Below are 72089 nucleotides of genomic sequence, written 5' to 3'. Positions count from 1 at the left end.
ACGCTTGCAAATCACACGCAAACTACTAGCATGGCCTGTCATACACCCCCTTACAGAAACTCAACCCCTGGGGACAGGCAATGGAGTGCAACACTGTCCCAATTGTCATGTACCACAACTAAACACTCACTCATATGAATAAGCATACAACTTTTACATGCACATTGCAGATGTTCCAGTCCATTGTGCCTCTCACACAATGCACGTGCCCCATCTCATGAACGTTGTGGATGCACTTAAGTACCAACATGGATATGGGTATTGACAAGGTGATGCGTCTTAGAGAAGTGCCACGTTCCAAAGCCATGATCTAGAAGTGGGTGTACAGGTCCAGGGGTGTTGGCATTGGTTGGCCATCACGGAACAGCAACACCTATCCAAAGTAGAAGATTTTATGCTATTAAACTAGCAGCCCGTCCCGACGTTGTCCAGCTTCGAAAAGTAAATTGTGTAATCTTGTTGGAGAAAGGTCGCTCTAGTTAATGTTACTCGTTTTTCCTTGTTTGTCCTTGCCCCCTCCCCCGTGACAATGTTGTTGCTTCTGCCAAGACGATATGTTATGTTGCACTTGATGATGTTGGCGAGTGAAATATTTGTTTAAGCCCTGAAGTCAAGTTTTCTCCTTAGCGCCGCAATAAGTGGGATTGTTACAGTGGTAAAACAGATAGCGGCGAGTGAATCCGTAGCTTTGTTCTTAGGTTTAGAACGCAAGTACTGTTGTGAACGCCGACTCGCTTAAGGGCCATGCGAAAGTCTTTTTTTTGTATGATATCTCCGTGCGATAAATATTGCAGCTTCAGAACGGCAGAACGCATACTCGCATAAGCCCTGAAACGCCGTCTAAGCCGCACCTCTTTTGCTTGAGGTCTTCCCCCTGTGACAAACAGGAGCGTGTCCAATGGTGAAATGGTTTAAAAATATTCCTCGCAAGGCTTGCATGTGTTATGCGAGTTATGTGGCCTGATTGGTTGGCTGTGAATGCAAGCTGCGCCCCGTCCCTGATGTCAGTGTACAACGGTAACGCCCAGGTCAATGAATCTGCCTACCCGAAGATGTGTGTGTGAGTGAATATTTCGTGTTTGCAATATGCTGCACTGTGATTATTGCGCGTTTGAAATACGCTGCATTGTGAGCACGAATGTTTGAAATACTCTGCACTGTGTGCGCGAATGGTGTGTTTGATTTTGCACCGTGACATCTCCTCGCATCTCAATGTTCTCCTCGCCATCTAACGCCCACAACTTGCCTCTCTGAATGTTAACGCCCACATCTAACGCCCAGAAGGGACTACTTTACCACTGATGGCGCCCCCCCTTTTTAGTGTATATGGTGTCCATTTATATAGCCTATGTCCATCTTCTGGACCTCCCCTTTCCAACGCTGTATTGGGTGTTGTGATTGGTGGTGTACTTTTCGAGTTTACCTGGCTCAAAGGACACAGTTCTCTCTTTATAATAGTAGTATAGATAATGCTCTGTCTCTTACATGAACATGCTACATCTAAACTCTGTGCATGCTTGACGCAGACATAAGGATTAACACCGTATCCTGGATGTTGCGTGAACATGAGCACTGCTGTATATGTGTTGTGCCGGCAAGACAAGACACAGCAATGTCTGTGTCAGTCATTGTCAAGAGAATGGAAGAAGGAAAATAATCCAGAGTACATGTCAATTTACTACCACTACATACACAACTGAACAATGACAACAATGTAAAGCTTGTGGAACTGTGATGATGATAATGGATAACTAATTAAGATGTCACTTGATAGTGCGTTAACAGTGTCTGTCTCTCCCACACACAGGGCAACGTGTGGAGCCCCCCCAACCAGGGGGGAGAAGGATCCCAGTCCCAGGCTCAGCAGGACCCAGACCCCACCGACAGCGACGCCACTCAACGCACTGTGGATGACCCCAACCAACCTGGCTCCTCTGGATCCCAAACCCCTGCAGCAACTGTACCAGCTACATCTCTGCCAACCACCGGAACCATTCCCACCACATCCCAGCAGACAGGTCAGTGCCCTGCCCATGATCCACCAGAGAGCCTGTCTGAAAACGAGGGACACCCTTTGTCGGACGCCCCTGAGGTGGCAGACAACCTCCACCCTGCCAGCACTAGGGGGGCCCGTCGATCGGATGTGCCCACAAGCGCAGGCCGTGCTCGTGTGGGTCAGGGTGGTGGGAGTGGCGCAAGGCGGAGGCGAGATTCTGGCCAGTCAGCTGCAGGGCCCGGTCTGCCTGAACTGACTAACATCCTGGAGGCATACCGGCGGGACACCAGGGAGGTAAGCCAGCTAGCGGAGGCCCTCAACCAGGTGAAACAACAGCAGGCAGAGCAAATAGCCAGGCAAGACCAACATTATGGACGGGTGGAGGCAAGTCTGGCTCAGCTCTTGACGGGACATCGGGAAATGAGCCAATCCCTACGTCAGATAGCTGCCAACATGCAGCACCCTCCCTGTGTCACAAGGCCAGCTACATCAAGGCAAAGTGCAACACCAGCCACAGGGAGAGAGGAGGAGGAGGAGGAACTGTCTGACGTAGCGTCCCATGCATCGTCCATGCCTGCACGTGAGGGTCCCCCAATTAAGGTGGGTCGTCCACGGCTAAGACGTTGAGAGGCATTGAGCCATGCACAACTCCCAGGACACCTGACCTGGCATATTGCCCTTGGGTGCAACAGCATCACCTATGAGACTCTCCCACTTGGACTTGCTGGTCACAGTCTGCCCAATGATGCCAAGCACTGTGGCCTGGACTCTGTTGACTGAAACTGTAAGGCATCTCATCTCCAGCAGTGGACTTTGGATTCCACCCCTTTATGTACAGCACCTATTCACATTTCCTGCACAAGATCACCCAATAAATATTCTAAACATCATACGCATTTGGTGAGTTATCTTGTACCCACAGCATAAAATGATATGTGTGTGCAAATGTATGAAATGCAAGGGTTTTAAACAAACTGCAGCCATCCACACACTTGGATCTGATTCCGGGTGAGGACACACATCGTTCACAAATTCATAACAACTAGATACATGGATGGAAAGACACACCTGTGTGGGATAGTAAATGCTGGAGGGCGGTTTGGATCACAAAACTGCAATAACAGCCAGGGCCAGGAGAGTCACTTTGAGGTGTACAGATCAGTGTGACAAAACTAGTTGTCCACGTAGGGAGTACCTACATCTGTGTCCTCAGGTATGTGAACTATAATCAGCATGATGCTGTACTGTGGATGTGATGACTGGCGCACAGGACAAGGGTGGCAGGACAGACTGTGGGAAATGGGCTGTATCACTCTACCCAAGCACACCTGATTAGGTGACCTCCCCCTATGGAGCTACAAGTACTATACTCCTGTGATGGGTGCAACGCATACAGAACAACTACCCACATCTGACAATTATCTACACCAGAACGGCCAAATCACACCACACCCAAGAGACGTGGTCATGGTGTATGTCCCCTGTGGCTACTCGACTGACTGTGACGGCTATGTTGAAGTGGTGTGATCAGGTCGTGTACTGCCACCTGACTGTAATCAAGCGGATTTTTGCTGCTGTGGTGTTGACAAGGTAACACTGTACAATATTGTGCCTATGGAAGGTGTGTATGTGCTGTACAAGGCACATGACCTGGTGGTACGTAGACCCAATGTCATGTGGCTCAGCATAGTCTTGCCAGTATGTGTTGCACACACAGGCATAGTAGCTGTAATGGCTGATTTTGAGGCATCGTAATACCAGGAGGATGATTGTCTGGTGTTGTCTGTGTGTAGGGTGGCAGGAGCATGCTCTACAAATGGATGGAAGGAGGGGTATCCTGTAGGCGTGTGTGTTCCTGGATAGTGTGCGCTGCATTGTGGCTGTGTATGCAGCAGCAGGAATGAGTGAAGACATGACGGCAGGAAAGGTGTGACAACTTGCCAAAAAAGCACATACCACAAGGGCATTGGCAAGCCACAAAGTGACATGTGTATGTGAATGCAGGAGTGTCTGCTTCACTCAGGGTCACTGCAAATAAAATGGCACAGTAATCACCAAAGATCACGGTCACTGGATCAGGCCCCTTACGGACAAGTGGGGCACAGGACACACAGCGTCAGCAGGTGTAGACTACAGCTAGTGTGTTCAAAGCTAAACAGCAGCTACACAGCCATCTACCTCACACACAATATAGTCTATTAGCCTTAACCAACACCATGCATGTAGTCACTGTACACGTAAACACATAACAAGAATAAGCTTACTTCATGCCATATAGTATACATGCACATTAGAAGGACATGTGCGTTGACATCAAGGAGGCACAATATTCAGTTGAAATCACACGTCATGCACAACATGATGATTTACCTTGTGAGGCCATGGAGCTTTATCCAACATACATGGTCATTGGCATTGGCAAGAAGACAAAAAAAAGTCTATGAATGATGTCACCTGTAATGCAGCAGAACTATTCGCAACAACCCTGCCAGGGAATGGCCGTACCTTTCTTCATCAGAGTGGTGTGATGCTCAAAGGGTTCCACCTCCAAATAGCCCCTTAGTCTGAGTACAAATGACAGACACAAAAGGGTGATCAGGCGAGGGAAGGAGAGGATGGGAACTGCAGGGAGGGAGACCTGAAACAGAGGCAAATAACCATTAGGAGTAGTTTCTCATGTCACTGACACTACAAATACCTCATGAGATACAATGTACCAGTCACACCTATGAAGTGTAACAACTGTAGCTAATTTGAGATCACTCATCATGACATCATATGAGATCCAATGCTGTGACACGGACACACAAATCCTAGGACAGTCTGTCATCTATTTGAGTTGTAACGCTCACAAGTCAGCTACCATGCAATGAGATCTATGTGGACAAAAACTAATTCACTGTCTCTGATGATGTGGACCCTACAAACAAATTAAAACATATGGCAATGCTACTTACGCAAAGTGTAATATCTGTATTTGATTATGTGTACCCGTAAGGGCTATGTAGGCAAACTTGACATCACCCACAGCAGCTGTAAGAATCACATATGATGAGGAATCTAATGACCTACATGCAATGAAGGCACTCTGTAGCCAGTCTTTTGCTCTATCAACTTTGCATCACTATGCTAAACATGGCAAGCAGGTTGAAAATAACTCAACAGCAAGTGATGTTGATCCAAGCCACATAATGATACCCTACCATTGCACAGAAATGCTGTACGGGACAAGAGAATCATGTGAATGACCGCACTCCACTGGTGCAACACAATATTTCACATATGCATCATCCCAATATTGTCATGTCTAAGGCGAAACATACATGGCATCATGTGAATTAAGACAGAACTGCTACTCACTATGAAGGCTGGCGTAGCAGTATTCTCAACCTGCACTGAGATAACGACATGACAGTGACATGACATACTGCAACAAGGGGCAATGCATCCATGCGAACAGAATCACAAGACAGTTGTCCTAACATGTGGAACATACACTGGGCAACACCTACACGACATGGTTTTGTGGTAAACAAACTGGACTGTCCCACAAGGTGGAGGTGAGGAACCAGACACATTCTAATGCACACAGTGAGGCTGCAATCCCCCGCAGAGTCCGTGGTTGTGACCTCTAACACAATGTCAAACCATGGTATATGCAATGTTGCAATGTCAATGTCTACACACATTGATGCATTCACCAGAGTCCAAAACTACAACAGATGACTGTCAGATGGGGTGACTATCCTGTCATGGGAGTGGGCCTACATGTAATAAGAAACATGATGTTGTTGCATATATGCATGGTCTAACAACATGCGCATGAACATGTACCACACATTAGAAACCATACCAACGCTAAACAGCCTCATATGAGTCCTTACCCAAATTGACTTTTCCACATGTCCATGCATGCTCCGTTGATTCGGCGGACGTTGCAATCATAATGAGCAATAGCAGGCTGACCACGATGACACCAACGGACAACAGGCAGGGCGAGCTGGGGATGAGAGGCACACAAGGGGTCAAGTTACGTATAATGTCATTCTGACATTGTCCTGTTGTATAGCCTGATGTAGTAGTACACCTGTACATTCTAAGTACACACATAGCACATATGTGTGTGTCATTATATCTGCACCTATGAGACACTGCACAACAAACAACCAAGTGACATTGCATACAGTCAGTTGCATACACAGCATGCTACCCATGCAACTCTATAGTACATGTTTTACCAAAATGCACCTATGACTCACCATTATGAAAAGAAGTTGCAGATGAGGTGACTCCGGATATCATCTTCACCCTCCTCGTCACTGGCATCCTGGGCAAGGTCTTCATCCTCAACGGGCGGATGTTCCAGCTCATCAGGATCAAGGTAGGTCTCCACTGATATGTTGTGTAGCATGCAGCACACGGTGAAGATGTCACACACCTTGCATGGGGTGTATTGGAGGGCTCCGCCTGTCTTGTCCAGGCACCTGAACCGGCTCTTCAGGAGTCCAAATCTTCGCTCGATCACCCGCCTGGTCTTCCCATGAGCATTGTTGTACCGCTGGTCTGCAGCTGTCCTGGGGTTGCGTAGCGGAGTCATTAGCCACAGCATGTTTGGATATCCTGCGTCTCCTGCAAATTGACATCATGGAAATGAGTGTGTAATATGATGCAGTCCATGAAGTTTAGACATACTGACATACATAGCTGACAGAGTTTACCCACCAACAAGACATGCCCGATGGTTGTGCAGCTGCATCATCATCTGTGGTACCCTGCTACGCCTCAAGATGAAAGCATTGTGGCACGATCCTGGAAAACGTGCAGAAACATGTGAGATAAGCATGTTGGCAAGACACACCACCAGGGCATTTATCGAGTGGCAGTGTTTCCTGTTGCGATACGCTTGCTCCTGAGCCTGTGGTGGCACCAGAGTAACATGTGTACCATCAATTGCACCAATTACATGTGGCATGCGTCCCAGGGCATAGAATTCCCCCTTGATATGGGTCAACTGTTCTGGAGTAGGGAATGTAATGAATTCATCTATTTGCAGCAACATCGCTGCCAATACATCGCTCAGTACACGGCTAACCATTGTCTGAGACATCCCTCCCACATCAGCTATGGTAAATTGGAGCGTACCTGTGGCAAAGAAATGTAGGGCTGCCATCACCTTTACCTTGGGTGTCAGCGCAGTTGGATACCTGTGTCGTGGTTGCAGGTGTGGTGCCAGCCTGTCCGTCAGGTCCTTGATCAACTGTCTGCCGAAGCGGTAACGCCGTATGCAATTACGTTCCCTCATGGCTTCCAAGTCTGGCAACAGCCTTTCCAGAGGGGGTGCCCTGTAAAACATATTTAGTAGAAAATGTGTACAACTGTCAGACAAAGACAATGACAATGTACATGGCACAAGCAACACTGCTTCAACAAATATAGACAATTTTGAGTGTGGCGTGGGATACACACTGAGGAAACATGTGCCAGCTGCCAAACACTCCTCCGTGACAAGTAAAAGACCTGTGGTCTGTGGAATGGATATGACATGCATACAAATGAACTGATGGGAAGGTGTGACTGAGCATGACAATGTATGACGTCAGTGACACACGTCACGTGAAATGCATTAGGAGGTTGTCTGCACATCCAGACAGCTGACGGCAATACACACAACCACATCACATGTGCCATCATTTGCACAGATCAGACATATTTATATTGCGGTGTGTTATTTCCTAAACTATTGCATGGACATCATCAGACAGCAGAAATGTGTTATTTGTGACAAATGGTCTGTGATGCCATCACACATATGAGCGGTTCATTTGCACAAGTGGCATGGTGTGCGTACATGTGACACCCTGTCATCACGGCAAGGACCCATCATAAATGCTCCTACAGCAGATATACTGAACAGTATGAACAAGTTACTTACCTTATGTAAATAAATATCTGCAAGGAACAGTAGTTAGTACCATATTCCAAACTTGGAATACATACCAGGGTTGGAAACAAACCACCTCCGTGGATGCCGTCGCTCTGCCCAGTGAGTCAGTGCTATCCAGCCCACACCGGATCACATATCGTGCTGCTGATCGGCATTCTACAAGGGCTTGGCCAAGTATTGCCCGTACCTACAACCCACACTGTGGCAGCAGTTCCACAACTGTGTCCCCCAGAGAGTGTGTGTATCGGACAAAGAGGCATGTGATGTTGGAAGACCTCAGCCCCAGACTCAGGGAGGATGATACCATCTTTCCGTACTGCTCATACCTCTTGGATACCCTGTCCAGTGGAGTAAACGGGAATGCGGTATGTGATTTGGAGGCATGGATTCCCATGCTCTCTGGGGTGGGGTGGGGTGGGAGGACAGGAAACATGGGTTGTCCGGGGACAGGTGTGGGCGTGTGGCAAGGTGCCTATCTACAGCCAAACCTGCAGCGGGCCTGGACATGGTGGCCAATATTGCGTCAGTCAATGCCTCCAGAAACGGCTGCTGAGGCTCAGCCGAGCTTGACTACAGTTTAAGGACCTCAGTGAGGAGGTTGGTCCTCACGGCCGCAATGGGGAGATGAAGGGGCAAGGCTTTGGCCGCCCACGTAAACACAACACTGTACGTTGCCCGCTCATCCAAAGACACGTTTGGAGTAGAGACATTACCAGTGTCTGGCGAGGTGTCCAGACCACTCGCATCCCCCAGTCCACCTGTCCTGTCGTCTTGGGACTGACACTCACGTGTCAGTGGGTCTTCAGAACCCCCCCAATACTCCTTATCACCCATTCCCTGATAAACAGGGTTGTCATAAGCTGTGCCCGGCTCATTGAAGTTTAACTCCCCATGCAGCATTAAAAGCGGTGTTCTGCCGCGTTGTTCCCATGCAGGAGCCGTATAGTGTGTGGTATCGGGGACAGCACCACCCGAGGACGGCGCCAAGGGTGACACCTGGGGGACTGTTGCCGGTGAGGTTGTGAGGTGAACCAGCAAGGACCAGGATCACCAATCGGAGCCTGTCTGTGCCAGCGGGGCCGGGACAATGGCGCTGCTGGCGTCAGAGCCAAAGCGAGTAACGGCATCGGGGGCAAAGCACCAGACCCGTTAGTGCCCCCAGACGAGTCCGCTGGGCCCTAAGCCGCCGCCCAGTCCGTCGGTGGAGTGAGGGACATCATGGCCATGAGGAAGCGCACTTAGTCCTCCTACGTCGCATGATGGCCAGGGACCGGAGGTCGTGGTTCAGGCTACGACGGCTGCAAATCTGACGGAGCTGCGTGGGCGGTGTCACCCGAATCCCATGCAGCATTGCACGTGCATTGTGGTGATTTTGAAGTGCGATGACCCCTCTTTGACTTCTTGTGGTTACCTGAAGAATTTGCCCTGGAGGATTGATGTCAAATCCCGGGGCTCTGATGTCTCAACACCCACGCCCAGGCACTCAACCTACGTCCAGACCATGAGCTATTGGGGTGCAGGGCCAAATGCTGGAGTCCGAGCGGCTTGTGTGACCACTCACACCTAGCTTCATATGTCTGGTCTCGGCAGTCGGAGCAGCTCTTGTTGTCGTGCTTAACGTCAAAACAGTGGAGACACCGACTGTGAGGGTCAGTCACCGACATGAATCGGTCGCAATCCTCACAGCCTTAGAAACGGCCATCCCTAATGGACAATCCAAGTTAAATGGTCAGAAGTGATCGTACTATGATTTGAAAAAGAAAAATGAGTAAGGTTACACTTACACGGGAACAGCGCTGGTGGTGTGAAAAAAGAGGACCTGACGTGAGCACGCAGAGGCGGCGTATGAGTACTCAGACAACGTCATCACAGCGCACACAACGCCAACGACACACGCGGAGCCGCAGGAGATGCCTACCGACACACAAGTGTACTGCTAAGCGGAAATTGCATTATCCAGTATGACACTTGGGGATATTCTAAGGTGAGGAATATAATACTGACCTGTTTATTTCATATGCAAACTGCATATACAATGTCGCACATGGCACACACATGACGTGGTCACACAGGGTCAGGCTGTGCGTCAATTTGACCTCTGTGACAGTGGGCATGTTGCTGTCATCATGTGACAGTTCCCTGTACTGAATGGTGTGCCATTCCAGTGTTGATGTGCATCACGATATGTTGCAGACGTTACTCAGGTGCGCAGTGTTGAATGTATGTGATACACATGTGCAAAATGACTAATGACATGTCTCAACAGCTCTTCACACATCAACTGAGCCACAAGGTCACAGTCCCTGTGCTTCTTCAATGTTTGCCACACCTGGGGCATGCTGATGTAAGGATGCCATGCTGATGTATGCATCCACATCATCAACATGAGTGTAGACTACATCCCTGCAATGTGATTTCCTGGAGTCACTCTCCCAATGGTGACATGAAGGAGGTCAGGAACGCAGCCTACACAAGCATTCACTTGAGCATGTCTGACGCACTGTACCCCAATGGTACGTGGGTGTGTAGGCATCGTTTCCAATTGTATTTTAGCCAATACGCGAGCACAGCGTACCCCAATGGCACGTGCGTGTGTATGCCTCGTTTCCCAATTGCATTTTAGCCATACGCGAGCACAGCGTACCCCAATGGTACGTGCGTGTGTACGCCTCGTTTCCCAATTGCATTATAGCCATACGCGAGCACAGCGTACCCCAATGGTACGTGCGTGTGTACGCCTCATATCCCAATTGCATTTTAGCAATACGCGAGCACAGCGTACCCCAATATTACGTGCGTGTGTACGCCTCGTTACACCATTGAATGGGCTGCATTTGCAACGGCAATGGCACCGTACTTGTGTGGGTATTCAAATAAATACATAGGGAACATCTAGGGGAACAGTGGAATGATCAGGATGCAACCAGGTTGTCATGGATACAGAGAGTTTTGTGCCTCCTACAGGTGTTCTAGAAAATTCAGTTGGGCAAAAGTATACAATGTTGCAAAGGTTATTGTGGAGCTCTGGCTCAGTTTTCTAACCATGCATATGTGTGTCATGGCCTTATGTGTGATGTGATTGGATGAAACATAGGATGCTAACTATGGTGGCCTATCACACACTACTCCTCGGACTCACAGGCCCTCTGCAGCACAAATATAAGGCAGCATGTGGCTGTGGGAGGGCACTTGCCTGCACAACATTGGAGTGGTAACCACAGCTGCTGTCACTGTATCCTCTGGACCCTGATTAGCTGAGCATGGAGAGGGCACCTGCATTCACTGATGGTGAGAACAAGGCCCTGCTGGATGCCCTCCCGCCTAACTACAGCAACCTGTATGGGAGACCAGAGGATCAGGTGAGTGATGTGTGCAATACCTTGGAGTGTGCACCTGTTGTATGTGTGACATTCTAGCCAATGTGTATGTGTAGTGGGTAGATGCTATGTTGTTGGGAGTGAGTGCCAGGGTGTACAGTGTAGTTTCAAGAGAGTTCTTTGTTGTAGTGGGGTGTGTGACAGCATGTCACGTGCTGCAGTGCACCCAGATGTAGCATATATTGCTCAGTGAGTGCCATGCTTAAAGAGTGGTTAGCACCCCTCATGTCATCTGTAGCCTTTAAATGGCATGTAATGCTGTTGTGTTTGCTCACAGGCCACATACTCCTGGAAAATGATGCAAATGTGTGTAGCATCCGAATGTCTGTTGTCCTCAAGTATTTTGTGCTCATATGTGTGTCATTGAAACATGGACCAGGTGTACTGATGTTCTTTTACTTTATATTTGTGACAGGTATCTGCCTATGAGAAGGGTGAAATCTGGGTGGCCAGGGCTGTCAGGAGTGAGGGGGGGGCCTCGCAGGAGGCTCAGAAACATCAAGAAGAGGTGGCAGGACATCCGGTGCTGGACCCGCCGCATCGCCAGAGTACAGCTGAAGCTGGAAGCTCCACGCCGGCATGGCGGCACCCGCCACCTCACCCCCCACATGCTCCGGGTCCTGGAAGTGGTGTTCCCTGAGCTCCATAGGCAGTTGCAGCAGGGACAGCAGCTAGAAGGGGGTAGGTACATGTCTGTTTGTTGTCATGTGTGTCACATGCTACCTGCAGTGCTCCGAGGCATGGTATCACTCCCATAGTTGGAGTCGTGTGGTCAGACAGGCACTTAATGCATTGTCATAAGAATGTCCTTGTTTCATCAGCTGCTTCTTTACATGCCTTGCCCTACTCCACATTTGACCTGCGCTTTGGCTAATGATTGTTTTTTACATGTACTCCTATGGTGCAATGTCTTAGTATGCATCTTCCTTTGCACATCATCATGTTGGAGGGGGGTCTGTGACACCTGTTGGTACCTTACATGTAGCACCACATGTGCACTGTGTCTGCCCTTCTTCATATTTTGGCACTGATCTTGAGTCTCAACATGTGTTTTCTGCACGAGTCAGCCTCAGTGGCCGTTGTCCATGGTACACTTTCTAATTGTCATGTGTTAGCTACAGGTGCGCAATGTACATGTGCAATATTTTGGGCTTATGCATACTCACACTGGGCAGTGCGTGTGTGCATATTCTCAAAATATGTTACATGTTGTTTGTAAATAATATTGATGGTCAGCGACACAATGTGGCTTTGGGTGTAGACAGCTGTGATGCCAGTGTGAGGTGATGGGACACTTGGTTCAGGTCCCAGGATGGCATCACATGTCATTTCAGGCAGGACTTTTCCCATGTGGCACAAGGTCAAAGCAAATCAAACATGACCAGGTCTGGGATTGGGTGGCAGGGTGGGCAAATGAACTGTGATGCATCATCAGCTATCCTGTTGTCAGGCAGTGGATCATCATTGTGTCCCTCATACACATTTTTGCCTTGCCTGTTGCTTGTATCCTACTATACATTGAGCGTTGTGTCTCTCACAATTGCCCAAGACTAGACTTAGCATTGTGCAGAGTTCAGTGGCATGTGACTCATGATGCATGCCATGTTTAGAAATGTGCCCAAATGATTTGTAGCTGATATGTCTGATGTGTACAGGTGACTGATATGTTTTTGTTATTCTCCTTGCCAACAGCATCATCATCAGAATCTGGAGGAGACACAGGCGCGGACCAGGAAGAGGGACCCAGCGACAGTGCCACCTGCTTTGAGGAGTCAGAGGGAGGCAGTGGCACGGAGGGTGAGGAGAGTCTGGAGGCTGGACGACATGTGACTGACACATCATACCATGCGGACAGCTCCGAATCAGACTCTCAGGAGGAGGGTGAATATGCAGCAATGGTCACTTCTTCATCTTTGGCTGGCCTCCCCTCCTCCAGTACCATCTCCACCCTCCCAGTTGTTAGTGTCCCTAGGGTCCGTGCTAGCCCCCGTGTCTCCTTTGTTCCCGGCACCGCAGCCCCTGCCCCTGTGTCCCCTGCTGCCCTCAGTTCTGAGTCTGTGGACCTACTCCGGCAGATTGCAGTAGGTCAGACATCCATGTTGACTGTCCTCCATGGACATACACAACTCATTACACAGTTGGTGTCGTTCATGGAGGGCATGTCATCGGCCATGTCTGATCTACGTCGGAGTGTGGCTGCCATAGATTCAACACTGACGGCAGCTCTGTACACCCAGCAGCATCTGTCCCCCCCATCCTTCAGACCCATCCACCTCTGCCTCTCACATACCTACCCAACATACACGCAGACGCCACAGGTCAGACACACCCAGCACACCCACACGAAAGCTCAAAGCTCCACACACCCAATCTCAAGGGGATGTAGGCACACCCACAGGGAGAGGGGACATACCTCACACACGCATCCACACACCCAGGAGAACAGACTCACAGCCCTCTACCTCCACCCCCAATGTGTCCCCGGGTTCAGGTGGTAGTTTTTCCGCACTGGCTGAGGTGTGCAGCCGGGTTTTTGAAGCTACTTTCTGCGATGCACCAACCAGTGCGGATGAATCCACTACACCTGCACCCACTCCACCTGTCATTCCCTCTCCTGTCCATGCGGTGCCAGAGGATTCCACAGATGGTGCCCCCGTAGTTTCTACTGCGGATTAAACTCCATGTGCAGGCAAGCTTGGGTGTGAGCACATCCATGGAGGCACAAACTGTTAATCTGACATTTTTGGACTGGCCATTGGCCTTTTATGAGCAAGGACTCTGATTTGCGTTTTCAATTTTGAACCAGCTGAATGAAGCTATTTATTTCATTTTCTGAACTTGAGTTTGTCTGATAATGTCTGTGACTGCTGTGTGCCTGGGAGGTGGTGTGATGTTCAAATTTGGGTATGTTAACATGTGTCTATCTCCTGATGGTAATGAGGTTGACAATGGTATGTTTTCGATTTAACGGCTGGGCACTGGTGGGCACTGGTGGGGGTCTTAGCCACACACACACTCTAATGCTGGGCACTGGTGGACACTGGTGGGCACTGGTGGGGGTCTTAGCCACACACACACTCTAATGCTGGGCACGGGTGGGCACTGGTGGGGGTCTTATACACACACACACTCTAATGCTGGGCACTGGTGGGGGTCTTAGACACACACACACTCTAATGCTGGGTACTGGTGGGCACTGGTGAGGGTCTTAGCCACACACACACTCTAATGCTGGGCACTGGTGGGCACTGCTGAGGGTCTTAGCCACACACACACTCTAATGCTGGGCACTGGTGGGGGTCTTAGCCGCACACACACTCTAATGCTGGGCACTGGTTGGCACTGCTGGGGGTCTTAGCCACACACACACTCTAATGCTGGGCACTGGTGGACACTGGTGGGGGTCTTAGCCACACACACACTCTAATGCTGGGCACTGGTGGGCACTGTTGGGGGTCTTAGCCACACACACACTCTAATGCTGGGCACTGGTGGACACTGGTGGGGGTCTTAGCCACACACACACACTCTAATGCTGGGCACTGGTGGACACTGGTGGGCACTGGTGGGGGTCTTAGCCACACACACACTCTAATGCTGGGCACTGGTGGGCACTGGTGGGGGTGTTAGCCACACACACACTCTAATGCTGGGCACTGGTGGACACTGGTGGGCACTGGTGGGGGTCTTAGCCACACACACACTCTAATGCTGGGCACTGGTGGACACTGGTGGGGGTCTTAGCAACACACACTGTCTAATGCTGGGCACTGGTGGGCACTGCTGGGGGTATTAGCCACACACACACTCTAATGCTGGGCACTGGTGGACACTGGTGGGCACTGGTGGGGTCTTAGCCACACACACACTCTAATGCTGGGCACTGGTGGACACTGGTGGGGGTCTTAGCCACACACACACTCTAATGCTGGGCACTGGTGGGGGTCTTAGCCACACACACACTCTAATGCTGGGCACTGGTGGACACTGGTGGGCACTGGTGGGGGTCTTAGCCACACACACACTCTAATGCTGGGCACTGGTGGGCACTGGTGGGGGTCTTAGCCACACACACACTCTAATGCTGAGCACTGGTGGGCACTGGTGGGGGTCTTAGCCACACACACACTCTAATGCTGGGCACTGGTGGGCACTGGTGGGGGTCTTAGCCACACACACTCTAATGCTGGGCACTGGTGGGCACTGCTGGGGGTCTTAGCCACACACACACACTCTAATGCTGGGCACTGGTGGGCACTGCTGGGGGTCTTAGCCATACACACACTCTAATGCTGGGCACTGGTGGGCACTGCTGGGTGTCTTAGCCACACACACACTCTAATGCTGGGCACTGGTGGACACTGGTGGGGGTCTTAGCCACACACACACTCTAATGCTGGGCACTGGTGGGCACTGCTGGGGGTCTTAGCCACACACACACTCTAATGCTGGGCACTGGGGGGGGTCTTAGCCACACACACACTCTAATGCTGGGCACTGGTGGGCACTGCTGGGGGTCTTAGCCACACACACACTCTAATGCTGGGCACTGGTGGGCACTGCTGGGGGTCTTAGCCACACATACACTCTAATGCTGGGCACTGGTGGGCACTGCTGGGGGTCTTAGCCACACACACACTCTAATGCTGGGCACTGGTGGACACTGGTGGGGGTCTTAGCCACACACACACTCTAATTCTGGGCACTGGTGGACACTGGTGGGCACTGGTGGGGGTCTTAGCCACACACACACTCTAATGCTGGGCACTGGTGGGCACTGGTGGGGGTCTTAGCCACACACACACACTCTAATGCTGGGCACTGGTGGACACTGGTGGGCACTGGTGGGGGTCTTAGCCACACACACACTCTAATGCTGGGCACTGGTGGGCACTGGTGGGGGTCTTAGCCACACACACACACTCTAATGCTGGGCACTTGTGGACACTGGTGGGCACTGGCGGGGGTCTTAGCCACACACACACTCTAATGCTGGGCACTGCTGGGCACTGGTGGGGGTCTTAGCCACACACACACTCTAATGCTGGGCACTGGTGGGCACTGGTGGGGGTCTTAACCACACACACACTCTAATGATGGGCACTGGTGGGCACTGCTGGGGGTCTTAGCCACACACACATTCTAATGCTGGGCACTGGTGGGCACTGCTGGGGGTCTTAGCCACACACACACTCTAATGCTCGGCACTGGTGGACACTAGTGGGCACTGGTGGGGGTCTTAGCCACACACACACTCTAATGCTGGGCACTGGTGGACACTGGTGGGCACTGGTGGGGTCTTAGCCACACACACACTCTAATGCTGGGCACTGGTGGGCACTGGTGGGGGTCTTATCCACACACACACTCTAATGCTGGGCACTGGTGGGTGTGTTTTCAACACACCTCTTACACTTACACTGACATAGCAGATGTATGTCCCACACGTCTATTACACTGGTGTTGTGCGGTGACGTACCGTTCCCCGAGGTCGATGACGTTGGTGCGGCACGTCTCCCTATTACACTGGTGTTGTGCGGTGACGTACCGTACCCCGAGGTCGATGACGTAGGTGCGGCACGTCTCCGTATTACACTGGTGTTGTGCGGTGACGTACCGTACCCCGAGGTCGATGACGTAGGTGCGGCACGTCTCCGTATTACACTGGTGTTGTGCGGTGACGTACTGTACCCCGAGGTCGATGACGTAGGTGCGGCACATCTCCGTATTACACTGGTGTTGTGCGGTGATGTACCGTACCCCGAGGTCGATGATGTAGGTGTGGCACGTCTCCGTATTACACTGGTGTTGTGCGGTGACATACCGTTCCCCGAGGTTGATGACGTAGGTGCGGCACGTCTCCGTATTCCACTGGTGATGTGCGGGAGTGTGTGGCGCAACGTACCCAGACATTACAGTCGTGCAATGGGGATGTGCGCGTGTGGCAACACGTACAGGTATGTTGTACTTCTTTGTACTCACCTTCTGCGCCGTCGTCGGTTTCTATGTACGAGGTGGTGGCCGTACAGGATTGGGATGAGACGGACGATGGCGTTCATGTCCTGCTTGTCACGTACCGGGGTGCGGTTCGTGCCGGAGTGTGGTTTTACGGTAGTTTTAAGCTCTCGTAGAAAAAAAGTCGTACGGAGTGTGTTCAACACGGATCGTGCTTCCTGGTTCGGAAGACGCGGTCTATTTACGTTCGGACGTAGCGTGGAGTGTCAGCTGACTGATAATCGTATGGACTGTCGATTTGTACCGCGTTTTTTATGAGGCGAACGGAGTGACGCTTTAGGTTGGGATCGTACTTGCTGATTCGTACGGGGACGCTTACAGGTACGATTCGTACGGGGAAAAACGCTCCGAACGGCAATTCGGAGCGTTTTTTACCGGATCGGAATCGGCCCCCTAGTGTCAAATGAAAAACGTGATTGATTAGCGACACAGGTCTCTAAATAAGGCATGGATAAATCTGTGGGAAATGTGTACTCAGTATCATCAAGAGGATCCGCAGCTGGAGGATTCAATAAAGGATTTGCAACTGTAGGCATCTCAATGGCAACATCAGGTCCGGCAGCAGGTGTCGGAGCCAAAACAGAGTTTCGCATCATAGCTGGACAAGAGACCACAGGCATTATACTAAGACGAATCGGCCACTCTGTGTACTTTGACATTGTTAATGGAGATGTACCTGTTTTCCTTTCTGCCAGGAAGTGGACGTAAAATGACTGTTCTTGTACCCTGCATGCCAAGCACAGGAATTGGAGCACGATATGAGGGACCAAACTCCTTGTTTGCGACCTTTTCTCGGACCAATTTACCAATTTGGGGTAGCCAGCCAACTACCGGAATCTGCAACCCTCAGTTGTGGAGGGTAAATGTTCCTTTGTAAGACTGTCTCTGGTCTTTTGTAGGTTCTGTAAAATATTAGAATGTTCATCTACGTCAAAGGATGCGGAAGACGCCACCATGTCTAGACCCTCAAGGTCCGGAACAAACATTTTGATACCAAAGAGCATTTCGTATGGGGTCCGCCCACCCAGAGACCTTCTAGGGAGATTATTAAGTGCACGCTGAACGCTATTGAGGTGGGCTAGGCAGTTCCGGTCTGTACCTAATACTCTAGCTGTCAAGGATTGCATTAAGTCACGGTTCATCCAATCCACAACGCTATTGCCCTCAGACCGGAAGGGAGACAAAAATTTGACTTGGACCCCTAATAAACGCATGACATCCTTGAATGCCTTAGAGGCAAACGCTGGATCCTGTCCAAATGGAAAGTACCACATGCAAAAATTCACACAAAGACATGCAAATCCCTTATGACCGTTCAGCACTCCATTCTGGCCACAACCACACAAAGCGTGTGCACGAGTCAACTGCAACTAAGATGGACTTACACGCAGTATCGGAGTAAAAAGGACCGCAGTGATCCAAATAAACACATGCAAGTGGTCTATTAGGTATGTACAACTGCGTCTGAGGCGGGCGTGCAGCAGTAGAAGGTTTAATCTGCTGGCAAATGTCACAATGAAGGACATAATCATGCGCCTGTTTGTACAATCCCCGCCACCAGTAACGCTGCTGTGGGAAACAACCTTAATACCGAATCCCTAACAACGAGTGGGCTTAACAACGACTCCCAAATAACGACCTGTACCTGAACCACAACTTCCTTAACAACTACTGTATCTGAACCACAACCTCCTAAACCAGAGGTAAGTGTCAATAATTAAATACAAATTTACAAATATGAATTTTTTTTAATTAATTTATAAATTTACTTATTTTAATTACATTGTTGTTATAATAGGTTTTGTATAAATTAACCTTGTTAGGCCAGTAGATGGCACTGAAGGTTTGTTTTTAAATGATTCTATTCTGTACTGTGCTCGATGCGACTGTTCACAGTTCAAATTTGATTTAATTAAATTCAGCGTTCATTTCACAGTTGAAGTGGTCAGAAAAGAGTGGTTAGATGTTTTAATTTGTTTTATTTGAGTTCATTCTTTAAAAAAATGAAAATGGTATGGAGTACTTTTTTTTAATGCCTGAGAAAAAAGATGATGACCTTATGTTAAATAGTTTTTTTGACGTACCAAACTGTCTCTCTATAAATTCATCTGTATTTCTTAAAAATTATTATTTGATAGTAAATTTAAAGTTTCTTTACAATAAATAGTTTTCAATCGAGGTGTTGATAAATTTAAATAATTTTTTTTCTTGTTTTAATCTTGCATTGTATTAAACGTAGTAGTAGATTCAGGTTATATGAGAATACATACATTTTCATGGTTTAGTAAGTCCCTGTACAATATGTAGTGGTTAGGCTGTGGTCGTTGTTAAGCCTTTGTGGTTCAGGCACTCGTTGTTTAAATGATAGTTGTTTAATCATACATCCGCTGCTGTAGGAGTGATACAGTAGCTGACACGCCGGCATGCACTGAGGCCATCCCCTCATGAGCCGCTGTAATCAAAGTCTGCCTGCGGTCCGCGTTGGGAACCAACCTGTCACCAACGTTGTTAATTTTCACATAAGGAACTTTATCAGGACTTAAATAATAAGAGTATTTAGAAGGGAAACCTTTCGGCTAATTACCTCCCTTCTCTGTCACGGCTATAGCTGCCAAGATGTCATCATCAATCTTACTTTTGGAACGTGTAACTGCTGCTACTGAATATGCTGCAACTGCTGTCTTCGCTGCCTCATCGGCAAGACTATTGTCAACAGTGTGAACTCCAACACGCTGGTGACCAAGAGTAGGAATTACAAACAGGAGTGGGAGCCGTTCTTTTAGTTCAGCCACTCGAACCCATATCATTTTATGTTTTATTGTGTGACCTTTGGAGTCACGAAAATAATTTTGAAACCAAAAGAACAAATTGTCATTGTATGATTGAACACAGTAGTAAGAGTCACTTACGACAAGAGTAGTCACACTAGGATCTTCGTACTCCTATGCAAGCATTAGGGCACGAAGCTCTGCCAACTGGGTGGTACAGTCCCCTAATGTCTGTGTATGCACGACATCGGACTTTAATTCACCATCCATCATTGTACCAACCACAATTGTGCAGGCCGAAGAATATGCGTGCTTTGAACCCGTAGCCGCTTGCGCAGAACATCAGTGTAGATGATACAATGGAAATCCTCCAATGGCCGCATGGATGAACACATTCATACTGCAAAAACTCAATCAAAGACAAGCGTGACATCCAGAGATGTCAAGGATGTGGCTCATCATATCCACCGTGGGTGCAAAGCCTTCAAATTAGGTGCACTGGCTTTTGTCACTGCCTCCAAGGCAGGATACGGAGTAACAACCAAAATGCGTTTTCCCAGCGACAGTGCGCGTTCCTTGAAAATCGCCATTTGCACTGCTGTCAAAACTTTTTCCACAGTGGAAAAGCGCAACTCAGCCGAAGTGTACACGTGTGACTTGTAAGCGATAGGAACTGTGTCACCCTCATTAAAGATCAGATATGTGAAACCCACCGCCCCAGGTACGATTCTTATTACAGGGTTGGTGTGGTTATCACGAATCAGCAAGAATCTAGATTCTAAAAGATCAGCCTGCAAAGATTGCAAGATGGCTGAATGTGTTGGCAGCCAGCAATATATGTAGAAAGTAGATTGTACCAAAGTGTAAAGAGGCTTGATACGCTGGGATTAATCGGGAATGTAAGTACGCCAGAAATTTAAAAAGCCCAGTAAAGATTGTCATTTTTTTCAGTGTTGTAGGAGCGTGCAACTGTGTGCACTTCTCCAGGAAGTGAGGGACCAAACCCCGACCTTAATTGTTGAGCTCGTAGCCCAGGAACAACACTGTGTACTCTGCAATGCGTGACTTTGTAAAATCCGCAAAATTGCTAATTATGTGGTCAACGTGACACAGATGCAGCCATAATTCATCGTCTGTGAGATAAATGTCATCCACATACGAACATGCGTGTGCGTCGAGCCCCTGCAGAAGAGAGACGATGCGGGTGGCAAAGACGCCTGGACTTTTTTTCATAGCCCAAACGTCTGAATTGGTGCTATTTGCCACCGCTGGTAAAAGCAGTCCATTGACTACTAATAAAGGAAAGATTGTGGGCAAAGAAGCCAATGGATATGTCAAGTGTGGTCTTAAACCTTTTGCGCACGAGACTATCCACAAGAGCAGAACTGTGAGTATTCTGCACTGTGCATATACGACAATGGGAGTTTAAGTGGCGGTAATGCAATACCAAACGGTACGAACCATCCCGCTTGGTCACAGTAAAAAGAGGGTTATTCATCGGAGACACACATGTTTCAATTATATCTTGATATTCGAATTGCTCAAGGATTTCTGCTACGGGAACATTCCCTTCACCTCACATGGGGTATTGGGGTTGAGGCTGTGGCATAGACCGCAAAGGAATCTCATGTCTGGCTGAGAATTTGTCCCACCCACAGTGAGTACGGTACAAAGCCGGTGCAAACGCCTTAGCCCAATCTTCTGCAAAACGCATGGCCTGCTCCTTCGGCACTGTGTGGGTGAAACTAGTGAGGATAACCTCCTCCCCTTGTGGAGCGGCCAATACAAATGGTGGGGGCCAGTTGACCTCTGCCAACAAAATGTTATAGGTAGTAGTTAGATTTTCCCTAAATACCCCTTTTATGGTACATTGTATGTCACCTTCAATTAAAATGACAATTTCAAAAAGTCTTTCAGGGGGAGCAACTCTAGTGTCAGCTGTCTCAACTACAAAAAACGTGTCAGTCGCTGTCACCTTCAGTAGTGGACGCAGCTCCTCTCGAACAATGGTAATCTCTGCCACGCTGTCCAACAGCGTCAGCGTCCATGTCAGATTCCGAAGCTGCGTTCTCACTATCTGTGGCATATCTTGCTGTTAAAGCAGCAACTTTCTTTTTCTGAAACTGGGGTCTCTGTCGTGGAGAGTCGTCATGCTTGGTTTTACTGTCCGTCTTGCGGGGTTGCTCTTGCTTTGCCCCCGTCCTCTGCCGCCTTCTCCTCCACTGGTAGATGAGACAGATGAATCCTGCAAAGAGCGTGGAGAACGTTGATCAGGAACCTGAAAGCGATAACGTGACTTAATCGTAGCGTGGTCGCGCAATTCATAAGTACGCTCAGTAGACACAGGTATTGGTGTAACGGGACGGGACCCCTGATTCTGTTGCTTTTTCCCCTGTTTTTTATTTTTAGTCTAATTCTGTTTTGGACCTGGGGGCGATCATCTTTGTCAGACTTCACCGAATGGGTTTGCTTCTGCGCTGCCTTGGCAAAAGGCTTAACACCTAAACTATTACGGCAAACAGTCTTATATGCCGCCGTGATAATTCTCGGTAACTGACAGGGTTTCTCTGCATCGGAGACATCGCGCAAAGCATTCGATACCTGGAAGCTTACCGCATCTCCCTTTACGTTAGCAAAGACAAGATCGGAATCTACGTTAAACACTCCAACGAGTCTCATTCCCAATTCAACAGCCACCTCCGGTCCGTGCTCATACTGAACACGCTTAATGATGGAGGGTAGGACAGACATTGACGGGGTGCCTAAGAATCTCATATAGACTGCCGCAAAAATCATACCCCATGTGGTACAGTCAGCCATTTCAGGTACTAAGCATTTCTGCAAACTAATCGTACGAATCTTGTGTTTCTCTACAGGAGTCGTATTAGGGAATACAGCCTCCAGTTGGTCAAATTCCTCGACAAGCCAAAAAGACATCTCATCCTTATCTTGGGGACGCTTGCCCATAACCGCATTAACCATAACAGGACTAAGCTTTAACCCGTTCAGCCCAACTGGATGCGCTCCAACACCAGGGCCCCCACCTGGCATGCTGCAGGAAATATAATGAACCAAAGCCCTAATAACCGCTACAGCAGAGTTATAAAGGGGCCTCAATTCAAGTAAGGGACATTCCCGCGCACGCGGGTGTGAGGTAAATCCAGCCAAAACAGGCCAAGAAGCACCTGGAATGGACAAAGGACCTAATCTAACTGCCGTTAGAGTGTGGGGAAGGGCGTCATCAAACCAAACGCGTGTACTCCGCAGGCACGGAAGTGGGAATATATGTATGAAACACATTAGTATCCGCATTAACTGCCGGAAAGGTAACCCATGAGTAGAAAAGCTCAAACGGGTAAGCTGAGTCAGCACTCACAACAAAAACGACTGCCATGCCTTCCAAGGCGACGTTGAAAGCCTGCAAATGATTGCGAAGAGCGACTGTGCTGCAGGATATCAACGGCAGCCATAAAGACACAGTAAGAATAAAGACAATACAAAGTAATGCAGCACACCTGGGTAGTAATTCAAAAGAAACCGTTTTAAAATATCAAGCTTGAAAAGACCTATGTAACTATAGGTGGGTTTATCCGTCACCACTATCAACCGGAAACAATAGTGAGGGGGTCGTGGACTGGTATAAGCATTACTCAAGAGTCTCAAAATAAGACCACAACGTTGGGTGCGCCTTGTTGCAGGGATTCTGCTCCTACACAGAACTGTGCACAGAGACCCAGGACCTCAGTGAATTGTGGTGTACCAAAAAACTCACCTTAGTGCCTAGAAACCCTAACCAGCTAGCATCAGTGTCACATTAGCTCTTCGTCCTGTAGCAAAGGAACCAATGATTAGACAACCCAGAACATGCAACTTAGGTTATACTCAAGAATGGTGGGAAATAAGAACACTCTTTCGTTATACTTTCATACCAATCCACAACAGGAGTAAACAGAGACACGGGCAACGTTAAAATATTTATTTTAACGACGTGCTCTAAAATGCAGCATCTTTGCTAACATAAGCAGACATATGATTAGAAATAATATGATCAGCATTGTCACAATTCCATAAAACACAAAGGCAGCATGTTTTATAAAATATAGAAGGTCCTGCAAAAGCTCTCTGTCTCTCTGGAAAAATGGGCTTCCTCCAAGTGTCTGAAATCATGCTTACAGTGTGATATTAAAGGCGCCAGAATTACGTTGGCTGCAGCTGCATTTGCGTTATGTCTAAAAACGTGAGCAGATCAGATCGAACAATAGCTACTTTTTTATGATGACCTTGGTGGCTTTAGAACTCGGGCATATTATCAAGACAGGCGATAAAATTATGTAGTGTCAAGGACATCTAACATGGGCTTCAATTGGAATTCCATAGAGCATATTATCAAGCCATTTATCGCCATTTTAGCGGCAGATTTCTGCCGCTAAAACGGCGATAATTGTATCGCCTGTCTTGATAATATGCCCCTCAGTGTGCAGACTAGAGTCACAATGCAAGTCTAGGGATGCTAAAAACAACCCATTCTCATGTGAAGCATTTCATGCAGCCTAACTTACAACAACAGTTATATGCAGTCTTGTGTGCAAAAAGCTGCAAAAGGTAAAATGGCATTTAAACTTCTAATAAGCCTATGCTAACTTAACAATGTGTGCAAAAAGGCCCAGCCCACACTACACTTCCAAAGTAAGCATTGCACACTTAATCAAAACTAAGTAGAAATAATGTCCTCCAACTAAGTAGTTACTTTTCCAATATTAACTCCAAAGTAAATGGTCACCTTTAATCAAATAAAGTGGGCTGCAGATTATCAATTCTATTCAGGATGTTTATATTGTACAAGTTCATTTAATCTCATTAGAAAATTCCTCAATAATGAATATATATTGTACTGACATTGATAATACAAACATTAAAAACATTTAGTCACAATACTGTCCTTTTCAAAAAGAGAACAAGAAGCATTGGTAAAGCCAATCACTCTCACTTTGCCAATGTTTCCAACCTCTACTGCCACGTATTAACAATGCCAATATTTGTACAATTGCTAATCATGTCAGGTGGTGATCTTCGAATTCTATTTGGTTAGTGTTCTTTATTAAAGTTAAATCATTTTATAAAGGGATTCACATTGCGTCTAGATACAATGAAACACAACTTAATAACTATCTTAAAATCGTACACCTATTATAAAGAATATCAACCAAACAGAATCCCAAGATAGCTCCTTGCCATTATTGACTTTGTCACGGCGTGTAGCATAATGCTATAAGCATTGGCAAAGCCAATACCGCTACCTACAGACAGTGGTGGTGAGACCCCATCTTTGTTGAGCATGTTTTCCAACTAGAAGCCTGGAAACATGAAAAAGGGGATGTATGACATTACAACGCATGCTTTTACATCGCATGCCTTTACAACGCAAGTATTACAACGCAGTCCATTACAACGCATAGTGCTTTGGGGTGCTGGATAGTGAATAGTTTAATTTACAATTCCAACTCCAGTCCCCGTGGACACTAGGGAAGTTATTGGATAGTAAATTAACCTATTCCCTATCCTAGAGCGCCCCCAGAGCAATGCGTTGTTATAGTTTGCGTTGTAATGGTTGCGTTGTAAAGGCTCTGCGATGTAAAAGTTGCGTTGTAAAGGTTGTTTACCGAAAAAAGGCACAAGCAGAAAAATCATAGGCAGGACAGGGAGGGAGATAGATCTGGAAAGAAGGGCAAGCAGTTGTTAGAAGCGACCCAATATACAAGGGGAAAAGAGGAAGGCCCAGGCCCTCCTATCGAGTGCCAAAAGTCAAATGCCACAGAAATATGCAAGGGGAGAAATAGTTCTCTTTCATTACCAGTGAAAGGATGCAACTCAACCAACGTAAAAAAATGCTTTAAAAAAGATACCCCTGGGCTTCCCTGGCTGTTGGGCAGGACAAAGATAAGGATAGAGAGGGTAGGCGTCTAATGAGAAGCAGGGATTAGAATAGACATGGAATCCATCCATTTATGAGCAAGAGCATGTACCGAGCCCACTTTAAGTATACAATAAATATATTGGTTATAACTCTGTGTGTAATCGACAGCTAAGGCTTGCTGTGGCAAGGCTGCAAAAATAGCACATTAAAAAGAGACCAATTGCACGTAAATGTACCAAATGCAAAATGGCCATTAAAAAACGAATTACTGCAAAATGAAATCACGCTGAGTCTCCACTAAATAATAAAAACAAAAATGATTTTATCTCCTCAGTCGTTTGTTTGCATTTCTTTTAGACTGACCGTAACACCTTAACTGCGCCCAACGTTCCGCGCTAGTGCGGAACGTTCTATGGTGCGGGCGGGGCCGCGACAGCCAACAGACGTGCGCAGCACTCCACAGGTAGTGCGTGCGATGGCCGTTGTGCGTCGCCAGCAGCCATGACGTTAAGTAGGTACACACAGGCAACGAATTATAGACAGTGTGATGAAATGTGTGTCATCTCTTTCAAACCACTTGCCCTGCAATTAAAAATTCTTCTTCTATGCAAAGTTAAATGCCACACAACCAACCCTGTCTTTGATAGTATTCTGGCTGCTCCATATTGAGGGGAAGATAGGATCTTGTCTGCAGTTTGGAACACAGAGCAAGATAGCACTCTGATGAGACCTCAATCAAAAATATACAGAATTCGATATTATCTCTGTTTATTTAACTGCATGCCATTCTAATGACTTCAATTAATTTGCCATTGATCTCACATTCAACATCAATAGTAAATGTGATTCGTCCAAACATTACATATATTTACTTTAAATTAACATGAAATACATTATATAATGCATAATTCCATGTTATATTGTGTATTTGTATATGTAAAATCGAAAAGGGGTCCGCTGCACTCCGTTGTCTATTCAAGGTAGATGTCTAAGTTAAATCCTTTTCGTGAGGGTGAGGGTGCTCAAGGGGTTCGCCTCCTGTCCGATGAGGCGCTAGGAAACTAGAAGAGGACAAAACCTTACGGGTGTAAGGTAGGGCTCTTGAGCACGCCTATGTGCAAATGAATTTTGCAATGATTTATCCAAAGAAATAGTCTGAATAAGGTGAATTCACCTTATTCAGACTATTTCTTTGGATAAATCACCCGTAAGGTTTTGTCCTCTTCCCGTATTTGTATATGTGCAATTTGTACAATTAATTAATATTCCCACTCCTTCTAAGCAGCATTGGGAAAAGTGTTGGACTTTAAATTGTTCAAATGTGTTATTCCCATTCCAACCTAAACAACACTGGGAAAAGTGAATGACTGTAAAGGGGTCCGATTTAGTATTCCAATGCCAAACTAAGCAACAATGGACAAAGAGTTGTTCTCCAGACGGATAACATTGACTACTCTAACTTCAACCTAAACAACAATGTGGACAGTGTTGGACTCTTGTCAAATTAACTATTTACATTCTAAACCCTGCAACATAGGGGAAGATGTTGGATTCTGGAGTGGTCAGATTTACTATCCCCATTCCAACTTAATCATAACTGGGAAAGTGTTGGAATCTAGGGAGGCTGGAGAGTCAGAGTTACTATTCCCAGTCCGAGTTAGGAAACATTTAGGAAATTGTTGAAGTCTAGAGTTGTCAGATTTACTATTCCCATGTCAACCTAAGCCCCACTGGGTAAAGTCGTGGATATTACGTGGACAGATTTATTATTTCCACTCACATGAACAACATTGGACAAAGTGTTGGACTGTGGAGGGGTCAGATTTTTCTAGTCCCCCCTCCTCCAACCAAAGTAATATTGGGGAAAATGTTGAATGTTGAATTGGTCTGATTTACTATTCACACTCAAATTGAAGCAATATTGAGGAAAGTGTTGGACTATGCAGGAGTAATATTTACTATTCTCACTAACTCAAGCAATGTAAAGTGACATATTTTTTAGTGGTTACCCAATTTTTATGGGGGGGGCTCACCTGTTGGCAACTTTAACTCTAACACTGGGACACTGCTGGCCAGTGCCCAATGTATGTGCTCGGACCTCTAAAACAAAGTTAAAATGTTGATTAAAGTACAATTTGGCATATTTACCTTTACTATAAGGCAGTTGCATATGGCATGTAAATGTAAAGGTCACTTGTGGAATGAAGCACTACATTGAGCAATCCACTTTATGACTCTGAAAACAAGACACAGGCCTCCACTGAGGTTCGGTACCCTGTAGCCTGCAAACTCATATGCTTTCAGAATGACCACTAAAAATCATTCTTTTGAGGTCTAAATATCTGCATTAAGAGCTAAATAAGTCTCATCTAAAATGCATCTTAATACAAATCATAATAAATCAAAATATAAAAAGTATTAATAACCTTACTTACAAAATCCATTAAATAATGTGCACAATTAGTTATGTATTTACCTAATTAACCATTACAAAGCATAACGAAATTACAAAACATATTTATATAAAGCACTTCCCACCTTACTCTCGAACAACTTCAAGAATGCGCCAATGAAATTACAATCTAAACAGTGTTTGCATTAACAACAATAAGTAGTTATAAAAAATATTTCCTTAAAAACATATTCTTACCTTTGATAATATACCCCAAGATATTTGGGATAACACAATATTTTTCAATTATATCACTTACCAATAAGATTCTTGAGTCAATATTAAGATAGAACACCAGTACTTTGACTTGCAATGAGGTATATTACCTTTACCCCCAGTCTTTACCCTGCAGTATTTACTCTACAGGTAGATGCAATGCAGTTAAGTATATTTAATAATGTTTACCTTTACCACAGAGGTAAGTATATATTTTTTAAATAAAATATTTTTTATATATTTTATGTTATTTACAAAAAAGGGGTATTAGGTGCTGAAAACCAAAGGTTAACGCTAAGTTATAGCTAGGAAAACCTTATGTATTCTTTGTATAGAAACCCAACTTAAGCATTACAAACTGGAGAAATTACAAAGGTATAGTTGTAACTTACATTTCTAATTTATGTACGACTAGCTAGAACTTACATTTATAATTCGCGGACCACCTTCAATTTACTTTAAATCGTGCACCTTCGTACTCATAGTTCTTGCATCAATCACCACACTACATTAACTATAACTCTACCATGCACTGTGTTCTGAGAAATGATGTAATTTCAGATGCCATGAGTCTTATTATGACTGATATGATTTCACATTCGATAACTTATATACTAAGCAAGGGTATAACCAGTGGGTGGAGGAAGTGTCAGTTACAGGTAATGTAGTTTTCTTTTTTCATTACATTTAAATGTTGTTTTTTATTTAAAAAAACTGTGTTTCATATTATAGTATGGAGTGAAATTTAATTGAGTTTTGTTAAGTGCAGTGCTGTAGAGTATAGGAAATGACAGTACTGTACAATGTAGTGTCATTGAGTCTAATGTTGTGGAGTGCAATACAGTGGAGTGGCGTAGAGTGGACTGGAGTTGTACGCTATGATACTCTACTCTATGCTATTCTACTGCATGCCACCATAGTATACCTCCCTTCACTGTACACTGCTCCACTATAGGCCACTCCACTCTTAACCACTCCACTGTATGCTATTCTACTGTACACCACTTTAATCTACACCATTGCTCTACAAAGTGCAAATGTACACTATTCTACTCTATGTCACTTCACTCTGTGCCACACCACTCTACGCCGCTCCACTATACACCACCTCACTCTATGCCAATTCTCGATACACTCTTCCACTCTACGCAACTACACTCTATGCCACTCAACTCCACACGTTTCGACTCAATGCTAATCCACTGTACGCTATTCCACTGTACAGTATTCCACTGTACGCCACTCCACTCTATGCTATTCCAATCTATGCTGTGATGGTGTACGCCAGAACAGTGTACACCACTCCACTGTTTGCTACTCCACTCTACCACACGCCACTGTAAGATATCTCAGTGTATGTTACTCTACTGTGTGCTTTTCCGCTGTATGCCACTCCAGTCTACACCGCTCCACTCAACAACATTCCACTGTATGCTCTTCCACTCCAGTATGTTCGACACAAGTTTTTTAGTTCTACAGAAAATGTTTCCAACAGTGCAAGGATTCTACGTATTAGAACTAAGTATCGTAAGCAACCTTGATTGAGTATTTAGATAGAATCATCTCAGCATGACAATTTCTACATACAATAGGAGACAGTGTGCACCATGTACTAACTTTTGTACATGTGCTCGATTAGCTTCAGAAGTTCGTAAAGTTTTCACCACCTTATAAAGGCTACACGCAGTATGACATTTAGCACCCTCAGCCCCTGGGTATTTGAGTGAATAGTCTCTCTCTGGACAGGCTTTCCATACAGAGAACACTGTTCTTAGAAGATACTTTTCAATACTCTGTGGTGTATTTCTGATGAGAGTTTCACTATCTGCAAACAGTGTGGTGCAGAACAAACTCTCTCTATAGAGTAAACATTGTTTAGAGTACCCACTTTTCTACTCATATCCACTTCATTCCACACTGTAGGTTTGATGATAGTGAAGGGTTTGATACAGGTAAAAGCTGTCCGTAGTAGGGCATTTGTTATGAAACAAGTTGAGTATCTGGAGGAACGTGGTTTTCTCTGAACTGTTGTATACAGATTGAACACTGTATACAGTAGGGGTTACCCATCTACATGTGGTTGATTGTTAATATGAACACGGCTACTCATGAAGTCATGGTATAGGCACAAAGTTGTATTTAAGACAAGCTTGCTTCACCTTAGAGGTTGTATGTGCGAAGGTGTTAATGATACATTATTTTATTCTGTGCTATTTTGTATTTACTTTGATGGCTCTAATGCCATATTCCTTTTCAGAGTAATGAGTACAAACATAGGTTGAATGATGTTATCAGGGATGGTATTTGAGATGTCATCAGTGATGTCATGAATCATGTCATAGAACATGTCATAAGTGCAAGGGTATAAGTAGTGCATGGTGGGGGCAAGTTATTATTTGTTCTGCTAACTATGACTGGTGAATGTTTGTGGTTTTTGTGAGCTCAAAACGTTATGTTGGTACTGACATATTCACTTAACAATAACATCACCCTAACGTTTGTTTTTTTGTGTGAATTTCTAAGGTTTCTTAATGTAAAATAAGCAATTTACATATATATATATATATATATATATATATATATATATATATATATATATATATACATACATACGGGGAGTTGTTGCAGGTTGCCATAGCAGTTGGGGGCAGACCCACACGCCCCAGGAGTCATCGAGACCGCGCACCAATACCGTCACGCCCACGTATGGAAGCGGAAAACCAATTGACTGGTGTGCTCAGCAGCGCGGGCCCATGTGCACCCGTCAGAGCCTGGAAGGGTCTGGCCCTCCTCCCCAACATTTGCTTCATGGATTAGGAGGTACTGTTTTATGCCTCACTTATTTGGGGCCACTAGCAACAGTCAAAAATCATTAGCCCTATTATCTGAACAATCTGTAAAGCTGCAGTTTGGTAACCCTTTTACGTTAGTCAATGGCAAAAAGGAAGGTGATGGGGGCAGTGGTGGACCAGGCACAGGGAAAGCTAAGAAAGCTAAGAAACTAGCCAAACACGTAGGGAGCAACAGCATCATGGACCTCATAGATAGCCTTTTGGTTGAATGTGAGTGCATTTTACGTATATATTGCAGAATGGACAGAGGCTGGCACCAGTAACTCCAATAGCCATCATACTTATACAAACTCTGGTGCAACACATACTATTCTAAAAATGTTTTTGAAGCCTAAGGCTAAAAGTGACCTTGCACATACGCAAATCGGTTAAACTCATGCTTAGAAGCAGCAATCACAACACACTCTGATACACATTCCAATGGCACTGTAGATCCAAAAGTTGTCTGCAGCAATTCGTTTCCCCTTCTACAGAGTCCTATTGAAATAGGTAATAGATGTGTTAGGAGTTTATCCTCTACCCAAATTAATAATGTTCCAGTGTGTACCCCTAGTGTCCATGACTCTGTCATGATTTAAAAAATTTGGTTAATGCTTTGAAATCAATGATTGGCAAACTCATGGGGATAATGAGGAAATTAATGGTTTTGCATAAACTGGCAACCTTGCATCCCGAGGTCCAGACTAATTTGCCAAACCCACTTGCTGCCGGGAAAAACATGGCTCATCTCTGGATACTAGGCAGAAGCAATGCAGAAGGTAAATGCTTCACTAAATAGGGCTACGAATGAGGCTTGCCTGTCTGATTTTAGAAACCTAGGCGAGCTGGGTGGGGGTGCGGGCACTCTAATAAACTAAGGAGGGCCAACTTTGTTAAACCTTCAATCAGAAATAGTACAGAGTATAGACCCCTAGACCCACAAAAAGGTTTTGAGGGTGAAGATTTGCTAGAATAAGGTGACTCAATGGATATGGCATGTGCGAGGGTGTAAGTCCCTAGGATATTGTTAGGGTCAGAAGACATATGATCCTACATTCCGCCAATAATTGTATAGAATTGATTCTGGTCATCGAAAGGCAGAATCTAATAGCCTTAGAGTTAAGAACATGTACCGCGGCACCTTCGGCTATACAATTTAGACGCAGCCCACCTTCTGTAGATCATTCTCACGTGACTAATAGCCACATGAAGTGATTAACATCTGAGTCACCCCTGAGGAAGATTGATTGACATGCAGGGATAAGTAGCCGGGTTACTGGCCGTTTACCTAGCGCCAGTCATGAAGCATTGCTATAATATCACATGCCACCACAGACCACCCCAAACACTATAGAGCTATTAAGAGTGGATAGTTTCCCTTTGGGTTCAAGGAATAAGGAGGCACCCCTTGGTCAGTCCAGTACCACCTTAGGGATTTTAACATCGAGCAAATCAGATAGAGGTTGTAGTTCCGAAGGCAACATTTCAGAGACCTATATGATGCAAAGCCCCTGAATTCAATTGCAAGAGGAAGCATCATCGCAAGTCTCAATAATGTCATGGAATGTAGCAGGTATTAGGAGCAAGCTTTTGCTCCCACATTGGAATGAGTTCATTGAGAAGTTCGATGTATGCTTATATCAGAGAGACTTGGAGTATCGCCCCAATGTTTAAGGCAGGCTATGCTAGTTTTTTGTGCCAGCAATTCAAAATAAAAATGGGGCAGCCTGCGAGGTGTCTACTTATGTAGGTTAAGCTTGGTCTTTGTTGCAGTATATCACAAGTTCCTTCAAATAACCCAGATGTTATGGAAATGCACCTTAAGAGGCATATGGCCAATACTATGGACATTTATAATGTCTATGTGAAAGGTACCAAAGGGGGTAGACCCTCAGTGTTTATATACACAATTCTGGGAGCTCCTGGGTAAGAGAGATCATACTCCCGCCTTAATAATAGTACGGAATTTCAATGTAACATTCAAACCGCTTGATGGGTAAGAGATGGATGAAGCCAAGAGGATGGGAAGCAGTGGATGGTCCTCTTACTGGACCTAAAACTGGTAAAAAGGTGGACCCAAATAATACTCCAAGTCAAAGTTCTGACTATTGAGTTTGGTCTTAGGGCAGTCAGTGGTAGGACCAAATCAGATAAGCTGGGTGCAAATACCTTTAATAGACCGGGAGGACAAAGACGCATCAATGACATCCTGTTTGATCTGAGGCTTTGGCATAAAGTAAAAGATATGGTGGTAGGAGAAACTGATAGTGATCATAACCCCTTTGTTTGAAAATGCTATCACCGTGGGGTTCAGCGCAAGTACAATCAAAGACCCAGTTGCGTCAAACTAAAGAGGTTCAACCTACTAATGATATGCGCCGCCATAAGTGGTAAAAATTAGCCACTGATCAGGACAAACTCAGGATTGTCAACTGAGTTGTTAATCTCCATAGCTGAAGTTGCAGCAATTGAGGCAACAGAGGAAGGGAGATTGGAAGTAAAGAGCACTCATTTGGGCATATTCTCAAGGATTTATCGCTGAGTTATCAGAACTTTATCGCAGCCAAAGTGGTGATAAAATTATCCCCCCATTCACAAGCTGGTGCTAAAAGCCCATATCACCAGTTTAACTGCGATAGCAGCCACCAAAAACATCACCACAGATGACCCCGGAAACTATTGCTAATGAGATGCAGAGTAGGCATTCCCGTACAAAAAGCTGCAACAACACCACTCCGCAACATTCTCAACGACCAGCCAGATCAGTGATAAGAACCCAAAACAGGCGATAAGAAGCGTTAGCAGCAGGAAATCAACACCTGCTCTGACCTGGTGTAAAGTCGGACAACAGCCTGCACCAGAAAAGGGAGCCCAGGCCAGAGCCACACTTAAAGGGCAACATATGCCATGGAGTCACTTATCATGTAGCTGGGAGCCCTAACAGGGCCACAGCACCCACCCCACCACCTCCAGGACCCATGCCATGAGGATGGTCTTGAGGTAATTGAGGAACCCAGCTACCTCTCTCTGGTGTGCAGCTGTGGCAGGCGCTCTTTCCACCAGCGTCCGCTCTATGGTCTCCATTAACCTCCGCATGTGTCCCAACTCCCGTATGACATCGCTAGAGCCACTCTGACTGGACAGTTGCTCTAGTCTCTGAGTCAGGGCTCCAACCATGTTAGCCATGGTCCATTGGAAAGCATGGAGCGAACTGTGGGTGTCCATTAGGGACTGTGAGTGGTCCCTGATGGGACTTAGACACCCACATATGGCATCTAGTTTGGATGCCATGCGGTCGAAGCCTACTCGCACCTGTTTAGCCAGATTCTCCTGGCATCCCAACACACGGCATTGGAAGGCCATGTGTTCTTCATGGGGGTCCTGGGAGGCTGCTGTGGTTGTGGGTGCTGCCTGCTGTGTGATCTGTGCAGGGGTGGGATCTCCTCATAGCAGCTGGCCTGCCCTGCTCCTGGAGGTGGGCTGCGGAGGCTCTCCACAAGCTGTTGGAGGGAGTCGGGGTCGAAGGTGTGCTGGTCCTCTTCATCATGAGAGAAGAGAGGTTCGGGCTGCTCTGCTGGAGGTGTTGATTCTCCTGTTGTGAATGTATCTAGGACCCTATTTAAATATTCCCGATTTATGCCCTTATGTGGTTATAACAAAACATATCCTTATAAAGGCATAAGAATCATATCCAAATTTAGTCATAGCCAATGCAGTCCAAATACGGCAAGGCTACTCCCATAGACTCCTAGAAAGTACAACGCGTTCTTTAAACAAACCAAGCCTCCAGCAGCCCGGGAATTCCCCCTGCTTTTGTTTTGATTTGCACAAGAACTCCTGGAGTCCAGAAAGAACTGTAAGTTCTTAGTGATGTCCAACCTTACGTCAAACGCGGCGCCTTTCAGGTATAAATATACCAGCACTTGCCTTAAGCAGACACACGGTGGTTTGGAGCAGAGCGGCTATCTACTTGCCCGATGCCCAGCTGATGCGAGTGCTGAAGGAAGCCGACCCTCCCATTTCACGCACTGAGAGAGACGCTGTCTTTTCTCCTGCCGAGAAATCCAGCTCCAGTGTTTCCAGTCACCCTTGTGGGTTGCTGGGAGATCGAGTCCTGAGAGAGAGATACAAGACCTCCTTCATTCTATAAACAAGGTACGGAGCTGATTAAATCCTTAGAGAATTCTTGATGCAGATTCTTGGCAAAACTATCTTAACTTACTTACTCCTTCCCACGTATTAGGCTTAGGTCAGGTACACCGGGGTAGGCGTATTTTAGAAACACCAGTTGAGCATGTTTAGTCAATGATTTTATGTATGTATATATTTTATCCATTTTAAGTATCATATGGCTCAGAAACCATATCAATGCTTTTACAGTATTATTTCATAATACTACTTTTACTGTACGCACTTTACTTTATGACAAGTATTGCAATTGTGGCGATTCACTTCTCTTGCACGAGAAAGAGGACTGCTCAATAAATAACAACTTTTATTGAAAACGTCCGTCTCTCTATTTCTCTGCACTCTGGTGAAACTAAGCATGCACGATTGACTGAGTGAAATAGCTGTCAATTGTTTTCACACGACTCTGGAGATATACTCCTTATTCTGGGGGGAGCAAAGTTGTCATGTTTATGCGGTTGTCAGAAACTAATCCCTTCTTGTCTAATCAGGAAAGTTAACTCCTTCCTGTTCATTCGAGAAAGTTTCTAGTGACCTCTGAGCTAGCTGGCATACCTAATTAAGTCTAACATATTCAGTAGAGACCTAGATGACCTCAGTCCTACGTCTAAACTATCGTTTATGTTATTCCAATGCGCAGAGCCTATTGGGAATATAGGAACTACACTACACTCCCTCTGCAATGCGAAGGGTTGATGCAGTTTAACAATGTCTTCTCATGTATGTTGTCGCACTGTACATGTTTACACACAGACTGCATGACTGTGTACATTGTGACTGTTTGGGAGGAGCTGCCTATTTGGTTCGGGACAGTGGACATTTCAACAACATCTCAGATGTGTGTTTGTACTTGTACATTATCAACTCACATTTGCCAGCAATGCCAAATGTGATTGGCCAGTTTCTACACACATGCAGCACCAGTTGTGTCCTATGTTCAGTTGTGAACGTGTTGAAGTTTGTACCACATCGTTGTCAATGTTGATGTTGTGCTCTGCATGTTATGTGTGTGTGCTGCATTTTGGGGGAGTCGTCCCAGCAGCTCTGGTTTTGATGCCCATTATCCCTTTCATGCGGTGTGCCTTTGGCTTCTGTGCTTATACAGTGCTAAGATGTTGCATACTTGGGTACATTGGTCTCTTGGTGGGATTTGGGAGCTGGGGCATGGTTTGTCTGCAGATATGCTCTACTTAATTGTGCATGTGTGCCATTGTGCCCATCTCCCCCCGTCCCCCAAGTCCCTGGTTGTTACTCACTCTGGTGCTGTTGTGTCCGGTCATGTTAAGCAGTGTCCGGTCACCCAACTCCTGCCACCCTCTCCCCACTGATGAGTGTGGACACCATTTCCTCCATATCGTCCAGCTCCTCCTGTGGCACAGGATCCCCACCTCCAGTCTGCATTGCTGCCTTCCGGTTGTTTGCGAGTTTCTGCTTGGTTTGCGCTTCACATAATTCCAGCGCCTCTTGACCTCTTCCATTGTCCTCTTCAGCACTCCAACTGCAATCACCTTTTTTTTTTTAAATATTTTTTATTTTTCAATTTACGCACACTTTAAACACTATACATTTTTCATCATTAAGTAAATTTCCATTAATTCATGTCAATCACAGATATACAGTATCCAATACATTTCGTTATCTTAATTATGATTGTATAAAAGAAACGCCATACCCCTAGCAATTTCAGCTTCAGTTTTCAACTTAATCTCTCCTTCCATCTCCTTATAGGATCTTATATTCTCAAACCCATCATTTTCCCTCTCCTTCCTTTTCGGGCATATATATTCTTCTCCATATTATATGCCGCTAATAAATTAGCCAGCCAACACTGCATTGATGGTGGGTTCTTATCCAGCCAGGCCCTAGCTATTGTTAATCTGTATACCGCCTTTGCGACAAACATGAACTCCCGCTGTACACCATCCCTATCCATGCCAACCCCTAATAAAATCCATGGCGGAGTAAGCTTGATTTGGATCCCTAATGCTCTACCCAGAAACCCCTCAATATCTCCGACCAACGTATGGAGTTGCGGACAGGTGGCAAATATATGTATACTATCAGCTTCAGGGGCATTACACCTAGAGCAGGTAGTACCCGTGGTACCTCCCCATTGTGCTATCCTGGCTGGAGTAAAGTAAAGCGAATATATGGTTTTGTAGTGCTGAGATTGGAGGGGGGATGCACACAATATTGTTCGTCCTAAATCTAATGATTCCTGGAACCACCCCATTTCCCCACCTGTTTTCTCCGCCCATCTATTACTATGTTTTTCTAAATCATCAGTTTTCTCCTTTACCAGGCTAGCATAAAAAGAGCGAATAGTTCGATCCCCTGCTATTCTTATTTTTTCCAAAATGTCATTCTTGTTAAATCCTGCTGGTCCTCCTTGTTTATTGGCTAGAAAACTCCTGATCTGGAGATACTTTAAAAAGTCTCTATTGCTCATATCATATTTATTTCTAAGGTCCGCAAACTGTACCATCCCCTCCGAGTTCAATACATCGCCAATTTGTACAATACCTCTTTCCGCCCAATCCAACATTATTTGATCTCCAAATATTTCCAGAGGGAATTACCTGTTTGTATGCAATCCAACATATCGATTGTATCTCCCCAGTTTGGACTTTTTCAGAAAAACATTCCATACTTTAACAGCAGCCAAAATTGTCTTGAACCTCGTTCTTTTGAAGTATCCATAGTCTATGCAGTTTAAAAAACAATTTCCAACATCCACCCCTACTACAGCTGTATATACATTCATGGAGAAACTATTAACTCTTGGGTCACAATCATTTCCGCCTATTAACCCCTGCATATATTGCAGAGCGGCTGCCATATAGTAGAGTCTAAAATCAGGGGCACCCCATCCACCCCTCTCTCTGGGCAGGGACATAAATCTGTAGGCCCTGCGTGTCTTACCCTGCGCCCAGATAAACCTATTACAAATAGCCTCCAGAGTGTTGAACCAGCTGGCCTCAAAAAATAAGGGAATTGATCTAAAAAAATAAAGAAACTTGGGAAGGATCACCATCTTAATTACATTGCTACAGCCCACCAGTGATAGATGCAGATTGTTCATCCTCTCCAAATCCGCTTTTACTTGCGTCATTAAGGGGGTCATATTGTTTCCCACCACCTGATCCAAATTTGCTGATATTGCCACCCCCAAGTATATTGCTGACCTAACAACCCTATCATCATTACAGTTCAAGTACCTATTCTCAACGATCTGCGTTTTAGACCTATTCAAGCTGTATCCGGAAACCTGTCCAAAACAATAAGCCTCTGCTTCCGTTGCCCTAATTGCAGCTATGGGATTAGGTGTCAGGATGTCCACATCATCCGCGTATGCCAGTATTTTTAACCTACAGCCATTTATATTCATTGCCGGTATCCCTGGATTACTTTCTAATCTGCGCAGATAGGGGTCCAAATATAGCGCGAATAGTAGGTGAGATGGTGGGCAACCCTGCCTTTTCCCTCTGCTGATTCTAACAGCTGTCGAGTGTCCCCTATTAACTCTAATCTTGGCCGATTTTTATATAGAGTCTGTATGGCTCTTATAAAGCCTTCGCCTATGCCGTTCCAGCTCATGACCGACCACAAGTAACCCCAGGAGACCCTATCAAACGCTTTCTCTGCGTCTAAAAACAGCGCTGCCATAGGGTCTCCTAGGGTACCTGCTGCGTCAAACATAGTTATTACTTGTCTGACATGTTGAGTTGTCCCTTTTCCCGGGATGAACCCATGCTGGGAAGGGCAAACCAAACTTTCTACAACCCTTGATAGTCTTTTAGCAAGCATTTTTGAGTATATCTTCACATCCGAGTTCATCAGAGTGATCGGGCGATATGAGCCTGGGGCGGTCAGCGGTTTCCCCTTTCTTTGCAATTACTAATATGTCGGCCCCTCCCCAAGATTCAGGTACCGATTCCCCCTTCTGTGCCAATAGCATGATGTTAAACATATCCCCCATGAGAATTGTTTGAAATGTCTTAAAGAATTCCAATGGAATCTGGTCCGGACCTGCAGCCTTCCCCGAAGGTAGGCTGCCTAGCGCCGAAACAAACTCCTCTAACTGAAATGTATCTTCTAGTTGAGCCTTGTCATCCAAAGAGAGCTTTGAGGGGAGTACCTCACTCAAAAAACCTTCTATGTCCACCACACCCCCGTATTATCTGCAGCATAAAGATCTGAATAAAATTGTCTAAATATTTCCCTTATCTGATCTGGTTCTTGAACAGTGTTTCCTTGTGCATCTATAATCTCCTTGATATCTGCTGCCGCTCCTCTCTGCCTAGTCCGAACAGCTAAGATATGGCCCACCCGTTCACTAAGCTCATACGCGCTCTCCTTTTTGGCCAAATACTTTTCAATTGTTTTCTTGGCGATCCCTTCCAACGCCTCTGCTCTGAGTGCTATACCCTTAAGTAGTATCTGATCTAACGGGGAGTGCTGTCTAATAGCAAGTGCTAACTCTTCTTCAACTCTCAAGATGTTGTTACGCATCACTTCTGCCTTCAGCTTCTCCTTCCTCTGTCTTGACAAACAAAGCTCATTGTCTCCCCTCTGACCCTGGCCTTAAACGTATCCCACACTACTCCTGGGGATGCTGTCTCCCTATTTATATCCCAAAAGCTCTTGATCCAGCTTGCCATGGCAGCTCTATATTCCTGGTCCTGTAGCAGCGCCCTTTCAAACGTCAATTGTATCACTTTCCTTTGAACCTGACCCAATTTAACTGTTAATACTAACGGGCTGTGATCTGATACGATGCGTGGGTGCCTTTCTATTTTTGACCCTATTGCCAAACTATTTGAAATTAGAAAATAATCCAGTCTAACCAGTACCTGGTGGGGAGCTGAAAAAAAAGTGCTACCATCTAAATTCGGGTGCCATTTTACCCATGGATCCACCAAAGCATTATTTAGCACCATGTCTGAGAGTGCTCTATATGTTTTTTTCTTCCTACCTAAATATTGGGTCCTGGGTAGCAGAAATGAGCTAACTGGGTCATGCAAATTAAAATCACCACAGCACACGATTTGTTCAGGCCATTGTGCCAATTCCACATCCAAATACTGAAAGACATCTGGGTCATCCTCTGTGGACCCATAAACTGAAACCAACGTAATTGTCTCCCCTTTAAAGACTATCTCCAGCAGTACCCACCTCCCCCATTGGTCTTCTTTTTTCCTTTTCACTACCGTGTCTTTATTTCTACCCAACACTACCACCCCTCTAGTTTTTGTCCCTTGGTTGGTTTTGCAAAAACTACAAACCCCAGCTGCTCCATAAGATATGCCTTGTTACCTTCTATGTGAGTCTCTTGTAGACAAACCAGGTCGAGCTGCAAGGTGTTCAGCAGTGCAGCATCTCTATGCCTTTTATTTATTTCATTCAGCCCGCATACATTTATTGAGGCTATTCTACACGCCATCGGGGTTGATTCTGTAGCCAACAAGTACCCCTACTAATCCGCTAGGTATAGAATATGACTGTTGATCCCCTGCATTTTCTTCCGTGTCCTGTATATCTTGTACATACGATGCCATATTTCCTACCCAAGTGTGCAGTGTCAAACTCAAATCACCATACTTTTGTGAACCCTTTCTTCCCCCCCTTTGCCCTCCCCCGCCCTTCCCTTTCTTTTCCCTCCCCCCCACCCCCTACTCCCCGCCCCTCACAGGCAAATAGGTCATGAGACCTATGTGTGGCTGCATCAAATTGTGCAAGTCGCTTCCCTCCCCTGCTTCATTCTATCCAATGCTGTGTTGTGTTGCTTCATTTTCAAAGTTTACCACAGTCAAGGAAAGCAAAAGAAAGAAGAACACTTAACCCCTACAACTAGTATCAAGGATTCGTCAGTCCTGCCCCTGATCCAACTTTCCGTTTCTTAATCTCTTCTAGGAAGTGCTGGGCTTTGATCTCTGAAGTAAACAACCAGACCTTCCCTTTTACCACTACCTTAAGCCTTGAAGGATATAGGAGATACGCTTCTGCCCCTAGGGCCTGAAAGGGTGCTATCATTTGCCTCAGTTTCCATCTGCGCTCCACAGTGGTATGGCAAAAATCGGGCCTAGTGAAAAACGTGACACCCTGAAATGACCGCCTGCTGTCTGGCCTTGCTTTATCTATAATCTCTTGCCTTAAAAAAAAGTTCCCTATGTTGACAAGGATTGCCCTAGGTAATGCACCCTGACCTCCTGCAGCCTGCCCTTTCTTTAAGACAAAGGGGAACCGATGTGCCCTCTGCACCTCTCTTTCCCACTGCCACTGGGATTCTGGAAAGGCCCCCTTTAACAGGTCTACAACAAATTGTCTTACATCCTGCCCTTCTGTCCCTTCTGCCACACCCAAAATTCTAACATTGTTCCGACTCTGTCTATTCTCAAAATCTTCCATCTTCCATCGCAGGTCCTCCGCCATCTTCATATGTTCAGTTTTAAATGATTTCCAGCTCCCAACATCGTCCTCCAATTTTCCCGTACATTCTTCCACCTCAGTTACTCTGTCCACCACTTCTTATACAGCTTATTTACTTTCCTGAGAGAGCCTTGAATTTTCTTTGTGGCCTGTCTTGCTCTACGGCTATCCGATCTTGCTTCTGCTTGCATCTGTTTAAGAGTACTGAATAAAATTTCAAATGAGTCTCTTCGTGGTGGACCCTCAGAAGGGAGAGCCCCAGCCGCACCATTATCCTGGTAGACCTGTAATGTGGCCGAATAATCCCACACTAGTCTTTCAGGATGGGAAGGAGACCCAGAGGTACATCTCCTTGATCTTGAGACTTTTTTCCTTTGAGTAGACTCTTTTTCAGAGGTGCTGGACCCTGAATCCACCTCCTGTGAGCTTCCTGAAGTTATTGATTCCGTCTCTGAATCCTTGTTTACTGAAAAAAACACTCCCCCTCTACTGAGCCACCATCTCCCTTTTCTGTTACATGTGTAGTCCTGCTTCTCCCCTGGTTGCTCTTATCAGCCAAACTATCCCTGCTGCCCCAGGTACTGACTGCTTGCCTTTGGGAGTTCATCTCTGTTTCCATCAATAACAAGGCCCCGAGCATATCTGCATTCCCCAAGTCTATGTCTGTAAGAGCCTCATTCTTTCCTCTTACCGCAGCTTGCGTCATGTCAAAACCTGCCGTATGAGCCTCTGTAACCACCTCCAATATCGAGCCTTGACCACGATCAGCCTGCTGCCTGGAAGCCTGCGCCGCTACTGAGCCTCTTCCAAGATCAGAGTGTTGCCTGGCAACCGACTTCTCCGCGTTCACCGACGCTTCCGCAGCGTCCTCGAGGACGCTCTCTCCAGCGTTCAGCTGCTCCTGTGTACCATCGGACTGCCCGGAGCCCTTCGCAGAAAAGACTTCTGTCAAGGTAGGCTGCCACATCCCTGGGTCTTTATTTTTTAAAGTGTCTGCTCCTTTTAGTGTTTTATCCGTTTTTTCCGCTTTGTCCGCTTTCAAGCCCCGAGGTGCTATGAGATTAACCGGGGCATTACCAGCGATCTCAGCTATCTTCCCGCTGAGTTCTGTCTTTTTCTTTGCCGGGAGGGCCGGGACCTTGCGAATCGCCCCTGGAGCCTTTCCAGCCTTCCCAGGGCTCATATCCATGCTCGGTGTAACCGCCGTTGCTGTTCCCTTTACTGCCGCTAAATCCGACATCTCTTTCGGCTTATCTTGTTTTGGAGGTCGGGGAGGCATCTCGCAGACCAAGTCTTGATTCTTATTACCGCCTGCCGCACCTCCCAACCTTTGGAGTTTTCTCTTCAGCCAGCCCCAACTTAGTCTGATCCTGGAAAGTTGGTTTTTGATAAATATATAATCCTTTAGTCCTTGCTGCCACCAATACTCAACAGCCATCTGGGGTCCACAGCACCTTAGTCATTCCTTAGTCCAGCACAAGCAGGAGAGAGAAAGGTTGCAACTGCTCAGCACAATTCACCAGCGGCCATCTTGCCTCTATGGACTCCCAACTGCAATCACCTTGTCCACGATGGACTGCCTTATTCAATTTTTTGTTGCGAATGACACAGTGGAGGTGACGAACAGTTGTTGATGGTGTTCCACCACCTCTAATATCAGGATCCTGTTTTCCTGCAGACTGAACCACTTCTGCATACTCTTCTTCTCCTTGCCCTTCCCTGACCCCGAGGTCTGAGGCTGGTCCTCAGGGGGGGCTTGTGGGGTTCTGATTGTCCTCCGTTCTTGTTCCGGCAAACTGCATTGTGCTTCTCTCTAGTTTGGCTTTTGTTTGTATGTTTTGTTTCTACTGTTATGGTGATTTTTCCCACCTGACATGTGTGAATTGCAGGTCTGTCGCTAGTTTTCGCTGATTTTTGTATCACGTTTGGCCTCATTGCAACTTTTTTTGTGTTCGTGTTTCGCATTTTTGTGGCATCGCTTTGACTTTATTGCGGACATTTGGCATGTTATCGTGGGCCTATCGCATGGTACCGCCGTGTTGTGAATATTACGTTGACACAGCGTTATTTTCCCACAAGAGACTGCGATAAGAAGAGTTAAGTTAAGCTAATTTTGAGGTAATTATCACATGTTCTGGAGAATATCCCCTATTGTCATTTCTTTGATAAATTAGGTTACAACTTCACAAATGCTAAGCATTCGAAGAAGGCACAGCCCACCAAAAAGAGCACACAGTCATTGTACAATAAGGCCTGCAGTCTCTCCAGATCCCTATTAATGAAAGCAGTTAAAGTAGGGGATTTAGATGAGACAAGAAATACTGGGAAAGCTTATAAATCATAACTGAGGAAAGCCAAGAGGGACTGGGATGAAGCTAGGTTGCAGTCCCTTAAGGATGCATGCCACGCCATTGATAGCAAAACTTTTTGCTCATTGGTGGCGTGGGGTACCCAGGCAGGTCCTGCAGAATTAGAAAACCATGTTCCTTCCTCTGTTTAGCATGCTCACTTCTCTAACCTATTTACTGACCAACAAGTTCTAAAGCCTTTGGTTGTACAATATTGAAGACACCCCCAAACCAATGAGGTCCTTTTTACTTTGAAGGACATATCTGTCGCAATCAACATTATAGTTCCGTCCAAAGCACCGGGGCCTGATGGGATACCTGGTGACGTTTTCCTTTGGGATACCCCAGGTTGGGTGCAATAGATGTATGTGTTATCCAATGCTATAGCTGAAGGTGTCCCTATACGAGGCTCTTGTAAAGGAGCAGTGGTTGTGCCATTGTTCAAAAAAAGTGATAAGTCCTCACCCTGCAACTATAGTCCAATTAGACTGATTGATTCAACACAGAATGTCTTTAGTAGGGCGCTTTGGCACAAAATACAGGCATGGGGCAATGACATCGAAATTCTGTCCCCATATCAAGCAAGTTTTAGGGAGACCTAGAAACCTACTTGAAAACCATGACAATTGGGAAGGGCAGTTTGTACATTCCCTTTATAGACCTTAAGACGGCATTCAACCTTGTTCCCTGGCAGTATTTGTGGCAAACCCTTAGGGACTTATATATGCCAGAGGAAATGTTAATCTTGCCGATTCATCTGTACAAAGAAAATGTTGCCAGCGTTCATTGGGGCCAGATTACCGACCTAATCTCTGTTAATAGGGGTGTGCATCAAGGTTGTGTCCTGGCCCCAATGCTTTTTTCCTTCTTCATCAAAGATGTTGTACAATTTCTCACTAAGGAACCTACAGATGCTCCTCTCTTTGTAGATGATGCATTGATGGTGTCTAAAGCTCCAGGAGGTTGGCAACAGCTTCTTAACCATTTCCAAGAATAAATACAACTAAAACCAAGTTCATGGCCCTGAACCCTCACAAATCCTAAGGGGTTGTCCTAGGTTGGGAAGTACACAGCTTGAGAGAGTTAGCGACTTTGATTATTTGGGCCTAAACTTATCAGACAATTTGTCATGCAAATCTCATATTTCTAAGATGGTCCTGAAGCATAAGCAGTTGACTGGGATTCTCGGGAGAGAATACTGTTTATCCCATACTAAGCCTATTGGGCCGGCTGTGCAAGTATCTGATGCCAAAGTGGTGAGCTCTGTGAGTATGGGACAGAATTATTGGGCCTGGAACAAGTAGAGAAGCTTAGTAGTTTAGATTTTAAATTACAAGCCTATGAATGTTACCTCAGAGTACTCCTCTTCTTCCTCTCATGTTAGACTTGAGCAGAGACTCCCTTGACTCCATAGCAAGATTGCGCCCTTTGTTGATTTGGCTAAGGATTCTGACGACCCCCGAACTATTGCCTTATGCATGTGCTTTGTATGATGTAAAATGAAGGGACACAGCTAATAAAATTAGCTGGCTGAGAGGTGTGCAGAAAAGGCGTATAGCCATTGGTATGGGGATATCTGGGATGTTAACGACTCCACCTTGCTCCCCCGGAAATGTGAAGTAAAGGACGCCTACTGGGAGTGGGTAACTCAGAGGAAATTGAGCATTAAGGTTCGGGGGAAGCTTACCCTAGATGTTTTGACACACAAACTGGATCGCTCTCTGGAAGGTTATTTAGATCTCATAGAAAGTCCCAGGGATAGAAAATTATATATACAGTTTAGGTTTGGTACCCTGCCTTTGTATGAGTTTACTAGCAAATGGAACAATAGTACCTAGGCCACATATATTTGCCCTGGCTGTGAAAACCAACAAGAAACCTTAGCCCACGTAATGTTTGTGTGCCCACTGTATGTGTTGCCAAGGAAAAATTGTCTCACTCCCGATATACAAGCAGTTAGGAACTGACAACTACAGAATAATACTGAGCATTTTAAAGACCATTGTTTGTGTGTGCAGTGGCAAACTTTTTGGGCCAAATGTGGGGTATTAGAGGCAAGGCACAGAGGGTGAATTATAATTGATTTCATATAATAATCTCTATGTTAAAGGATCATAATCATAGAAGGGAGGTGGTTTATATGATTGTATTTGCTGTATTTGGTATCCTGATGTATTTTACAGTGGGTTTATCATTATTATCCTGTACATACCACTTCTGATTACTATAATGTTATTTAATTTTGTTGGGTGGTATTGAAGAATGGAAGCTATCAAGGGAAAAACCCAACATTTTTATTGTACAAATTTCATTGTATGAATTAGTACCTTATTTATGGTTACAATTTTAATAATGCTGTTGCACACCTTCAATCAATGTTTTAATAGGTTGGTGTATAATATATGTATTTTATTGATTTATAGAATGCCGAGGCGGCACATTGCAACGGTACCATTCTTAAACGATGTTGCTGTATATCTTTTATTGGTTTTACCATGCCTGTAATTAATATATGCACTTTATTGTATAATCTAAATGCTGCAATCATCATATTGTAATGAAACTTTATGATGACAAGATGTCGAAACAAAGTATTAATATACATATATATATATATATATATTATATATATATATTCACTGAAAAAACCATAGGTTTCAGGAGTTATATAGTTAGGAATTAGTTTTTAAAAAACCTTTGAAATTCACTCAAAAAACTATACGTTTTAGTGGTGTTATAGTTAGCTGGACATTTTACTCATACAAAACCAATGAAATTGCTCCTATATAGTTAGTTGTATTAACTATATTTCGCGCACCCGCAATCCACTGCTGATGATGTCACATATTAGATCATTCATGACATGGTCAGTGACATCCCTGATGACATCTCAAATGACATCACTGATGACATCACTGATGACATCATCCAGTGAATGTGGTTTGCTTCGTTATTTAAATATGTATTATATATGTAGCAATTTACATTGAAAAATGAGTAGATATACATAAATAAATATTTGGATGGAGGATTTAGTAGCAGTGTAATTTACTGTTTACTTGACCAATTTATAATGTCTCACTAAATATAGTGGATAGTGACTAAACTGTGTGAATATCTGTATCACTTAGTCAGTTGTTGTGTAAACTGATTCTACAGTTGGTTACTAGCTATGTGAAAGTCTATATTAGTTATTGATTAGTTAACTGAGTATTTGTATGGGAGTGTGAAAGTGTGTGTGGTTCGGTGGGGGGTGTGACTGTCCAAAGATGTGTGAATAGTTGATTCAGTAGATATATGAAGTTAAAACTACATGTTCTAACAGTTTGGGTGAGGGAATCTCTTTATGGGTGTGGTGATGAGCAAATATATTTCTCAAAGGTACAGGTCAACAAACTAGAAAAATAAAAGGCAGTGTATGTGTCAGTTGTTGTATATAAATAAGTATACATAAGACACAATGATTGTGTGAGTGACTGTATGGATAACTGCATACTTGTAATAATGATTTTATAATTCACTAAATATGACTTACTATCTAAATGAATAGAAGAAGTGGTGTTTGTATAAGTGTTTTGCTAAGTAAATATGTAATTATGAGCCATTGTTTGCAAAAGTGAGTAGGATGACTTCATATGTGAATAGGATGCGTGCTGTTGTTTAATGTCGATATAGATGTATAGGTATTTTTGATAGTGTTCTATTGTTCATTGACAGCATGTATGAGAGAATCCATAGGTAAGTGATTAGATGTGTGTATACATCTATGAATCACTGAGTGGATTTTTAGATACTTGTATTGCTGTGACAATGGATTTAAATATGATACTCTGTATTTTACAAACAGTGATTAAAACTTGTAATAGTGTATGAAAAGGTGTATGTGATTGTCACGTGGATGATGTCATCAGTGATGTCATCAGTGATGTCATTTGAGATGTCATCAGTGATGTCACCGACCATGTCATGAATGATCTAATATGTGACATCATCAGCAGTGAATTGCGGGTGCACGAAATATAGTTAGTACAACTAACTATATAGGAGCAATTTCATTGGTTTTGTATGAGTAAAATATCCAGCTAACTATAACACCACTAAAACTTATAGTTTTTTGAGTGAATTTCAAAGGTTTTTTAAAAACTAATTCCTAACTATATAACTCCTGAAACCTATGGTTTTTCAGTGAATTTCAAAGGTTTTTTTAAATGCTAATTCCTAACTATATAAGGCCTGAAACCTATGGTTTTTTCAGTGAATTTCAAAGGTTTTTTAAATGCTGATTCCTAACTATATAAGGCCTGAAACCTATGATTTTTTCAGTGAATTTCAAAGGTTTTTTAAATGCTAATTCCTAACTATATAAGGCCTCAAACCTATGGTTTTTTCAGTGTTTTTAAAAAAAAAATTGATTGGTTAACTGGCTTATTAAGTGTATCTTAGTGAATACATATATTAGCGAGTAATGTTTAAATATTTAAATATATGCATGAGTGATGTAATATGTGACATCATCAGCAGTGCATTGCAGACGTGCAAGTTATAGTGAGTCCAACTAACTATAACGTGGGAATTTCAATGGTTTTATGTGAGTAAAATTTCCAGCTAACTATAACTGGTGTGAAACCTATGTTTTTTTCAGTGAATTTCAAAGGTTTTTTAAATGCTAATTCCTAACTATAACTGGTGTGTAACCTATGGTTTTTTCAGTGAATATATATATATATATATATAAAATTTCTATGGCAAAATGAAACCCCTCATTTTGTTCCTTTTCAAATTAAATGTATTAAGTGTTACCACTTTATTCCAATCAAGATGACTTCAGGTGTGCCATACTTTTGTCATAAGTAAGACTGTTAGCGTTCTAGTTGTTCTTTAGAACACTCTGGGACATTCTGTCATTAGGCTATAGTTGGGCTACATCTGGCTGATATTTGGGCTACATTTGGGCTCTTTTGTCTCTGGTGGCCATCTTGGGAGACTGCATATCAGAATTTTTTTAATGAAATATAAGAGGATTTGAGAAGTCACTCAAAATGTGCCCTAATTTTTCTTTCTTCAGCACTAATCATAATTTCTATGGCAAAATGAACCCCCTCATTTTGTTCCTTTGCAAATTAAATGTTTTAAGTGTTAACACTTTATTCCAATCAAGATGACTTCAGGTGTGCCATACTTTTGTCATAAGTAAGACTGTTAGCGCTCCTGTTGTTCTTTAGAACACTCTGGGACATTCTGTCATTGGGCTATAATTGGGCTACATCTGGCTGATATTTGGGCTACATTTGTTTTTTTTTGTCTCTGGTGGCCATCTTTGGGCTACATTGGGCTACATTGGGCTACATTGGGCTACATTTGGGCTCTAACATATATATAGCCCAATGTAGCCCAATATATATTTTTTCAAAGTTAATTTTCGTAAAAACCACTGGAGCACATATCTTGAGACATAGCAAAGGCACATCGGGCTACCAGTCCCTACAATTTTGCCAAGTTTGGTGGAAAACCATTCAGCCGCTCGGGCTAAAAGTGAGTCCAACCTCCCTATGGAAATTAACATGGGGAAAACACGTTTTGGGACCCCCCTTTTATCTCGGCCCCCGCTTGAGGAATCCCCCCCAAATTTTCAGGGAAGGAGCGGAGCGCCGCGAGGCAAAGTTAGGGAAAATTTCAGGAAGATTCCTCAACCGGCGCCAAAGTTATTCCCAATAGAATGTTGCGATTTCCCTATGGAAAACAATCCTAACTATATATACCTACTGGCTATCGCCAGTAGGTAATATATATATATATATATATATATATATATATATATATATACGCACACACACACTGATACACATTTCTTAATAAAGAAACAGCACTCCAAGACTACTGATTGAATATAGAATTTATTCCAGATGATGGCCCATTTTGGTGTACAGCTTTCAAAACGTTCTCAAATCATTGCACCCCACCACCTTTCAAAACATATTTGCACAAGTTAATAAACATGAAAAACACTCTATGCGTGTTCTGCAACCAAGCAATGTCACACGCCTTATGACCAATAAATCTCAGCTCTGAATTAAGTTAGTCTTTGAAAATTCATTCATTAATTAAATATATACAAATGAACTGGGGATTTTTATAAAGTTTATAATTTGTAAATTTACTATTTTTGGTATGCACATACTCGGAGAGTAAACGTTCTACAAAAGTGTAAGTTACATGTCTCTATCCCCAGAGTAATGCACTTGTCTTAATCTTCTGTGGGTGGGTAATGCCCCTCCCTAAGCCCCTCCCTGACCCGTCCCAAACCCCTTACTCTTCCCTAATCCCATTCCCTTTAGAAGTACGTTTACCCCTTTTACCCCCACTCCTCTGTGTCCCTCTCATATTTCCCATTGAAATCTATGTGCTCATGTGCAGAGACTCCACAATGGGGCAAAGAACTACGCACATGTAAGCGCAGGCACAACTTACATTTTTGGGTACGTTTTGTAATATGTTTTGAAATGCTACAAAACGTACTACAAAGTGCCGGATGAGAATCAGGCCCTATCACTCTTTACCATTTCTTTGGTCTGATTATAGAGAATTACATGGAGTTTTCCTCACATTTATACTTAACTGCTTGTGCTTCAAAGTAAACTTCACAATTAGCTGTCAGAACGGCATTCTGGTATCTTGAAAGGTATCTGAATTTTTGCACTTGGCAGCAAACTCCAATTTTTTTCCATTCAACCAAAGACGTAATGTCTTCTGAGATCATTTTTGGTTGTTTGCCAGAATGAAAATTAATTTTCCAAAATAGTGTTCTCATTGTTTTCCTGCCATCATTACTATTTGAGGGTTAGGAAATAAACAGAGCACATTCTCCATCAGTGTGAGATTCCTTGTGTATCCCCCATCATTAACCCCTACTTGTGCACCTGGCATACTGCAGTTATGTTCAATGACATTTTTAATAAATACGCTCATGTCTCTCTGTTGTCAGGCGTCAGGAAAAAGGAATCTGCTCAATACATTCGACTGCATAATATTTACTTTTCTGATTTCAATGGCCCTGCAGGGTTCTTAAGGCTACACACTAGGAAGAAATCTGTTGTCCTTGTTCCGGTTGATTTACAAAGAAACTGTAAAATCTCCAGTTGTAGGTTTACACCTGTTTGGATGAAGGTTTTGTGACTTTCAAGGGTTTCCGAGAGTATGGCTAGAACCTTCCATAGTTACAGGTTTCTGGAAATGCTCCTGACATTTTTTTTCAGAGGTCCCATTTACATTTTTGGTAAGAGATTTCTACCTGCGTGATTGTACATTTATGCATGGACAAACGCTGAAAAACGACTCCTGCCCTTACCAAGAGTACATTTCAATCATATAAGGTACGAGTGAATAACATTTTCATAAATAGCTCTTCCATGTTCAGCTTCAGCAGATTTATTTAAGACCATTATTTTTCCACACATAAATAGAATATTGGGATCCAAATGTGTTTATTTTATTTATTTATTTTGAAAGTTTTATATAGCGCGAACAAGATCTTTGCAGATATCAGAGCGCTTTACAAGGCCGGGAGTACAACAAGAGAGTGAGTAGCAGGTCATTAGGTGTAGTGAAATTAAACATAGTAAGTGAGATGGGTAGGTCCGTGATGGAGCAAAGCAGAACAGGTACATCAATAATGCAGATATTACAACTACATGTGTGCATATATAGTCAGGTAAAACAATAATACAGGTGAGACACATAGTCGAAGAGTTCGAACAGAAAAAGTACAGATCGGTGTAGTCTTTACAGCTCCACAATAATAGGTCAAGTGTATTTGGCCATAAGAATAGCTTTTACTTCTTTCTTAAAAAGTGTGATGGAGGAGATGAGCCTGGTTTCAGGAGGAAGTGAGTTCCAGATTCTGGATGCCATTCCCGAGAAGGAGCGTTTATAAGTTTTTTCCTTCCGGAATCTTCGAGGTTTTAGCAGAAGATTGTTTGTGCCTCTAGTGATTCTAGAGCCGCCAGAGATTGACAGCTTCTGAGTGAGGTATCCGGGAGAGCTCAGGTGTACAGCCTTGTGTGTCATGCAGGCGATTTTCAGGTGTATTCTGGCTTCAAAAGGCAGCCAATTCAAGGATTTCAGGTCAGGGGAGATATGCGAGGGTTTTTTTGACCCAGTGATGAGTCTCGTGCAGCGTTTAGAGAAGCTCTTAGGGGTGCAGTAGTGGTTAACGGGAGACCGCAGAGGGCGATGCTGCCGTATTCAATTCGCGGGATTACTAGTGCTTGTACTGCAGTTTGAAAGTCTTTGGCTGGTAGGAAGGGTTTAAGTTTCCTCAGGGTATTGATTTGGAAGTTCGCACCTTTAGTAGCCTTGCTGATGTGATGCTGCATGTTGAGATTGGAGTCGAGAGTTATGCCTAGGGATTTTGCTGAGTCCACTATGGTGGGTTGGACATTGAGTGCAGCTAGCTGTTTAAGCCAGGTTTGAGTGGTAGAGATCTTCGCGGGAGGTGAGATCAGAAGGAATTCTGTTTTCAGAGCATTGAGTTTGAGGTGATTTTCAGCAAGCCAGGATTGGGTGCTTCTGATCGTTGTGTTAAGGAGTAAAATGTCATTAGGGGATTGTAATTTGAGATATAGTTGGGTGTCATCTGCGTACATGTGAAAAAGTACATTGTATGCTTGTAGCAAGGAGGTGAGCGGTTCCATAACTAGGTTGAACAAAGTTGGTGATAGGGAGGATCCTTGAGGGACGCCTAACGAAACAGGTATTGGCGTTGACATCAGGTTGTTACTCTTGAATTTCTGCGATCTGTTGTGTAAAAAGGAGGTGAACCACTTGAGCACAGTCCCAGATAGACCCATTCTTGTGTTCAAGAGATCGAGTAAGTTCCCATGTTTGACAGTGTCAAATGCTGAAGAGAGATCAAGAAGGATGAGGAGGCAGGTATCATTTTGATCTAGGATTTGAAGGGCGTCGTCAATTATGTGGGTCATCGCACTTTCAGTACTGTGTCCTGCTCGGAAGCCTGATTGGTGAGGGTTGAGGAGATCAAACTGATCAATGTGTTTAGTCAGTTGTAGTTGTGCGCATTTTTCCAGTAGTTTGGCGAGAGTGGGAATATTGGTAATGGGACGGTAGTTGTTTAGGTCGGATGGGTCGGCAGTAGGTTTCTTTAGCAAAGGTGTGACTTGTCCAACTATGAGGGAGTCAGGGATTGTTCCTTCTTGGAGTGAGCTGTTGATAATTTTAGTCCAGAGTGGAAGGAGCAATGGGGCGAAATCTTTGACAGCGTTAGCAGGGAGGGGATCCGTGAGGTGATTGGAAGGTTTCAAGGTGCTGAGCAGTTTGCCTATTTCTTCTTCGGAGTACGTTTCAAAGGATGACCATGTTGCATTGTTTTTAGGTTCGGTGGGTGTTATGCAGTTGTGTGTGGTGTAGAGGCTTGCGTCAGTGCGGAGATCATTCTTTATGTTGTCAGTTTTTTGGGTAAAGAAAGCGGCGAAGTCTTCACAGGAGGGTGCTTCGCACAGGGTACTGAGAGGCTGGGGTTGTTCCTTGGCTTGCGTTCTGATTAGCTCAAACAGTTTTCTTGGACGGTTTTTTGCTTGGTCGAGCTGGAGGCTGAAGAAATTTGCTTTTGAGCGCTTTATTTTCCTGAAGTAGGCGTTTCTCTTTTTCTTCAGGGTTTTCAGGTGCATTGCAGAGGGAGCTGATCTCCAGGTGCGCTCTGCCATTCGCATGGCTCGTCTATCTTCATTGAGACTCCCGTCGTACCATGGATTGGAGATTTTAGCGGAGACTCTTTTTAGCTGCATGGGAGCAGCCTCATTAATTATTGTGGTCATGGCGTTGAGATAGTGGTCAGTTAAGGATTGGACATCTGTAGCGCCCGCAGGAGGGAGCAGGAGGTCGCAGCTGTTCGGGGGTAGGGAGTGTGGGTTTCGTTTTTTCAGGTCTCTTTTCCAGACTTTAGGTCTGGAGGATTGAACCGTGTTGAGTTTGACTTTTTCATTGATGTGGAATGTCACAATATGATGGTCTGACCAGTCACAGGGTTGGATAGACTCAAGTTGAATAGCGTCCTCTTTGCGATGATAAGGTCGAGGATAGAACCTTTCTCGTGGGTCGGGCTGTCGCATAATTGTGTGAGGTCCAGGGCGTTGAGGAAGCTTTTAAGGCTATTTACCACCGCATCATTGTGATCGTTCCAGTGGAGGTTGAAGTCACCAAGGTATATTTGGGTGAGCTGTCTTCCGGCGTTGGTTGAAATCATGTCCATGATTTGTTGGGCGAATGTGAGGTTGTCTCTGGGTGGGTGGTAAATGCTGTGAAGAGAGCATATCGGTTTGCCATCACTGATAATATCGAGGCAGATGTATTCATAGGAATTTGTGGAGGGTAGGGAAGGTACGGAGACTTTCAGAACAGAAAGGCTGTTCCTGTATATGCATGCGATTCCACCACCTATCTTGCCAGACCTGTCAAGCCTAACGATGTGGTAGTTGGGGGGAACCAGAATGTCCAATATAGGTGTAGAAGATTCGGTTAGCCAGGTTTCAGTCAAGATGATTAGGTCAAGGTCCAATGCTAGGATGAGATCAGCGATGGTGGAGGAGTGTCTAGAAGCCGATCTGCAGTTTAGGAGAGTGCATTTGAGACGGGGTGTGTCAGGGGAGGTAGAGGGTACTAGAGAGAGGGGGACTTTTCTAAGGTTACTCGGGACGGCTATTCTGTTGTTTAGTGTGGAGGGTCTACGGGGATTCGAGTGTATCGTGGGAATGGGGAGGTGCGAGGCGGTTGTGTTGTTTAGGGGAGCTGGGTCGTAGGAGCGGAGGAGGGTGAGAGTGTCGCGATCCGAAAGAGGGTTGCATGTGCGACGGGGCGGTTGTTGCGATTGTGGGCAGGGATCGCGGTCCAGTGTGTGCGGCGGGTGCGGTTGTTGCGATTGTGGGCATAGATCTTGGTCCTGTGTGAGGGATGTAGCTTGTGCGCGTCATCAGGACGGTTGGAGAGCAAGTTGAGAGGGGGCGTGGTGGTGAGTGAGGTGAGTCTAGGTGGGGTGATGAGTAACTCTTTGATGGTGTGAATGTCTTCTTTGATGGTGTGAATGTCTTCTTTGAGTTGGAGGAGAGAGGACATGAACCTGTCCAGTGTGGGATGAGTGTTAGTGCTGGGGGTGAAAGTCTTGGGTGAGTGGCTGCCCTGGAAGTTATCGTGCGGGTGGGGGAGTGGGTTGGTGTTCATGCAGGGCTCTGTGTTGTAGGCGTACGGGTTGGTGTTAGGGAGGAGAGAGGGTATGGGGGCGATGGGAGTGGATGAAGTACTGAGGAGGTTGGTGGTGTAGAGGAGGGAATTCGCGGTAGGCGGAGAGAGCGGGGTGGGACTGGAGTGTACGATGGTGGTGATGGGGGAGCCTGAAGGGTAGTGAGGGCTAAGCGTAGGGGGGGAAATGGTGTTGGAAATGGTCACAGTCCTGTCGTGGGTGGGGGGGGGTGAGTTATAATAATAGATGTGGTGTGCTCTGCATTGTTAGTTAGCGGGTGGTAGTGGGGACTGAGAAAGGGGGGGGACAAAGGGTAGGATTTGTCGTTGTGCGTGTCGTTCTGGTGCTGATCTAGGTTAGAGGGGTTGTTGGTGGAAGTTGTGATGTCAGGGGAGGGGGGTTGGGAGTGGTATGTGGGCGGCTAGTGTATGAGGAGGAGAGATTTGTGGCTGTGATTGAGGAATGTGGGGTGGTAACAGCAGGTGATTGATGGACTGGGGTGCTGGGGGTAGAGGTGAGGTGTGTGTCGTTCTGATGCTGTGTCCGGTTAGAGGGGTTGTGGGCGGGGGCTGTGACGTCATGAGTGATAGCGCGAGAGGAGTTATGGGTGGCGGTCCGAGGGTTGGAAAGGTGCTCTTTGAACTTGGGGAACAGGTTGTCTAATAGTTCCAGGTTCTTGTCTGTGGATTGAATTAGGACAATCCCGTTATTGTAGATAGTAATGGTGGTTCTGCCAGGGAAGAGTTGGGATGGTGTGATGGAGAGAGTTAGGCCATGAGCCGTTTTCCTAGTGGTAGAGACAGTGAGTAGAATAATCTGATGCATTTATGAATCTACTGATTATGCAGCTATGATCTCCAACCTGAATTGCAGCGTGGTATGAAATGCACAAAAACCTCTTATGCTGTTTTAATTATCTCTCAGTCTACTTTGCTAGCGTGTATTTGGTTGTGTGTGCCATCAATTGTCCTCCCTTTATTTATCTGTTATCTCCCATTTACTGGAGTTTCAATATAGCATGAAAGTGCTTTTTAGATGTGCAATATTATTTCCTAATGCAACCTATTTCAGTTCAAGATTTATGTTTGTATATGTCTATATGTACCTTTTTAATGTCTGGCTTGATAGCGCATCTGTCAGCAGACAGTTACGAGAGAATCACTAGTGAGGGAATTTGGCTCAGCACAGATGTTGAGATCAGGAGTATAAGTTTTGATTTGGCAGATGTTTGTGCGCCTCCACATACAAACTGTACCTGCCTTCCACAGCTTTGATAATTTTGTTAATTTTTCCAGCTGCCTAAGCTTGAACTTTCAGCGACATACACAAGACATTGGAAAGCTATTAAAGTGGCTTAGATAACTAGATAGTTTATGTTGTTTTTCTCTGGCAGCAGCACAGATGGCAGGAGGTCAGTTATTAACCTACATGGAGTTTTACGTCTGGTTTGACTGTGCAACTGTCCGGGTGTGGCCAACAAGATGGTGGAGCAGACGTGTAATCCCAGAGCTCCACCCGTCCCTGCTGTCATCCTGCTGTAATTTGTTATCCCGGAGCCACATCAGACTCCTTGTGTCACCGCCGAACATGTTCTGACCAACACTAACGAGCTTCTGAGAAGGCAAAGCAGGGTGATCCTTTCCTGGTCACTGTGACACCAGTGAGGCAATTGCTGTGAGGCGGCATAAAAATGGCGACCTTCTTATAGGCAGTGTCGGAGATGGTGGAGAGGCCCATACTGGTGTCGAGCTAAAGGGCTGGGGGTAGCCTGGTTTGTTGTTCAGCTGGTCCTGACACCCCTGAAGAGGAGACTAGTATCTCCTGGCTGCCTGATGCACGCGCTGACTTCCTACGAAGCGTCACACCTGCGGTCCACAGCGAACCGCATGGTGGGGCAGTGGAGGCGGTGACTCAGAGCACAGGTCTGCAGCAACATAATCGTAAGTTCCCACTCCCTCGGTGTGCTTTCGTGGGTTTTGACTTGATGGTGGAGGTGAGGATGGAGGTGAAGACAGGGAATGAGAAGGAGGAGAGTGTGTCTGGAGACCATCTCCCTGAATGGTCAGAGTCCATTGGTGGTGTTGGGAGCTGCAGCAGGGCATCCCCCGCACATTCCCCATCCAGAACACTCCAAGCTGTGCGGAGCACTTTTGGGGGCAAGGGAGGAATGGAGAGTTCTGGGGTGATGGACCAGTGAAATGGGGCCTACAGGGGCTGGACTTCTGCAGCTGAGTAATTGAGATATGTGGGGCTGATCGGGAGGCCCTTCGCGAAGCGAGGTGTCCTTTCCCGCTTGCTGTGGAAGCAAGGATTGAGTACCCCATCCTTCTCCCCTTGCAGCAGGACACCCACCAAGAACAGGCTCTTCGGGCCGCACGTTGCCCAGGGGCCCTCACCTGTGTCACATTGCATCATTACTTTAAGTCACTACAGATCCCTCAAAGGGAATGAGAACCTGGCAAAGCTACCAGGTTGGCTGTGGGGACACTATCCTGAATCAGTACCCGCCTCTTTTTAATGGACTAGTGGACACTGCGAGGGTGATATTTTGGAAGGAAGCAAGAAACTACTGAGACTGAGATAACTGGTGCAATTAGGCATTGAGAAATCTGAAAGGATGGCAGGGCATGAGAGAGGGGTGTAGTGCACTCTGCCGCATATATTTCAACCTGACTGGTGCAGGTTCAAACCCAGTGTTACAGTCACAATCAGCATTCTTTGCCCCTCTGGCCACCTGGCACTGAGATGGACTGATATCTGTGAGATTGGGGTACAGCCCAGCAAATATAATTTGACTCTCCTGGGGGCCACTGGTGTTCCATACTAGAGGTATAGGCTTGACTGAGGGGCTCCCATGAACATAATGAAGGACAAGGAATCACAACCCCCAACAAGGAAAGATAGATAGATACGTCAAAGTGATAGAGACCCCAAAGGATGTGTCTGTGTCTCCCGAAATACCAGTGAATACGGCGCTCCATAATGCCATTCATCTTCCCAGATCGGCCATGGAAACCAAGATAGGGAAAGTGGGAATGGAGGTTTCACTCCTTTGACAGGACCTTCGAAACGTGGCCAATTGAGTAACGAAGTTAAAAGAAAGAATGTCAGAAATGGAGGATGTTAATCAAGATTTGACTTGAAGAATGGAAGGAGCTGCAAACGATGACTAAGGACTAGCTCTGGCGAGTTGATGATGCAGACAACATGGTATGGCATAATGATATCAGACTAGTGGGATTTCCTTAGGGATTGGAGAAAACTGACATGATGGACTGCCTTGGTCAATGGTTTAGATCTACTTTCCCTGAGGAGAAACTGTTCAGCTGCTTTCTCATAGAAAGAGCACACAGGCCCTGGCCGCTCGGCCACCATTCAGGATCCCCCGTCCACGAGGCATCATAGGCCAACTGTTGAACTTTCAAGACAGAGATATTATCTTACGAGAGGCACGACGAATGAGGGAAATAAAACACAAATCATCCGTAATCAAGATGTTTCCAGACTATTTCCGAGAGGTCTAGAAGAAGCATCGAACATTCAACTCGGTAAAAGCTAACCTCCACCTACTCAACATGCAATATATGTTGCTCATCCCAGTAACCATCTATAAGACCAAACCCATTTTTTCACTTTGCCAGAAGAGGCTTGGAGCTGGCTGAAAGAGCACCCACACTTCAAATCATCTGCACAAGAGGGGGCTTGGTCATGTCTGAAAAGAAACCGACTGGGAGCTAGGCCTAAACTTTGGTCGACAGTCTCTAGGAAGTGCAACCATTCACGAGGAAGCAGAAAGACATCTCAGAAACAGCTCCCACTGATGGGAGAAAGGGGAGAAACCTCAAATGGTGAAAACCACTGGCAGGGTAGTCTAAGATCTCACATGGATGGAGAGTAAGTGGCACACTCGGAGAAGAGGGAGACAGTGTAGTTTAGTTCCTATATTCCCAATAGGCTCTGCGCATTGGAATAATATATCCTATAGATTTGACGTACGACTTATGTCTACTAGGTATCTATCGAATACATTAGACTTAAGTGTGTGTGCCAGCTAACTCAGAGGTCACTAGAAACTTTCTCGAATAAACAAGAAGGGATTAGTTTCTGACAACCGCATAAACATGACAACTTTGTTTCCCCAAGATAAAACTGATCTTCAGAGTCGTGGAAACAATAGATAGATATTTTACTCAGTCAATCATGCATGCTTCGTTTCATCAGAGGTGCAGAGAAATAGAGAGACGGGGGTTTTCAATAAAAGTATTTATTGAACAGTCTTCTTTCTCATGCAGAAGAAATTAACTGCTACAATCGTAATACTGGCTGTAAAGTATAATGCGTACAGCAAGAATAGTATTACATTTTTTTAAATAATACTGTAAAAGCATGGTATGGTTTCTAAGCCATAAAATACATTCATGAATAAATAAAGACTAAAAGTACTCAACTGGTGCTTCTAAAATATGCTTACGCCAATGTACCTAACCTAAGTCTAGTACGAGGGAAGAAGTAAGTGTGGTGTAGCATAAGTTTAGTATTCTTTTGCCAAGAATCTATCCAAGATTTCTCTTAGGGTCTAATCAGCTCCGTACCTTGGTTTAGAATGAAGGAGGTCTGGTATCTCTCTGTCTCAGGACTCGATTTCCCAACACCCCGCAAGGGGAGCTTGGAAACACTGGAGCTGGATTTCTCGGCAGGAGAAAAGACAGCGTCTCTCTCAGTGCGTCTGCTGGAGGGTCAGCTTCCTTCAGCACTTGCTGTAGCGAGATGCATCGGGCAAGTAGATAGTTGAACTGCTCCAAACCACCGTGTGTTTGCTAGGGCAAGTGTGGGCATATTTATACCTTGAAGGTGCCGAGTTTGACGTAAAGTTGGACATAATAACGTCATCAAAGAGTCTCAGTTCTTTGAAAACTCCATGAGTTCTTGGACACATCAATATTCAAGCAAGGGGAAGTCCCCTAACTGCTGAAGCCGAGTTTTCCAAGAAATCGTTGTGGTTTTTCCGCACGAGTGGAAGTAGCCATGCCGTATTCAGACTGCATGAGCTATGTCTAAATATGATTATGATTTCTATGCCTATATAAGGATATGGTGATTTGTACCTATATAAGGGCATGAATCGGGAAAATTACACTAGGGTCCTAAAATGCTATACAACAACAGGGGCACTGAATAGAGACTCTTATGCCAATGCACTGGTACCTAATCAAGGAGGCACCGACCTTGTAGATAAGGACCATACTGACTCCTGAAGGGGGTGGAGGAATATATTGGGGGGACTGGCGAGAGACTCCGATGGAGTAGCGTTCACTTTAAGGCCTTTGGGGAGGGATACAAGGGATAGATGAACTTTTTAGTATGAGAATTTCTCATCGGCCCTCCCCCTCCTTAGGGCCTTGTGTTAAAGAGAGCAGTGAATAATGAGTGAGAGTGGGTAACGATTGTTGGGTACGAAATGAGAGTGAGTGTGGAAATCAACCATTGTGTCCAATTGAGTGAGTGTGCACGACCTAGGGCATCCCCCATTGTGGCACTGCAGAGACACCTAGAGTGATTGTGTGAATTTGAATGACTGAGGGAGAAAGTGCATGTAGTGAGTGTTGGTGTGTGATGCAACTTGTTCAATATTTGTTAGTTTATAGTTTACCGCATAGATGGTTGGCTATGGACCTCTCAGACCCTGCATGTGTAGTACTAGTTATGATTGAATAGGGTTTCATACATTCTGCAAAGGGATTGGGGCGGGGAGGGGAACTTCAGAAGGGAAGTTAGTGTTAAGCTATTCTTTAATGGGTCAAATGCTTAGTTTTGTGATGAAGGTGTACCCACAAATTGGGTTTCATGATAAGTTCGAGTTGGTAGGCAATGGATATGGCTTGTTCAGAGGTGCAGGGAAAATTTGACTGTTCTATTCTCACCTGGAACGTCAATGGGCTGGGGAATGAGGCTAAACATGGTTTAGTAGCTGCCAACATTTGAATATGAAGGCCAAATGTAGTAATCCTCCAGGAGACACACCTACTGGGCGCCCAGTGTTGATTTCTTGGCAGAGGGGCATACACTGCGCAAGCCCATGTGGGACACACCTCATGCTCTAGATGGCATAGCAATTTTAGTATGAAAAACACTTGCCTTTCAGACTCAAAAAACCTCGGTGGATCCTAATGGAACCTATGTAGTGATACGGGGGTTATGGGGTAGAACATACTTGATGTATGTGAGTGTCTATGCATCCCATACCTACAACAGTCCGCACTACACAAAATTGGAGTAATACTCCTTGAAACAGACTCCTCCTGCATATAATTAGAGGGGACTTCAACAATGTTTTCGACCCAGAGATGGACCGCACTGGCTCCACATTGAACGGCTCCAAGCCAATGTCATTAGTCCGCTTTCTAACCACACTAGAGCTCTCAGATCTCTGGTGTCAACACTACCTGGAAGACAGAGGGTACTCCATTCCCAAGCAAAGGGCCAAATGGCCGAAAAGGCGAAATCCGTCCGTTTGCGACTGCAAAATTTGGCTCTAGCACGTACAAATCCTATTTTGCGAGTCGGTAACCTATTACTTAATTCAAAAAAAGGTTTGAAAGTCGCTAGTAGCAAGGGGCATACCACGCGCATTCCTTCCTTATAGAGAGTTGCAGGGGGATGTATGATTGACTTGCGACTGCAAATGCGGTCACAAAACAATCGCATTTACCACCACCTTCAATTTAGTGGTAAGCCATTCGCAAACAGAAAGGCCACAATCACTGTGTTTGTAGCCCATTCCCAATTGGTCACAAATTGCGACCAACTTCATGAATATTGATGAGGCAGGTCATTTGCGACCCCTTTGGGAATCACAAAATGTGTCTGAGACACATTAGTACATTCCGTTTTGTGAATCGCAAATTGTGTGTAACAAAGAATTGCAATTTGCGACCTGCAAAACAGAATGGTCGTACATCTGGTTCCCCAGGCTGGATTATATATTTGCACCAGTGGGTGAGATACATAGAATAGAGCAGGTTGAATATCTCGCTGGGGGCCTGTCGGATCAATCATCACTTTTGGTGAGAGTTGGGAAGGGACCCTTGACTCGCAATCGCTATGGTGGCGCAATGCATGGGAGCTCAGGGATGCGACAGTTGTGTGAGAATTAAGGGTGGATACCAAAACTATATTTCAGAGAAAACAGAGATACAGTTGACTCTGTGATCACCCTCTGGGAGGCCTATAAGGCAGTTGTAAGGTACTGAGCACAGAGATTCCAAGCCTAGAGTTTGGGCGCATCCTCTAGCGCTCTGCAGAATTTCAGAACTCCAAGCACTCCAAGCAGAATATCGTGCACTGGCACAAAATTATGCCAAAGCCCACATATATGCTTCACAACATCGCCTCTATGAGGTGGAAGACAAGGTGTTCATTTTCTCAAATACCTGGAACTACCACAATTTCCTGGTAATCCTCTAGGCAGTTTAGAGTAAATTGTGTTGTACCAATTCAGATATCAACACTGTCACACATACCCGTAGCAGAAGGAGACTCATGTTTGTCATCTCACGATGGGCTTAGAAGAGTTCATGAAGATAACGACGGTGCACCAAAAAATTGAGTCAAAGAAGCTTCCAATTTATCCAAATATATCCCTTATTCTTTTTTCAATCTTTTAAAATTCAACCACAGCCAACGCGTTTCATTCCATTGGAACTTCGTCAGGGCTTAATAGTCTCAGTTTAGGTTCAAAAAGGTCCTGAACCTATGAGGTCAAGATCATATAAGGCCTGGTTCTCTGGAAACACGAGTAAATAGGATGTTGCAGCAATATTCCCGTTAGGCAAAATAGTATCCTGTGGCCTAAAATACCAGCCCACAATCCTCCTTATTAGATGGGCAATAGTCACCCCAAGAATATAATTGAAATTCAACGAGCCAGTGTAGTGGCCATCCGTCCTTCACCCTTCTGGGGTGGAGGCTGTCAGCCTCCACCCCAGAAGGGTGTCTGACGGGAATATTGGTGCAACATCCTATTTACTCGTGTTTAAACCGTCCTTATCTTCATGAATTCGTGTATCTGATCCTCAGTGGAGCGGAAGGGCGGCGAGCTCCGGACGTTTTTGCACAGATAAAGGACTTATTGATTTACTTTGAAATTGAGGTGCTGAACCATGGTCAGCCGCATTGTTCCTTTTTAAAAATGCTTAGAAGAGTTGACAGTGCTCTGCATATTGGTATATCTGAGTTTTCCTCAATTTTTGACAGTTAGTGGAGTTAACTGAAAAATACATTGACAGTTACAGTGCAGTAACTGTTTACTCCATATGAATTAGAATATTGAGAGCCTACCATTTTCTTTACTTCTTTTACTTTTACTTTTTTATTTAGCTCTTGATCTACCTTGACAACTGTTGTGCCTTTCGTGTCTTTAGAAGTTTTACCGAACCTATGTTTGCTAAAGTTGCACATTTGTCATTGATATGGTATTGACCTATATGAAGAGCATATAGATTTGCCAATCAATGAAATTCTCTACTACATGAGCTGCCTGCATTCACTTTTTTTCTCATCAAACTCTAGAAGCTACAGCACATATAGTGACCTAATGCATGGCAGTACAACATAAGACATGCCCTCTTGGAAAACCTTTTGGCCTTTATTTATCACAGTTGCATCCAGATTTAATCCCTGTGGTTTATGAATCACTGTTCTCTATGAATGTAGAGATCTTTCACTAAGAAGAACTGGGCACTATACTTACTATATGGTTAGGCTTTTTTATATGGTCAAATTGATTCAAACTCACTTTTGTTGTGATATGAAATGAAGTCTAATAAATGTTCTATAACATGTTGATGTTCAAATTATCTCACAAGATAATCCCACAATTCTTACAGCGGCTGAGTTTTTTCTAAACCAACTGTATGTAAAACTGATTTCTTTAGTCTGTCAGGTTTCTTTATCAATGTGACATAGTGGTAAGTTTGAGTTGCGATACTCCATCTCTTCTACAGAGGCAAACTGGAAAATCCTAACTGCAGCAGCAAACTCATCTAACGGTAGCATGAGTTAAATAATCTTATTGCAAGTTTCTAGGAGCTCCTTCATTTCACTTGCATTAAAGTGTACAAACTCATCTAATGATAGCATGAGTTAAATAATATGATTGCAAGTTTTTAGGAGCTCCTCCATTTCACTGCAGCTGATGTTGTTTGAGAGAACAGAACAGCTCATGTAAGACTTTCAAGAGCAGTCCTAGCTCCTTTAGTGATTACACCTATTCTGTCGTCTTTTACCAAGCAGATATACTTCACATCTGCAGTCTTTCTCATGTTCCTGATTAAAACCATGCTAACCTCACCGAGGATGAGGGCGTTCATTGTTTTTAGAACCATTGACACTTTATAACAAGCATCACTGAATAACTTGAGGCACTCAAGTTTGTTGTTATGCTCCACCGGCAACATGAGAAGACGATGCAAACTAATACTTTTTATGTTGTGTGCAGCTAGTTATGTGGGTGCTATTATAATGCATGAAAGGCTGCTATCTGTCTTTTTTAAACATATACAGTAAGCGTTTCCTGGGAAAACCTTTCCCATTGTTTGCCAGACCGCTATCGTAGAGAAGTGTAGGCTTGAATGTGGTGCATGCACATTCAGATGTATCATGTAGAATGCCATGGTGAACCGGTGCTGTTATTTTACATTAAATCTGTAGCTGCTCTTCATTAAGTTGAGCTACTAAATTTTCAAAATAAATGGATTCAGTCTTCACTTGATTCATAGCATTTTCTAGTTCATGCATTGCTATGTCTGCCTCATTTTCTATGATAGGCAAGCCAAGTGGATCTTAACTACCTGTGCCTGAAGTCTGGCTTCCCTGTGAACTTTTCTCCGCAGTTCTTTGCAACCTCAGCTGCTATTGTTTTCACTTGCTGAATTTCATCATTCAACATTTTAAGATCGGTAGAAAACACTGAACATTGAATCTGAATTCAAACAACCGTTACAGCCAGAGACAGCAAACATTGGTTCTGTAAGTGTAGAACAAGTGTAGAACTGAACTACTTCATACAGACTCAGATTGGGATAATAAATGCCCATCATAACCTTTGTGCTATCAGAGTGACCAAGATACTGAGTCTCTGGAAATGACTCCAATACTCTTTTCTGTGTTGAAGTAGGCCCTAAACTAATCCAAATGATGGATTTGTGTTTACAGTTTAACCTGGAAGAGCTCTGCTGAGATTTCTTCCCATGTGCCATTTATTTTAATCTTTTCAGACTTTGTTGTGTATAAAGTGACATATCGAGCAACAGTAATGAAAATTGTCTCTTACAACTTGAATGTCCATGTTTGCATTCCACATAGACAAAATGACAGGGTTGTAGTCATTAATAAGTTTAGAAGCCTCACTTATCTGATATTATAAATTGAAATTGAAATTAAAATATTTATAAAGCGCACATACACCACGCGGTTTCTTGGCGCTAGGGACACAGACCATAGGGGAGTGGGGGAAAAAAAAAACTGACAACTAGCGTGGGAAAGCTTGAACAAAAAGAAATGTTTTCAGAGTTTTCCGAAACTCCGAATAGTGGGAGGAGAACCTAAGGGAAGGGGGAGGGGTATTCCAGAAGGTGGGCGCAAGCGTAGAAAATTTTACGCCACCTGACCTCTTCTTCTTAAAACGAGGGACAGCCAACAGAGATTGTGAAGAAGAGCGCAGCTCTCTGCTAGGGCAATATGCCTTGATCTCGGAGGAAATAAAATGTGGGGCTGTCCCTGCCCTGGCCTGGAAGGTGATACAGCCCATCTTAAACAAGGCACGTTCCCGGATGGGCAGCCAGTGCAGAGCTTTGAGCAGCGGGGTGACATGATGGGACTTGGACAGATTGTACACAAGTCGGGCTGCCTGGTTCTGCACCAGTTGGAGTCTCCGAAGATTGTAAGCGGGGACACCATTATACAAGACGTTGCCGTAGTCTAAGCGGGAGATCACCATCACAGACAAAATGAGTTTAAGGGCACAAGAAGAGAAAAAACGGTACACCTTACGAATAGTACGGAGAGTGAGAAAGCACGAAGAAACAACTGAACTGATCTGGGAGTGCAGGGTGAGGTGCGCATTAAGTTTGATCCGTAGGGTTTTGACCGAAAAAGAGGGGGTGGGAGGGGAACCCAGGGAAGGAGGCCAAAACTAGGGGGTCCAGGGACTGGAAGAGCCACCCGTCAAAACCAACTCGGTTTTGTCGGGGTTAAGCTTCAGATGGTTGAAGCTCATCCAGTCCCTAATAAAAAGCATGATGGAGTGAAAGTTGTGGATGGAATCAGGAGAGGAGGATAAATTAAAAACCAGTTGAAGATCATCAGCATAATTGTAGATGGTAACATCCATCTGCTGAAGTGCAAAAATAAGATGGGAGATATACAAATTAAACAATAAGGGGGACAAAGAGGATCCTTGTGGAACTCCACAATGCACCAATTGAGAGGGAGCAGAAAAATTGGCCAGATGAACGGCCTGAGTGCGATCCCTCAGAAAGGATGCCAGCCAGACCAAGGCAGTCCCCCTGATGCCAGCCGCCTCGACACGGGAAAGGAGGATGGAATGGTCCACCGTGTCGAAGGCGGCGGACAAATCAAGGAGAACCAAAGCCTGGGGCCGGCTAGCATCCATGCCCTCTCTGAGGTTGTCCATCACAGAGAGGACGACGGACTCCGGGAAGTGCGCTGGACGAAAACCAGCCTGGCGGGAAGCTAAACAGCCGTTCTCCTCCACAAAAACACTGAGTGTTCCGGTGATATGACGCGCCAGAACTTTACCAAGGAAGGGGAGAAGGGAAATAGGGCGATGATTTGCAAGTGAAGATGGATCAGCGCCGGGCTTTTTTAAAATGGGAATGATGATTGCCGATTTATGAGACTGAGGGACAATACCATGGACCAGGGAATTATTAAAGAAAGTGAGCGGAGGGGAGGGGAGGGGCAGGCCAAATAAATTTGTTTTAGAATGTGTGCAGGGCAGATATCAGATGGGGAACCTGACTTAACCGTTGAGAGGAGGGACAGAAAAGATTCTGTAGTCAGAAGGGGAAAGTGTTCAAGATGCCTCTGAGGAGAAATGGGCTGTGGATCCGAATAAGAGGGGGAAGGAGGGACAACGTTAGACTAAATAGCTATAAGGTATAGGTATGCTTAGGAGATTTACTAGTGACAGTATGACTAACCAAAGACACAAAACTCTTTACTCTTCTTTTAGAGAGATCAGAACTATGGAATCCAAAGAGACACTTTGTGTAGCATTTCCTTTTGGCTGTGTATTTGTGCCAACAGTATTTTCCATATTTGTGGGACTGAAATCATAACACCTGCTGCCCAAGGGTTTTGTTTTGAGACACGTTTGGATTTTCACATGTGACATTTGCTCAATAAATGACAATGCTGATATATCAGTATCCTGTCCGACTTTGGGTGCATCTTTTACCCACAGCAAAATGTGAATATTTGGTGCACCTCTAGGTTAGTAATTTTTTCCTCTAAAAGCAGTCAATACCTTCACTGATTGGAGGATTTTTTTTTGTGGCAGTTGAAGTGAAGTATGCTTTTTTTTAGGAGTTTTATATAGAGCGAACTTGAGCCGAAGGTATCAGATCACTTTAAATGAGCACCACTTGTGTAACAATTGGAAACATACATTTTGCTAGGCATGGGGAGATTAAGTGTCTCGACCTCCCTCAGCTTCAAGGTCGACTGCTTTAGCCATTAGGCCGCATCCTCTCTCCTATTATTAGTAAATACACACATATTTCAGATCCCTCAAGCAACAACCCTCCAGGCATTTTAAAATTGATTCCAGCAATGTTTCTATAATCTTCCCTGAGGAAGTTGTGGAGACCATTCCAAGCATACTCAGCACAAGGATGTATGACATTACAACGCATGCATTTACATCGCATGCCTTTACAACGTAAGTATTACAACGCAGTCCATTACAACGCATAGTGCTTTGGGGTGCTGGATAGTGAATAGTTTAATTTACTATTCCAACTCCAGTCCCCGTGGACACTAGGGAAGGTTATTGGATAGTAAATTAACCTTTTCCTTATCCTAGAGCGCCCCCCAGAGCAATGCGTTGTAATAGTTTGCGTTGTAATGGTTGCGTTGTAAAGGCTCTGCGATGTAAAAGTTGCGTTGCAAGTGTTGTTCACCTCAGCACAACTCAGAATGGGTTGATGCACCTAAGTTATGCATCATTCACTTTAGCTCAGCATGGCTACTCATTTATATCACATCGACACACCATGAGATTTATGAGTTTGCACTAAAGAATTTCATCTTTGCCCTAAATGTTTTCAAAAAATTCTCTGGCACCCATTTTAAGGGCTCATGCTGCCGTTCTGAGAGTACATGCTAAGGCAGTGGTTCTTAGTCTATGGTTCGAGGACAACTGAAAGTCTATGAGGCCTATCAGGGGTCCACACAGTTTTGTAAAATTCAATCGTATTAAAATTAATACACTAAAATTAATAAAGTAAATACATATAAAGTAGAAAAATTTAGTTTTTAAAAACTTTGTCTGTATTTGATTGTGAATTAAGCCAAAAGTTTCAATAGATGAACATATATTTGCTGTATACTTGTTTCTAAATTTTGGTGCATTATATTGAGGTTCAAATCATAGAAAATGCTTAACTCAGCAAGTATTGTTTGGCTCAAATTGGCAGAGGCAGACTGCATTCAGGAGTGATTTCATCTGAAACATATATCTGTATAGTAAGTATATATTTCATGAACTGAAACCTCCAGCAGTAGAAAAATACACCCTCCGAAGCTTGATGCAGCATATGTAATGTCTACCAAACATGCAGCAGAATAGACGGGTATCGGCTAATTAATTCAGCCTTGATTATAGTAAACTCCATACTGGAATAGGCTTGACTTAACTGCACAATATTTTTATCAATGTAAAGAGCCAACAATTGTTGTGTTTTTCTTCCTAGTTAGGCCTATATAAAGGATTGACAATGTTTAGATAAACAGAGTAGGGAGGACCTTTTATAATTTCCTTCAATAGGCTAACATTGACTGGTTTCACTTGGAAATTTTTCGAAGTGTGGAGTTTTGGAACTTTAAAAAATTCCTCTAAAAGCTGCCGAACTACGAATTCCGATTTACTCACCTGTTATCAGGAGAGACCTCAGTGCTGAATCTTTCAGCCCGCCACTGATCCTGAAAACTAATTCTAACCATACTTACATTAACTTGGATTTCCTTCCATAGGCTAACATTGACTGGTTTCACTTGGAAATTCTTTTAAGTGTGGAGTTTTGAAACGTAAACAAATTCCTCAAAAATCAGCCGAACTAAGAATTCCGATTTACTCACCTGTTATCTGGAGAGACCTCAGTGCTGCATCTTTCAGCTCACTATTATTCCTGAAAAGTAAATTTAACTGTACTTACCAGTAACTTGAATTTCCTTCCATAGGATATCATTGCCTGCTATATAAAATATATATACATTTAAAAAATATAAAATAAAAAACTATATATATTACAATTTAAATATTTTTTTTTTAAATGTTTTCAATTTATATTAAAAATATGTAATATAATTAAAAAAATAAAATATCTAAAAATAAATACTTTAAAACAATGTAGTAAATTAGTATAAAAAAATAACAATTAATACATTTAAAAATTATAATTTACAAAACCTTTGAAATTCACTGAAAAAAACATAGGTTTTACACACGTTATAGTTAGGAATTAGCATTTAAAAACCCTTAGAAATTCACTGAAAAAAACATAGGTTTCAGCCACGTTATAGTTAGGAATTAGCATTTAAAAAACCGTTGAAATTCACTGAAAAAACACATAGGTTTTACACACGTTATAGTTAGGAATTAGCATTTAAAAAACCTTAGAAATTCACTGAAAAAAACCATAGGTTTCACACGTTATAGTTAGTTGGACATTTCACTCATACAAAACCATTGAAATTCCTCCATTATAGTTAGTTCAGCTAACTATAACTTGCGCGCCAGCAATGCACTGCTAATGACGTCACATATTACATTACTCATGACATGGTCAGTGAACTCACTCATTACATCACTGATGACATCTCAAATGACATCACTCATGACATCACTGATGACATCATCCTTGTGAAAGAGTGGCAGACCTCCTCTCACCCTAATATAACCTTTAATACACACATTCAAAAATAGAAACTAAAATTTTCAAAAAAATGGAGATACCAATACCAGTTACAACAACCTATTTAGTAATTCCAACATCTACATACACATCCACTCATTCACCAACAGTTCTATATAGTCACTCATACATGTACTCACTCATCATATGTACTCATACACCTATACATCCTGTTAAACACCGATACTCATCCATAGAGTTACTCACACACATACTCACACATGCAAGTAATCTATCAAACGTACATTTACTTACATATACCGCTATACACACACCACTACACTTACTTCTACAGAAACGTACACATACTTACTCTCTTAAACAATCACTTATAGAAACACATACTTATTTATACAGGAACTCTTCCAATCTCTCCCTCTCACATATACTCACATATATACATCAATACTCACATATAAGAGTTTAAAACATATGTAGTTACTCATAAAGATACTATTGAGACAGTCATTTACTCACTAACACACCCATACACACACTTATCCACTCATACAGTCCTGCACACATGCTGTCTTCAAAACACATACAAACAGTGAGTCAATCATTCCTGCATCTGTGCGCTAAGTAATACCCCCACCAAACCATACAGACACTCATTCTGATACTCCAAAGTCCAACTAATAACCCATATGGACACTCATGTAGCTACTCACCAACCCATGCAGCCACTTATACACTCAGTGAGACACTGATACAGATATTTACGTATTTAAACATTACTCGCTAATACATGTATTCACTAAGATACACTTAATAAGTCAGTTATACAATCAATTTTACAAAAAACATCCATTTAGACACTTATTTACCCATTTATTCTTCCATCGACCTTTAGATATACATATATAAAAATATTTCTTTTTCAGAAAGACACGCATTCACTGGATGATGTCATCAGTGATGTCATAAGTGATGTCATTTGAGATGTCATCAGTGATGTCATTTGAGATGTCATCAGTGATGTCATGAGTGATGTCACTGACCATGTCATGAGTAAGCATGGGCGTAAAATCCATTCCGCTCGCGGATTTTGCGGAATTTCGGCAAATTCGCAATCCGCGAACTCTCGCGAACTTGCCAAAAATTCGTAAATCCGTGCGAAGCGGATTTTTTGCTTGGTCGCACTTGCC

The sequence above is a fragment of the Lissotriton helveticus genome, chromosome 4_1, assembly GCF_964261635.1.
Source record: "Lissotriton helveticus chromosome 4_1, aLisHel1.1, whole genome shotgun sequence".
Lineage (NCBI taxonomy): Eukaryota > Metazoa > Chordata > Amphibia > Caudata > Salamandridae > Lissotriton > Lissotriton helveticus.
Note: the sequence above shows the minus strand (reverse complement) of the source record.